The sequence below is a fragment of the Humulus lupulus genome, chromosome 5 (genome assembly GCF_963169125.1).
Source record: "Humulus lupulus chromosome 5, drHumLupu1.1, whole genome shotgun sequence".
In the NCBI taxonomy this organism is placed as follows: Eukaryota; Viridiplantae; Streptophyta; class Magnoliopsida; order Rosales; family Cannabaceae; genus Humulus; species Humulus lupulus.
The window spans coordinates 10,914,761-10,985,964 of NC_084797.1; the positions used below are offsets into that span (position 1 = coordinate 10,914,761).

General features: G+C 34.0%; 7 protein-coding genes and 1 non-coding gene across 8 annotated transcripts in view; 5 read left to right on the forward strand and 3 right to left on the reverse strand.

Moving 5' to 3' along the window:
- The first annotated feature begins 25,045 nt into the window (after positions 1-25,045).
- LOC133834427 (uncharacterized) lies at positions 25,046-25,987 on the forward strand. The gene is made up of 2 exons (XM_062264037.1): positions 25,046-25,326; positions 25,425-25,987. Exons 1-2 carry the CDS (start codon positions 25,162-25,164, stop codon positions 25,947-25,949), a joined length of 690 nt encoding a protein of 229 aa, XP_062120021.1. The 5' UTR covers positions 25,046-25,161; the 3' UTR covers positions 25,950-25,987.
- Positions 25,988-27,843: 1,856 nt separating this feature from the next.
- LOC133780264 (uncharacterized) lies at positions 27,844-29,116 on the forward strand. Its single transcript, XM_062220104.1, has 3 exons — positions 27,844-28,056; positions 28,177-28,288; positions 28,398-29,116. Exons 1-3 carry the CDS (start codon positions 27,866-27,868, stop codon positions 28,668-28,670), a joined length of 576 nt encoding a protein of 191 aa, XP_062076088.1. The 5' UTR covers positions 27,844-27,865; the 3' UTR covers positions 28,671-29,116.
- An 8,691-nt stretch (positions 29,117-37,807) lies between these two features.
- On the reverse strand, positions 37,808-37,914 carry LOC133780790 (small nucleolar RNA R71). Its single transcript, XR_009869607.1, has one exon. It is a non-coding gene; the product is annotated as a small nucleolar RNA R71 (small nucleolar RNA).
- A 9,944-nt stretch (positions 37,915-47,858) lies between these two features.
- LOC133834428 (MYG1 protein C694.04c-like) lies at positions 47,859-50,375 on the forward strand. Its single transcript, XM_062264038.1, has 7 exons — positions 47,859-48,356; positions 48,485-48,631; positions 48,730-48,828; positions 48,934-49,125; positions 49,269-49,388; positions 49,789-49,860; positions 50,028-50,375. Exons 1-7 carry the CDS (start codon positions 48,126-48,128, stop codon positions 50,250-50,252), a joined length of 1,086 nt encoding a protein of 361 aa, XP_062120022.1. The 5' UTR covers positions 47,859-48,125; the 3' UTR covers positions 50,253-50,375.
- A 452-nt stretch (positions 50,376-50,827) lies between these two features.
- LOC133834429 (rhodanese-like domain-containing protein 14, chloroplastic) lies at positions 50,828-52,699 on the reverse strand. Its single transcript, XM_062264039.1, has 6 exons — positions 52,335-52,699; positions 52,205-52,251; positions 51,696-51,788; positions 51,335-51,473; positions 51,153-51,255; positions 50,828-51,051 (listed from the first exon to the last, which is right to left on the reverse strand). Exons 1-6 carry the CDS (start codon positions 52,558-52,560, stop codon positions 50,931-50,933), a joined length of 729 nt encoding a protein of 242 aa, XP_062120023.1. The 5' UTR covers positions 52,561-52,699; the 3' UTR covers positions 50,828-50,930.
- Positions 52,700-56,555: 3,856 nt separating this feature from the next.
- LOC133778838 (uncharacterized) lies at positions 56,556-61,773 on the forward strand. The gene is made up of 8 exons (XM_062218858.1): positions 56,556-56,975; positions 57,839-58,678; positions 58,770-59,402; positions 59,876-60,013; positions 60,111-60,400; positions 60,495-60,618; positions 60,704-61,230; positions 61,327-61,773. Exons 1-8 carry the CDS (start codon positions 56,556-56,558, stop codon positions 61,544-61,546), a joined length of 3,192 nt encoding a protein of 1,063 aa, XP_062074842.1. The 3' UTR covers positions 61,547-61,773.
- Positions 61,774-62,213: 440 nt separating this feature from the next.
- LOC133778839 (uncharacterized) lies at positions 62,214-64,680 on the reverse strand. The gene is made up of 3 exons (XM_062218859.1): positions 62,854-64,680; positions 62,445-62,773; positions 62,214-62,265 (listed from the first exon to the last, which is right to left on the reverse strand). Exons 1-3 carry the CDS (start codon positions 64,678-64,680, stop codon positions 62,214-62,216), a joined length of 2,208 nt encoding a protein of 735 aa, XP_062074843.1.
- A 2,820-nt stretch (positions 64,681-67,500) lies between these two features.
- LOC133834430 (uncharacterized) overlaps positions 67,501-71,204 on the forward strand; it is a 3,791-nt gene continuing 87 nt past the window's right edge. The window contains exons 1-8 of the mRNA XM_062264040.1: positions 67,501-67,717; positions 68,588-68,732; positions 68,822-68,990; positions 69,517-69,787; positions 69,988-70,253; positions 70,341-70,556; positions 70,644-70,746; positions 70,837-71,204. The exon at positions 70,837-71,204 is cut by the window's right edge and continues 87 nt beyond it. Of these exons, the coding sequence (XP_062120024.1) occupies positions 67,567-67,717; positions 68,588-68,732; positions 68,822-68,990; positions 69,517-69,787; positions 69,988-70,253; positions 70,341-70,556; positions 70,644-70,746; positions 70,837-70,898 (1,383 nt within the window). The 5' untranslated portion in view covers positions 67,501-67,566 and the 3' untranslated portion in view covers positions 70,899-71,204. The remainder of the gene's footprint in view (positions 67,718-68,587; positions 68,733-68,821; positions 68,991-69,516; positions 69,788-69,987; positions 70,254-70,340; positions 70,557-70,643; positions 70,747-70,836) is intronic.

The window sequence follows — 71,204 nt, forward strand, 5'->3', positions numbered from 1 at the left end:
CATTTTAGTCCTGCTCATTGTAGACCGTCTATAGAGGATTGAGTGACAATTATGGTTGTAACAATGGATAATTAATAGCGTATCTATATTTGTTATAGAGCCTTCTATGAATTCAAGAGTGCAATTCCAAGTCTATAGTGGAGTCACGAGGAATTAATAAGTTAGTAAATTTATTTGTTAGATTTATGATAACTTATTGGAGCTTGATTTCATAGGCCCATGGTCCCCATTGTACCTTGGATAAAATCATCTAGATAGTCTCAATTAATTGATTTAATTATCAATTAGAATTATCAAAGTTGACCAGGTCAATTTTGGATAGTTTCACAGAGTTGTGTAATTTTGAGAAGAAAAGAGAAATTATGGCAGATTTATTAATTAAGATAAATTGGTATCTAAATTAATAAATAAGTTTAAATCAAGGTTCAAATTATAAATAATTAATTTTATAAATGATTTAAATAATTATTTAATTAATTAAATCAATAGAAAATAATACATGCCTTGATTTTAAGTCCAATGGGCTTATAATCAAATGGGAAATTTCATGGGCCTATAGCCCATGATAATTTCGACCTAGGGCTTCAAAATGGCTGTTATTTTATTGATTTTTTAATTAAATAAAATGGCCAAATTGAATCTATAAAATGAGTGCTTAGAGAGAACTCAAAACATAAGTTTGATAAGTCACAAGTCAGGTTTTCTGATAGTTTTATATTCTCTCTAAACACAAGTCCTTTTCTAAGCCACTTTGTTATTTTCTCTTCTTCTCTCTATATCTATCTCAAGTGTTGAGGATTTCCCACACTAGTCTAGGTGGTTCTAAGGATACATTGGAAGATTGTGAAGAAAATAGAAGATCGGTTCAATTTCTTGATAATACTCTGCGACAGAAAGAATACAAGAGTTAGAGAAACTGAAGGAAGGACTCTTAATTCCGCTGCGTATACTGTAAGTATTCTATTCTTTGTTTCTCTTTGAATTCAATTTTAGAAACATGTTTTAGGCTATCTCTTATTAATTTGTTTAATATTAGATATACATGAAAATAAATAAAGATCCTGTATAAGCTAATCCAACACTGAAAGCCCAGATCAGGCCCAGTAGATGAAGACGGAACGAACATTGGCGGCCCAAGTTTCGGTAAAGCCCAAAGGGCATCCTGGAATATAAGCCAGGACCATCATCTTGGCGTGTTGCATACTCCCAGGACCGTATCCTGGGATGCAATGAAAAGGTCCTGGCACCCAAGTTTGAGATTAGATCGGGACGGCTGTGGATGAACCCAGGTCGTGGTAAACCAACTGGGACCCTGGTAAATGAAGAAGGATGTTGGTAAACGGACTTGGACACAGTTGCCAGGTTGGGCGTGATAAAGTATCCCTGATACTGACATCACCCCAAGAAGTGTGGAGCTATGTCCCCATAGTTAACCTGCAGAAGAGGTTACATTGGGAATGTACGTCGTCAGTTCAGAACTGTACTTCCACTACTCTGATAGATCCTGTCCCCCGAATCTCCCTCGAAGCCCACGACACCCAAACTGACGCAACATTCAGTCGTGAGCCTTTTAGTATGGTTATGTTTGGGCAGGCCCAATGGGCCATGGGTAATGTACTTTTTATATTTCAATCCTTTGTATTACGCCTCCATCAGAGAGCAAGCAATATTTACACCCTTATTGGGCCCGGATTAGTCCGGCCCAAGCCCAGTGCACTCACTTGCCTATAAATATGAACAGTGGTGCACTGGAGAAAAGAATCGAATTCTCTTCGAAGAGGTATACACTCTGCTCAAATTCAGAGAGTTCATTACTTATGCTCTTAAAAGCTGTAATACAATCGACTCATGGACTAAGGCTGATTAATGCCCCAACCACGTAAAACTCCTTGTGCGATAATCTTTATTTATTACTTTCTAAGCTTTCTTATCTTTGATAATTATAGTTTCCGAAAAACTCGGTAAACATCTCTGATAGTGTCGATTTTTACCTCAAAGTTCTGGGAAAGTCTACATCATGCTATGGGCACTAAGTTAAAATTAAGTATGACATTTCACCCGCAAACCGATTATCAGTTAGAATGCACCATCTAAATATTATAAGATATCTTGAGGGCATGTGCATTAGACTTCTTGGGATCGTGGAGCAAGTATCTACCATTAATAGAGTTCTCTTACAACAATAATGATCAGGCTACGATAGGCATGGCGCCTTATGAGATGATTTATGGAAGGAATTTTCGATCACCACTTCATTGGGACAAGGATGGGGAAAGACAATATATAGGACTTGAAGTTTTAAGAGAAGCAACATAAGCGTTAGAAAAGATAAGATAAAGAATGATTGCCACTCAAAGTCGCCAGAAGAGCTACACCAACGCTAAGAGGCGAGACGTTGAGTTTTCAGTAGGCAATCAATTCTTTCTCAAAGTATCTCTGATGAAGGGGATTATGCATTTCAGAAAGAAAGGAAATTTAAGCCCGAGGTTTATAGGTCCTTTTGAGATATTGGACAAAGTAGGGCAAGTAGCATATCGGTTGGCCTTATCGCCATCTTTAGCTGAAACACATAATGTTTTCCATATATCTATGTTGAGGAAATATGTATCACATCCATCCTATGTGTTCAATTACGAGGCTCTAGAATTGAAGCAAGATTTCAGTTATGAAGAACGATCAGTACGCATTCTAGAGCGGGGAACTAAGGAGTTAAGGTCCAAAAGTATCCCTATAGTTAAAATCTCGCGATGTCAGCAGCCTCAAAAACAACATCTCTTCTTATGACTTTGGAGCTCAGCGAAGGGCGTCGTAGAGCTGTGTGGTTAAGGGTGAAGAACATGACACTGGAGGCTCATGCATGGGATGTGAGCCCTCGAGATATTGGAGATATGGATGTCATCGTTAGAAAGATAGGGTTTTCGTACGTTGACTTTTTGTTGACTTGTGATCTTACGTATAGTGGTAAAGAGATCCCTAAAGAGATGAGAACGATTAATGGTGTGAAATTTGAGTGTGGAACTTTCGATATACCATTTTCATTAAATTATAAGCAAACTTACAAGCCTAATCACATCCAAGATGGGTTTGGACTTTGCAAGGCTCTTGCTAACGAGGATAGAACAAATGCTGAAAATAACTTCTTATTTGAGAAAAGCTTGATTTGTTGTCTAGGGATGATTATACTTTTACCATTCGCATTTTTCTTGAAAGAATTTTTGTTTCCCTTATTTAGGGCTATAAAATATTTATAAGTTTTTTGGGGGATTATATAGTATTATATAATCTATCAAATATCTGCAATTTTATGTGATTTTACGATATTAAAGAGTAATAATATAGGGTATATATATAAAGTTATTGCTTTATTTTTGTCTTTGATTGAGTTTCTAATATTCTATGTAAAGCTCGATCTTATTATCACTTTGAAGATTATTCGCACTAATAACTCTATTGCATGTAAGTGTGATGTATTGTTATTATCTTTATTAGAAATTTTATGAAAACAATCAAATAGAAAGAAGGTATTAATATTACAAAAAATATTTTCTCTTTCATTGTGCTCTCTCTCTCTTTGATGAAAGCACAAAAGTGTTGGAAGTTGCTGATGAGTTATCTGGCCTATATGAATGAATCTCTAGATCTTGATGATAATGAGAATGATGTTATAATTGCTAAGTTTGATGATGATCTCAATGAAGAATGTAACGCCCCATGTCATTATGGTTGCTTCCTAGAATGACGACTGACCCTACAAACCAACACGAGTCTTTCCAGTGTGCTTTGTCCTCACTCGCACGCTTCCTGGGAAAACTTCCCAGGAGGTCACCCATCTTGAGATTACTCTAGGTCAAGCACGCTTAACTTTGGAGTTCTCAAGTGATGGGCTACCGAAAAGAAGATGCATCTTGTTGATATATGTAGTACCCATTAATCCATTTAAGTCATCTTCAACTGTGTAGTCACATACCTACATAGTCTTAGAATCATCACACTTGACCTTCCCTAGCGGTGTGGGATTGCACAGCTTTACCTGGTCTTTCCCCCTATGGATAACGGGATACTGACTGTCACAAAAAAGGTATAGCTAATTAATGTGTCAAAAACATTGGTAGTGGTAGGTTGTGTTCTTACCTCGAAAGCCATCCCTAGAGATCCATTCATTGCTTTTGATCGACTGTTTTGGAAGCTTAATTAAAGGATCCTTTGAGGTAGAATCAATGGGTAGGAATGTATTCCTATTTTGATTTGTGTTGGATTCTTTCAGAGTGTAGACAAGTCCTTTGCTGGCGGACCTTAGATCTTCGAAAAAAATCTTATGGTTTATGGACCCAGAAAGGAGCTGGAGATGCTCCTAAACTCGTTCTGTTTGATAAAGCTTCGTTTTGGGTTCAACTTCATAACTTACCAATCTTTTGTATGTCTATGAGTTTGTGATCTTACTTGAGCGAGTTATTAGACTTAATAAGAGAGGTAGTAGAAGTGGATGCCAATAAATCTGGTGACTGTTTGGGGAAGTTTATTAATTAGAGTAAAGGATTATTGGCAAAATGGCTTAGTTTTTGAAGTCATTTTGCACTCTGACCTAATTTTGATAATTTTTTGCAAAATGACTTCCGACACTCTAGACAACTAGTTGAAATTTTTCAGACAGCTGGTCAAATAAAGGTCTTCCTGAAGATTGGCAACCACTCCTAGAGCCATTAAACCTAGACTATAAAAGGAGAGGATTATGTTATTATACCAGTAATATATGAAAGACTACCTGATCTATGTTACAACTTGGGGATATTGGAGCTTGGCAGAGGGCACAGTAAAACCATATGTAGTTAAGGGTGAAGAACATGACACTAACCCTTTGTTTGTTAAAGGAGAAAAATGGAAGGATAAATTTTTTGAGAGAAAAGTGAGGAGAAGTAAATAAGTGGGGTAGTTTGATAAGAGGAAGATCGAGAGGAAAGGAAAACTGGAAAGAAAAAATTTGGTGGGGCCCATATAAAATGTTTTCTCTCCAAATCCAAGAGAAAATAGAGTGGAAAATATGTGTCTTGTAATAGATAATTATATGACCAATATAACCTTGAAAAGTTGAGTAAACATAGAGTATTGTACATAGTTGTTTCAGCTGTATATTTTCTTGGCGCGAAAGAAAAGAGGGAAAAAGAAAAGGGAAAGTAAAGAAGGAAATTTTTTGGGTCATCTACATTCACAAGAAGGTAAATCTAGATTTATCTCAAGATTTTAACTTAATACTTCAAAATATTCAACTGATTGGTCATGAAAGCTTTATAAATGAACTATGTATATTCATTTTTTTTTTTTTTGGGAATTCAGTGGATTGAGCTGAAGTTTTGGAGGATTAATCTAGAGTTCAGCTAAGGAGTTCAACCAGAATTAAGGTAAGCTAAAAGCTTTATGCATGGTGGTTAAATTCTATGGTTATGGCTGAGTTTTGAGGTGTTTATGGGTTTTGACATTGAATGATTGAATTGAAGCTTGGAACTTGGAAGTTAGCTCAGAAATCTCTTAGAGAGTTGGTTCAACAGAGAAGGTAAGCTCCAATTCATGATTTAGTGTTTGAATTCTGAGTTTCTATGACTGGTTTTAGTGTTCTTGAGTGTGTTAGTTTAAGAAATTGAAAAGGTGTTTTGATGAGTTTTTAGGTTAGGTTTCTGCTGGCTTGTGTTTCTGGAGTCATGCAGGAATGTTTGTAATAGTTGTGGTATATAATTGGGATGGTTTTGGATGGTTTTGAGTGAGATTTGAGAGTTAAAAATGGAGGTTTTTCTAGGTTCGAAGGGGTCGGGCCGCGGCATAGTTCTTGGTGAGCCGCGGCCCTTTGAAGCTGATAGGTGTTGGAGATGGAGGGCGGGTCGCGACATGGTTTTTGTAGGGCCGCGGCCCGTGTCTGGTTCTGAGCCTAAATGGGCTCTGTTTGGGGGCTATGCCATGGCATGGGAGGCTTGAGCCGCAGCCTTTAAGCAAATTAGGGGTTTTTGAATTTTAAGCATGGGAATTTAACCTAGGGTGCTCGGGATTGAATCTACTACCGTGTTTGGTGGAATTCGATGTTCCGAAGACTAGAACCTAAGCTAGAAGCCCTTTTACAATTATTAATGGTATCCCTTATCTTGGTTTTGACTAGGTATAAGCTAGGGGCTCGGGAAACGGACCATGCTCAAGAGGCATCTCGCGTAACCAGTACACTTGGAAACTAAAGGTAAGAAAACTGCACCCGATTGTGGATTTATAATGGGACTAAGGGTTCCCTGTTTTGGTATGCTTTATAGAGGATGGTATTATGCCATGTAAATAGTAAACGAGCGACCTAAGAGCGCCGAAGTTTACAATAACACACAGCTTATTATGCACTTAGCTGGGTTTAAGCGGGCCGGAGTCAGTGGGATAAACAGAGGGTGTGAGCTAAGGTGTAGACCTTGATTATCATGTGATTTTATTGTTATTATTGATTGGTGGACTTGTCATGCTGAATAGCTGAGTGTTGATTGGTTGAATCTTTGGTTGTATTTACGTGCTATGTGATTCGTGTGGTATGTTAAGTGTATGAACATGCTTAATGTAATGCCCCGAATTTCCTAATAAGGTTTAGGACCTTGATTAGGAAGTCGGGAGGGCCATAATTGATTTATTATGTTATTTAGTGATCATATGCATGTTTATGTGAATTATATTATTATATGATGATAAATGCATGCATATGGGTGTATTTATAATTATAAGGGCATTTTGGTAATCTCGCCTGCTGAAAGCGTAATTGTGTATTTTTGTGTATGTGGGTGAGTCATGAATGGTACCACATTATATGTGGATTTGTTCGAGCCTTTCGACATGAGACGATCAGGAAATGCAAGTGTTCGGTCTGGTCATAACGGGATTAAGTTCGGGGCTCGGGGTGAGTTTAATGATTAGAACATTACCGGAAATTAAAGGGTAATGGGATATAATTTATTGGTGTTTGGGAATATCGAGAATAGCGGGAATTGGAGAGCGTTAATTATGATTAACGAGATAGGTGGGAAATACCGATTTTTCCCTTGGTGGCTGTTAAGGTTTTATTTTAAACCCAAGGGTATTTAGGTCTTTTCACCCCTTAGAGATTGATATAAGCCATTAAGGCTGTAGAAAGAAGAGGAAAACAGAGTGTTGTTCTCCTTCTCTCCCGATGGTTTTTCTCCCTCATTTTTCCCTTGAATTTTCAAGCTTCTTTTGAGGAACCAAGCCAAGGAACTAAGCTGGGATAAGCTAGGGTTATGCTCCACCATTGAAGAAGGTGTGTTGCTGAGATTGAGGTGAGTTTTTAGCCATTAGAACTCTTGGTTTTGCTCTGTTTTCATAGTTAAGTTTCAGCTGGTTTTTGAGTTGAAAAGTGGGAATTGATTGGAGTTTTGGCTAGAGTTCTTGGGGTTGTGGTGCCTAGGACATGTGGAGGTGGTATTTGGGTTCATTTGGGACTTAATTTGATGTTTGGAAGCTTTTAGTTTGGGTTAGAAATGGTGGAATCGAAGGAAGAGGTTTCTGGGCTGATGCTGGCTGAAGGTAGCGCTACAGTACCCAGTATAGGGCGCTACAGCGCTACCTGCAGAGGAGGCTAAGGCGATTTGGTTCTGTCTTGAGTACTGGGGCGCTAGGAGGTGTTTCTTCAGAACCCTGTTTTGAGTGTTTTTAAGGGTTTTTGGCTCGGTGTTTCAATCCTTAAGGCCCGGGATCGAATCTACTCACCATGTGGGCATGTTTTGAGGTCCCGAGAGTGGGGTTTAGGCCAAGACCCTATTCTTGTTGATTTTCATTAATCGGAGATTGTATTTGGTTATGACTAGGTGACCGCTAAAGGATAAATGATTGATCGTTCTTAAGGGTCGTTCTTGTTCTAATTCTCGCTTGAACCGGAGGTAAGAAAACTGCACCCTGTGTATATGTGACATGCATGGTTATTCTTGATGCATGTTGGATGTTTAAATGTAATGCACGAGAAACATGTAATTAGGACATGCTTTGTATACTGAGTATGATATTGTTCAGAGCTTGAGCCTCTGTGTTTATGCATGATCCTAATTATGCTAGTATTTGTTAAGTAAGCATGTGTGAATGCCCTGTATTCGGATATTGGATATGTGATATAAATTTGGTGGCATTGTTTACTTGTATATGGCACTGACTAGTCAGGAACACTGACCTAAGAGTCAGAAACGGCATAAGCATCCTGAACACGGGGCCCAATGAAGATTAGATCTAATTGATATCAGCATTGAATGACTCATATGGGGTATTAATGCTGGAACGACCCTAAGGTCGATGAACTTATAAGTGCTTGGCTAGTCTAGGACTAGTTACTCAGAGCCAGGGCCTAAGGCCTAGGTGACTGCTTGTCACATGGCTAGAGAACGATGTTCCATGGTTATGACTCTATGGTCATGAGGAAGGTTATGTTGGTGACTAGTCATCATGCACCTATCCTATCTAAGCTAGTGAAAGGATCACTTATTTACTCGACAGGTTATGCTGGTGACTATTTCACCAGATACCTATCTTGTTAAACTAGTGAAAGGATCACTTACCTATAAGCTCCGGCGACGCTATCGTCACATGGCTATTGGGAACGGAACCCACCTTAGTGACTGTACCATTGTCACTCTTCTATTTGGGGTTAAAAGCCCTAAATGACTATTATGGTCATTGGTTGATGTGTTATACTCAACAATACGTGGATTTCTTTGCCTGCTGGAATAGGGCTATATCTGCTAGGCGTGTGCCTTATGATTTGATGACATGTTATTACTGTTCATGAGCATATTAAGTTTTCTTGCTGGGCTTCGGCTCACGGGTGCTATGTGGGGCAGGTAAAGGCAAAAGGAAGCTGGACCATCCTTGAGTTAGAGAGCTTAGGTGACGATGTGTACATATGCGGCTGCTCGACCGCCACGACCGAGGGTTGAAAGAGGAACTAGGGTTAAACCCTGTTTTGCCGCTTAGATCGGCCTGTTGTAAATATTTTCTTGTAATAGACTCTGAAATTATATTTTTGGGATTCCAATGTATACAGTAAACGTTCTAATGAAACGTTACATCTTAACCAAAATTTTAAATCCCTAAACTGCTAATCACACTTAGTTACACGACTTTGGCCAAATGACTCGATTATCGAGTTTAGTACTAGTTACAAGGCACACTGTAACGGTCCCTGGAGTTTGGGGCGTTACAACTTTGGTATCAGAGCGAGCCAAGGTTTATGGTTCCTGAAGCAAGCCGGGCATGTACACTCGTCACTGAAGATAGCTTCACTCAGGGAATGGTAACTATTTCTGTAGTTATGTGCTTAACTGCTTAAATAGAATGTAATTGCTTTACCTGCACACTGTATTAGGGAGCATGAGATTCTGATAGAGCCAGGCTAAACTCTTGACTATATGATTTTATGCTCCATGAATATATAATTGTGATATTTGCATGCTGGAGTTGGAGGCATGGTGTGAATGTTGGAAGAGCAGGGATTATGATTGTTGTATGAATGCCATGGGCATGTTTTAGCACTGTAAGTGGTTTGTAAATGTGGTGTGGTAAGATTGATCTCGTGGGGGAAAGCTCTTGATATGCTCATCATGCTTAATGGGTCAAGTTATTGACTGCAGATTCAATCAACAGGTTTATATTCAAGGCAGATAATGAGGTATGGTGGTGGTTATACAGGGGCTGGGAGTTATAGTCAGGGTATCTGTTCTTCATCTGCTCCTATGAATTTTCAGCAAATACTTGCAGATTTGCAATTAAGATTGTAGAGGTAGGAGGAAGAGATTAGGTGTTTAAAGCAACAACAGAATCTGTTGGGGATCACGTTTTCCTTTGTTGTGCCAGGAGTGGCACCAGTTTTGGCTCAGCCTAGGGTTGAGAGTAGGTGTGAATTTCTCTGTGGAAGATTCTAGGAATATTACCCTCTAGTCTTCGAAGGAGGCCTTGATCCATTCGGAGTTGAGCAATGGATGGGTATGATTAGTTCCATTCTTGACAATATGGGGCTGGTAGGTCACGATAGGGTGATCTGTGCGACATATGTATTGCGGGATGATGCCCGGACGTGGTGGGAGGTAGTATCCCAGACACGAGATGCAACTGTGATGGACTGGAAAGAGTTTAGGCAGCTGTTTAATGAGAAGTATTATTGTGATGCAGCCAAGACTGCTAAGATGAATGAGTTTTTGAATCTTGTTCAAGGTAAGGCAACAGTACTCGAGTATGTTAGCAAATTTGATGGGTTGGCCAAGTTTGCTTTTGATATGGTACCCATAGACATAGCTCAGAAGGAAAAGTTTGTTTAGGGATTGAATCCTGGAATAGCTCAGGGCATTAGAGTTGCCCCAGCGCATGAAGTCTTTACCTATGCTCAAGTGGTAGAGAAGGCTTTTGTTGTTGAGAGCATAAACGATGAAAAGAAGAGTGCCAGGGAGCACGGAGCTCAGATAGTGGTATCTCCACTTAATAGAGCAAGCAAGAAGAAAAGCTGGAAGACGTATCCAATATGCATTCGGTGCAAGAGGCGTCATCTGGGAGAATGCCGAGCAAGGGCATGTTTTGCATGTGGCATGGTTGGACATTTCAAGAAGGATTTCCCAAGGCTAAGAGAGCATGAGCAAAAGGGGATAGACAGCTCAATTCCAACTCGAGTGTTTATTCCGAGGCAGTCAGAGTCTGAGACTGAGACTAGTTCCTCGGGGGTGGCAGGTCAGTTTTAGTTCTGATCTTTTATTTAGTGCTGACTAATTTAGTGCCATGTTGTCCTTTATTTGTTGCATATAGAGAGGTATAAAGTTGATATACAGGTCATATGGTTATGTTATGATGAAAATTGAAACTATATTGGTAACTTAAGAAATCAGGTGAATTATTGTGGGAAGACTCATTAGTGACTTTGTTAAAGCTGGTTATGACTGGCTTTGGTTTGATCCAAGGTATGGATTGGTTAAGTAATTATGGAGCAATTTTAAATGGCAAGGAAGGAATAGTATTCCCTGGGTTTAAGAGTGGAAAGTCTTGTGGCAATTGGCACTTTGCATGGATTTGGTATGCTTATGACATCTATATTGAGAGCGAGAATTCCAGTGCAGGGAGATGCATGGAACTCTTAGCTAGTGTGGTGGATACCACTTAGATTGTGCCAGTGGGTTCATGACAGTTTGGAGTGGTCGGTGAGTTCTGGATGTGTTTCCAGGGGACTTGCCAGGGTTTCTTTTATGTGAAAAAAAATAGAATGGTGATTGAGTTAATGCCAGGAATGGAAACATGATTTAGGGCATTGTTTTGAATGGCTCAACAGAGTTGTAAGAATAAAAAGCCCAGTTCATGAATAATATGGTACTTTTTTTAAGGTGGATCTTCGATCTGGTTAGTACCAGTTAGAGATCAGGAAAGAGAATATGCAGAAGTCTGCTGTTATAATAGATAAGGGCACTGGGAGTGTTGAGTGAAGATCTGAGAATTTGTTTAATGCTAAGTGTTCGTGAATCAGATGAACAAAGCATTCAAAGATTTATTTGAATGGGGATTGTGATCATCTTGGACGATGGTATTGTGGTATTATCTCTGTGGAGAATTGTGATCCTATCTAAGCTAGTGAAAGGATCACTTATTTACTCGACAGGTTATGCTGCTGACTATTTCACCAGATACCTATCTTGTTAAACTAGTGAAAGAATCACTTATCTATAAGCTCCGGTGACCCTATCGTCACATGGCTATTGGGAACGAAACCCACCTTAGTGATTGTACCATTGTCACTCTTCTATTTGGGGTTAAAAGCCCTAGATGACTATTATGGTCATTGGTTGATGTGTTATACTCAACAATACGTGGATTTATTTGCCTGCTGGAATAGGGTTATATCTGTTAGGTGTGTGCCTTATGATTTGATGACATGTTATTACTGTTCATGAGCATATTAAGTTTTCTTGCTGGGCTTCGGCTCACGGGTGCTATGTGGTGCAGGTAAAGGCAAAAGGAAGCTGGACCATCCTTGAGTTGGAGAGCTTAGGTGACGAAGTGTACATATGCGGCTGCTCGACCGCCACGGCCGAGGGTTGAAAGAGGAACTAAGGTTAAACCCTGTTTTGCCGCTTAGATCGGCCTGTTGTAAATATTTTCTTGTAATAGACTCTGAAATTATATTTTTGGGATCTCAATGTATACAGTAAACGTTCTAATGAAACGTTACATCTTAACCAAAATTTTAAATCCCTAAACCGCCAATCACACTTAGTTACACGATTTTGGCCAAATAACTCGATTAGTGAGTTTAGCACTGGTTACAAGGCATACTGTAACGGTCCCTGGAGTTTGGGTCGTTACACTTAAAGGGGTATTAAATTGTTAACATTGTTCGTTATATAATATGATGTTTTCTTGCTGGGTCTTGGCTCACGGGTGCTTCGTGGTGCAGGTAAAGGCAAGGGCAAGCTTGATCAGCCCTGATTCAGAGATCTCTGAGAGTAGAATGTACACGAACAGTTACTTAGCCACCACGGTTGAGGGGAGACAGGAGCAGGAAAACCATAAACGTCTGTTTTTCCTTTAGAATGACTAGTGGTTGTTTGTACTCCGAAATTTTGTAAACTGGCTTTTAAACGCTGTTCCTTTTGGGATCCCATGTGTAAAAATGTTTAGTTATATGAAAAGTATCTTTTGAGACCAAAACCTTTTAACCCTAGCACATTAATGATTTTAGCAAGCACATTTTTAACTAAATGACTTGATTAGCAAGTCTTGCACCTTTATAAATACACAGTGTAGCGATCTTGTCTTTCTAGGGCATTACAAAATGAGTTGGATGACGATTTAGTAAAGGAGGAATACATTCAAAGAGATGATTGGGAAAGACAAAGACGTATGACTACTATAAAAGTTGTCTGTGAAGTGATTCATATAACATCGATGATGAAATTATACTTGTGTTCAAATTAAGTTGATAGAAATATTGGAAGAAATGGTGGAGACAGAGAAAATGTAAGAAGAGAATTAATGTCTCAAATTATTAATAATGAGAAATATTGTCGAGACATACTTTGTATGGGACCAGAAGCATTTGCTAGGTTGTGTGAATTACTTCGAGGTACCAGTAGGCTTATAGATAACAAGAATTCAACGGTAGAGGAACAAGTAGGTAAGTTTTTATATGTTTTAGCACATAATGTGAAAATCGTGCCCTTGCTTTCTTTTTTCGACGTTCTGGAGAGACAATAGGCAAACATTTTCATGAGGTGCTACGAGCAATTATTACCTTAGAAGACCAATTCTTAAGACAACCAAATGGTATAGAAGTCCCACAAGAAATACTTAACAATTCCAGATTCTATCCATACTTCTAGGTGAAGTTTTAACTATATTCTTTTTAAGGATAAGTTATATTACATTGTTTTTTTTAGAATTGAAGAGGTCTGAATATAGAATAATTTCAGGATTGTGTTGGGGCTATTGATGGAACTCATATTCGAGTAAACATGTCTAGGGAAGAGGCACTGCGTTATCGTGGAAGGAAAGAACATACTACACAAAATATAATGGCAACTTGTGGATTTGATATGAGATTTACTTATGTGCTACCTGGATGGGAAGGAACAACGTTTGACTCAAGAATCATAAAAAATACTTTCCAAAGGAAGGATAAGCTTATTATTCCCAAGGGTAAACATTATAGATCTTTAGTATGTTAAATAATAAATAAATATGAGGTAATAAGCTGACTAATTTTTATTTTCATAGGGAAATTTTATTTGGTTGATGTGGGATACATGTTACGAAGTGGTCTTATTACATCTTATAGAGGAATGTGTTACCATTTAAAAGAGTATTCAAAACATGCTCCTGAAAATTATCAAGAATTATTTAATCTTCGTCATGCTGCACTACGCAATGTCATAGAAAGAACATTTTGGGTTCTTAAGAAATGATTTCCGATAATTTCTAATGGGATATAATCTAATTATCCAGTTGAAGTAGTTACAAAAATTGTACTAGCATGTTGTATATTACATAACTACCTTATGGGTGTGGATCCTGATGAAAAATATTTAATCAAGTTGATGAAAAGCTTATGAATAGTCAACTAGAATCAAATAATGTTTGTTCAACCCAAATAGATGGTGAAGATTCAAGACAAGGGGCACTCATAAGAAACGATATAGCACAAAAAATGTGGCAAGATTATATCCAACAAAAAGGATGATGGATCCTTTATTGATATTTAAAAAGTATTTCACTAACATTACATGTATAATGTTATTTTATAATATTATCTTCTATGTAGTTTTTCTTTTAGTGGATGCCTTTTTAAAATATGAAATGATGCAACATGGACATTTTATATATTATAATTATGTGTCTTTAATTAACCTCATGTGGTATGATCTTTTTCTTTGCATGTAGTTGGTTCAAAATGACAAAGAAACTGAAGGCAACTCATGAAAATGGTGAAGAAACAAAAAAAAAAGGATAATGTCAAGTGGTCTCAACAAATGGATATTGTGTTAATTGATGCATTTTTGGAGCAACAAGCAAATGGAAATAGAGTGGATGGAACTTTTACAACAACAACCTATAATAATGTTTTGAAAATTTGTAGAGATGAGCTCATGTATCCTTTTGATAAAGAACACTTGAAAAATTGGATGAAAACTTTATAAGCTAATTTTAATGCATGTCATGATCTTTTTAAAGGCTTATGTGGATTTTCTTGGAATTCAAATACCAAGTTGTTTGAAGCAGAGCCAGAAGTATGGACAGTTCTTATAGAGGTTAGTCAAAATGAAATTAAAATGTATTTATGTTTACTACATATTGGTAATTAAGGATTTCTTACTTTTTTTTTGTACAGTCTAAACCAAGTGCAAAGAAATGGAGGCATACAATAATTCATCATTATGACAAAATAAGTGAACTATTTGCAAAAGACAGAGCCAATGGTACAGGTGCTGTTAGTGCAAAAGAGAAAGTTCAACAATGGGAAAAGGAAGGTAACTTTAATCAATTTGTGAATGTTGAAAACTTGGATGAAGTATCAGGTGATTGTTTTGAATCATTATCTCCACAATACAACTCTCAAGTTAATAACTCTACAAAGGGTGTTCAAAGAAAGGCACCCATGATAGAATCCCTTGACAAATATGTTGAAAATCTTCAATCTGGTTTAACAAGTGTTGCCGATGCACTTAGAGAGGGAAATATCATTGCTGAAAGAGTTCGACCGCACATATATTCAGAGGAAGAAGTTTATGCTGAGTTGCTTATCATTGAAGTTCCAGAACATCTAAAACTTGATGACTTTTATTCTTGATTGAAAGTGCAGCGAAAATGCGGGCTTTTTTTGCAGTTCCAAAAGAACGTCGCTATGAATTACTGTTGAAGTTAATGTGTAATGCCCCAAATTTCCTAATAAGGTTTATGACCTTGATTAGGAGGCCGAGAGGGCTATAATTGATTTAATATGCTATTAAATAAAAATATGCATGTTTAGGTGTATTAAATATGCATGTGAACTCATTTCTGATTAATTGGGTGGTTTTCATATTTTGGCAATTTCAGGCATATTTGACATATATGTGATATGTGTGTGGTGCTTTATTATTATTTGGTTATGCTAAGGTCACTCAACACGAGACGATCCTAGGAGGTAAGCTAGTGGGAAAGTCACAACGGGATTTATGCTTGAATTAGAGTGAGTCAAGGGGTATTTAGAGCATTACCGGGTTATTGGGTAATGGGAATAAATATTTGGTGATAAATTGGGAGTTAGTAAGATCAGGGGGAAATTCTGGAGGTTTTGACTATTTTGTCCCCGGGGTGTTTTCGGGATCCCGAGCGTTAGGATTTGGTTGAGGCTACTTAAGCTTGAAGTAACCTTTTAAGAAATAAAAAGAACGTTCAGAACATTCCCTCTCCCTCTAAGTTCCATTTTCGTTTTCCGAACGCATTTTCGAAGGAAACTTGAGTTCTAGGACTCGGATTCAAGGGAGGATTGAGGCATAGCGATCCTAAGGAAGATTAGAAGCTTATTAGTCGGAGGATTTAGTTGGAAACAACTCAATCAGAGGTAATTCAGGTTTTAAGTTATAATTTTTTTAAAGTTTTTAAGCTTGAATTGGAATTTGTGTATTGATGAGTTTTTGATTGGTTTGAGACTTGGGTTTTGTTGGTTTTGGATCATGGGGATGTTTGGGAACTTTGATTTTTGAGTTTGGAGATGTTTGGATATGTTTTTGGGAGATTTTAAAAGGTTAAAATTGGGGAAAAATGGCTAGTCCGAGGTTGGGTCGCGGCCCTGTTCTTGGGTGCCGCGGCCCAGGCTCGATGAAGCAGGTGGAAGATGTTGTGAGCTCTGGGGGCCGCGACACTGGGTATGGTGCGCTGCGACACTTGCCCCTGGTGATTTTTTTTTGGCTGGGGGCCGCGGCTCAGGGTTTTGGGGCCGCGACTCTTGAGGGTTTTCATGGACGAAATGATGTTTTAAGCTTGGGAACTCAAACCTTAGGCCTCGGGATCATTCCTACTACCTGGTTTAGTGGGATTGGATGTCTCGGAGGATAGGTCTTGGTTCTGGGATTGGCTTTAGAACTTGAACTCATTGGATCACTACTTGTGGTTGTGACTAGGTTATCACTAGAGGCGTGGAATAAGGATTGTGCTTGTGGCTCGTCTATTAGTAACCTGTGCTTGGACCAAAGGTAAGAAAACTGCACCCTATATGTGACGTGCGTGGTTATTCTTGATGCATGTTGGATGTTTAAATGTGATGCACGAGAAACATGTGTTTAGAGCATGCCATGAATATTGAATATGAGACTGATCAGAGCTTGAGTCTCTGTGTTTGTGCATGATTCCAATTATGCTAGCAATTGTTAAGTAAGCATGTTGAATGCCCTGTATTTGGATATTTGACATATGATATATGTTTCGTAGCATTGCTTACTTGTGCATGGTCCTGACTGATCAGATTTGGCATTAGTCGCGTGTTATTGACCTAAGAGCCAGAAACGACATAAGCGTCATGAACGCAGAGCCGATAAAAGATTAGATCTAATCGAAATCTGCATTGGATGACTTAACATGAGCATTAATGCTGGACCGACCTCAAGTTCGATGAAAACTATAAGCACTTGTCTAGCCAAAGGCTAGTTACTTAGAGCCACAATGATTGTTTGGTCACATGGCTGTGGGTGCCGAGCCCCGTGTGACTTACCCATCAGTCACTCATCTGTTTAAGCTAGTGACTTACCCATCAGTCACTCATTTGATTAGAGCCATTGCAGGAAAGCCCAGGTGACAGTTCCGTCACACGGCTATGGGTGCCATGCCCCGTAGTGACTTGCTTGTCAGTCACTCATTATGGTTTAATAGAACCTCAAGGTGATATTCACTCATCTGTTTGGAGCTATAAGCTCTGTATGATCATTCTGATCATCATTTGCATGGCTTTGGGTACTGAGCCCCGTGGTGACTTGCTTGTCAGTCACCCAGTATGGTTTACCAGAACCTCAAGTGTTAAATCACTCATCTTATTAGGATTGACTTGATAGTCATCCAATTAGGAGGGCAAGATTTCTTATCCTAGATTCCCTAGCATTATTTGAATTCGTTTATATGCTTGATTAGAGCTATATTTGCTAGGCATGCCAGATATGATTTGATGTCATGATATGACTGTTCATGAGCATATTGAGTTTTCTTGCTGGGTTTCGGCTCACGGGTGCTATGTGGTGCAGGAAAAGGCAAAAGAAAGATGGACCATCCTTGAGTTGGAAAGCTTAGGTGACGATGTGTACATATGTGGCTACTCGACCACCACGGTTGAGGTTTGAAAGAGGAACTTGGGTTAAACCCTATTTTGCTGCTTAGATCGGTTGGTTGTAATTATTTTGTTGTAATAAACCTTTAAATTATATTTTTGGGATCCCAATGTATACAGTAAACGTTCTAGTGAAACGTTATATCTTAACCAAAATTTTTAAACCCTAAACCGCTAGTTATACTTAGTTACATGATTATGGCCAAATGACTAGCGAGTTTAGCACTATTTACCCTGGAGTTTAGGGCGTTACATAATGTTTTCAAGTGGAAAATCTTCAAGTTAGGACACTTCTAAATGGTATTATCTTTTTTTAGGGTGCTAACTAAATTGCTCATGCATGTCAAGTGAACTTAGTAGTTAGTTAAATTGTTAAAAAAACATGGCCTTTTGATAGTCTTTGATTTAAAATTAGGATTTCTTTTGTTGACATATGTAATTGAGTGATCTTTGAAGAACTTTAAACTTTGTGTTAACCATATATATTTTGTAATTGCAAACAAGCACAAACAAGCTGTTTGCTATATTTATTATTATTTACGTTAAACCCAACTATTTGCTTTATTTTTATAATTAGTTAGAAATATTATTATTTTTTTATATTAATTAGATAAAAATATAGTTATGATATAAGATATATTAATATTAATGTAGGGGTAAAAGTGTCAAAAACAACTCTTGTATCTCAATTTAAATTACTATAATAAATAAATAAATAAATAATTTTTTTTCTTTCTCTTTCTATCAAACATATAGGAGAGAACATGCATTTGCTTTCCTTCCTTTACCTTCTTTCTCTTATACCTTTTCTCTCCTTATTTTCCATCAACTCTACCAAACATAGTGTAAAAGCTCATACATGGGATGAGATGTGGGCCTTCAAGTTACGTCGACTTTTCGTTGACTTGTGATCTTACAATTAAAATATACAAATAAAAGCATAATAAACAAGAATAAAATTAAGACATAAAATTTAGGGATCTTTACAATTATATACCTATAATATAAAATAATTACAAAAATTACCTTCAAAATTTTATTTACAAAAATACATTGTCACATCATAAAAAAATACGGGATTCTAAAACTAATATACTTAAATTTGAAACTTTCCCGAAAATCCATTATTCCCATTTTTCTGGGTTTAAAAAATGAATCATTTGGTTATTTAAAATGTTAATAAGTTAACAATTAGTTACTTTTTTCATTGTTTTTTATACCTCTTTTTTTAATTTTGTTTTTGTTTTTTTTCATGGTACCGCCCCTCTCTCTTTCTCCACTGTACTCTTTTTTTTATTATTATTAATTTTTTACATTCTCTCTTATCTTTAATTTCAAAAATCATTTATGGCCATACTGCTAGTCAGTGGGGCTCAAAAGTGGTACAATCGCGACCTACTCTTTAAGGTGATCATTTTGATATGTGGGAAGCATTTGTTTTTTGGCCATCGTCAGAGAAGATGACCAGAATAAAAAACAACCTTTTGGTTTCTTTTTTATATTGTGTTAACCAAAAAGTAACTAAATTTTAAACTTGATCAAAATTTAATATACTAAAATTTGTATTCTTATTTTACATTTAAAAGATACTATATTGTATTATAAACAACTTAAATTTATTTAAAAATATTCAAAGTAACTTTTTTAAAATAGATTATTTAGGATATTGTTTGGTAACTTTTAAATAGAATATAAAAAAAATTACTATATAGTATACTAAAAGTAACTTTTAATAATAAGTTATATAGTAATTTGTTATATTTTATTGTAACTCATTAGTTTCTAAAAAATGACTAATCGACAACGTAAAAGTATCTTAAGTAATAAGACACACTAATATAACTTCAAAATGACTAATCAGTGTCTTAAGATAAAAAAGTTTCAAGAAATAAGTATTGGAGGTAACCAAAATATATATAAAATAATATGCTATAAAAATAAAAAAAAATCATGAAAAAAGTAACTAATTAGTAACTTTAATATTTTAAGTAACCAAAATGTTACTTTTTTAAACCCAGAAAAACGAGAAAAATGGGATTTCGTGAAAGTTTCAAATTCAGGTATATTACTTTTAGAGTATGGTATTTTTTGATGACATGACAATGTATTTTTGTAAATAAAATTTTGTAGGTGATTTTTGTAATTAAATTATAAAAAACAGTGAATAATGTAAATTTCTCTAAAATTTATGTGATTCACCAAACTAAATTAGATCTTCACTATAAGCAAAAAAAAAAAAAAAAAAATCTTAAAAATGTTTTACAATCATTCACTACTTTCTTCTCAAATCTAGACCCCAAAGCAAGTACACCCAAATCACTCCTCTCTCACACCCTCAAAAAGCTTCATTATCTAACCAACCACTCAAAATCTACATCACCCTTTTGTTTTATTTATAGGATTCACAAGGCACCCGTATTAATCACTAAATTAATGCAATATCATATCAAATTAATTTTATAAGATCTTTTAAATTAAAAAAACATAAACCTTATGTAGTTCCACATTATTTTAAGTTCACTTTACATTTTTTGTAATCTTCTATAAATATGGGAATTTCGTGAGAAGTAATAGGTTAATCAATATAATTACATATGACATTATCATTTATTATTAAAGTTAAGTTTTTAAATTTATAATAATTACAATAAATATGATATAGGAGTCTTAGTAGTGACTACTTAGATGGTAAACCAAGAAATGATGGGTTATTTTTGTACAAAAAATAATGATAAACCAAGAAATGATGGGTTTTATTTATGTACAAAAAATAATGGTAAACCAAGAAATGATGGTAACTTCTTTTAGATAAACCAAAGAAATAATAGTAACATGCCATGTTACAATTTAAAAAAAAAACTATTAAAATTTAGGACTATTTGAAATATAATATATTTGTATTATTTTTACTATTCTTTTGCAAAATATTTATTATTAATTTAATAACTCAATCAAATGTTATGAACAAACTATAGAATGCAACACATTCGAACATTGTTGTATTATTTTAGCCACTTGGGCTAGCTCAAGTGGTGAAGTGGGGTGGGTTGTGTGTGAGTGTTGAGTGGGAGGGGTTCATCCTTACTTGTAGCAAAAAAGGTAGTAGTATTTAGGGGTGACAATTTGGGTCACGATACAATAAATGAATTTGGGTGACACGTTTAATAATCGTGTTCGTGTTTGAGTTTTTGACACATTTAATAATCGTGTCATGTTCATGTTTACTTTAATCGTGTCGTGTCATAATTGTGTTGATCCGTTTAATATTTGTGTCGTGTCAACACGGTAACAAGAATAATTATCATAGGTTTCATAATTTTTTTATATAGTTATGATTAATTGTGTCAATTTCGTGTTGTGTCATGACATATTAATCGTGTTATTGTGTTGTGTCGTGTTGACCTGTTTAATGATCATGTTGTGTTCGTGTTTACCTTAATTGTATCGTGTCAATAGCGTGTCGACACGAATATGACACGTGAAATTCTATTTTTAATAATTACCAAATAAATTAATTAAGATTCGGAATGGTAATTAAATGTTGAAACAAATTTCAGATTTGTCGAGACAGAATACGAACTTGTCGCGACAGAAACTAAACACAATAAAGAGACAGTACAAAAACAATAAAGAACGCAACAAATTTTTACAAGGTTAAGAAACTCTTTCGGATAACCTATTCCTTGGGGCCACGCTCAAATAATAAAACCAATTAATAAAGAATCACAAGTACAAAATATTGACTTAAACAAAACAAGACTCTCTTTTGAGATTTGCCGCAACTTTGTTGTACTTCTCTTCACTAATTTGATTCTGATTGAAACACTCAACCACTCGAACTCTCTTCAATGGCCAGCGAGTGCTTGCATCCTCCCGACACATGGCTTGTAAAAATCCTCTCCCGAAGACTATAAGAATTTTGTTCAAATTACAACATATATTCACTCATAAAAGTGGTATAAACTCACCACAAAACTAAACATTCATTTTACTACAAGATCACATGAATACAATGATCTTGAATATAAACAAGGAATTCTCACAAATATTACAATTCACTCACAAACTATACATCCAAGAGTTTACTTTTTCTCAAGGCCTTAGAAGCCTTTTTATAGAATCCATTTCGTGCTCAGAAAGGCTGAGAAATAATCTCCTAATAAAAACAAGAATATTTAAAGATGTTCTTGATTAATGAAGATTTGTCATTTTTAGGTGATTCTGATCCGACAGATACAAATTTTGGTGGGGACAGCTAATACTTGTGTCAGATCAAATTTCTCAAGATATAAATAACAATTAATTACTTCAAAGATTTAGTTTCCTGAAGTTTATTACCTTGAGCAGCACTAAAAATAAAAGACCAATATTCCAGAAATGATATTGAGTAATCACAAAATATTTTATTTATATAACGAAGATACAAATTCCCTTTATAAACATATTGTGATAAAATCAAGCTAAATAAGGAATTCTATGAAAACCTTAAAAATTAATTCAATACATTAATTTCAAAAATCACAATAATAAGAATTTAAAATTATCTTTTAAATAGAAAGATATTTCTATATAATTTGCCAATTTTAAGATTTACAACACGTTTACACGGATTACTAGTCCTAGTAGTACTATATTTTAAATATCTCTTCTATATAATAAGTGTATAGATAACGGAAATTCTTGGTTTTAACAGTTTTTTTATTTTTTTAATGTTATCTTTAACGGAATATTATTATATTTAACAGAATATTCTTATATTTAACGGTAGTTTGTAAACACTTAAACTTAAATAAAATAACATAAAAAATAAAAATAGGATATTTTTGAGATATTTTATAATGATAATTATTTAAAAATAATAAATAATTAAACAAATTAAATATGATATTTTTGAGATATTTTACAATGATAATTATTTTTAAATAATAAATAATAAAATAAATTAAAATATGACTTTTTTGAGATATTTTACAATGATAATTATTTAAAAATAATAAAATCTTACCTTTTATAACTTAAATAAAATTTAATTAAACTTAAACTCACTTATTAGAATAATCATATTAAACATATAATATAATCTACTGTGAATTAGCAATAAATTGTTTTTTTTTTAAAATACTAGTAAGAAACTTAAATTTAAAATTCAAGTATAATATTTAATATTACATTAAATATGTAATATATAATCTTTTGATGTCACTTCAAATTCAAAAATTAGAATAAACATAAACTTAAATAAAAATAAATAAATTATTTAATTAAAGTAGAATATTTATTTGAAATTTATATAACATTAATATAAATTTAATAAAAATAATTAATAAATTATATAAATAAAACTAAACAAACGTGCATATTACACGTTGCGTGTATCTAGTATATATATGTATATATATTATAGTTTAAATATCAAATTTAGATAAGATATAACCAACAATATTTTAGTTTAAATATGTTTTTATAATTTATAATATTACTTATTTATTTAAAATTTATATGATAATTAAAAAAAATAATAATAAAAATAAATTGATATATTTGTAAATAAAATTAAACAATCGTGCCTCACGATATTTTAGGTCTATGTTACATTGTTACTTAAAGTGGCATATAAGAAATAGCCAACTAAAAAGAAAAAGGAGAAAAAACAAAAACCAAAAAGAAGATTAATTTTGTCACTTGAGAGTGAATGCATGTGTCACTTGAGCCAAGAACTACAAATTTCAACTTAATTTTGTATAACGTGCCCACTATATATGGATTACACATTGGATCCAATTCAAAAAAAAAAAGTTATTGCGAATTGACATACACTCCACTAGCCACACAGACCTAAAAGTGAACATTGCTCTCTTCTTTTCTAAAATATATCTGGAATATAATAAATGTATAGATAATGAAAAAAATTTGTTTTAATAATTTTTTATTTTTTTTAATGTTAATTTTAACTCAATATTTTTATATTTAATGGTAGTTTGTAAACACTTAAATTTAAATAAAATAAAATGACTAATTAAAATAAAATATTTTTGAGATATTTTACAATAACAATTGTTTAAAAATAATAAATAATTACATATTTTTGAGATATTTTACAATAATAATTATTTAAAAATAATAATAATTAAATAAATTAAAATATGATATTTTAAAGATATTTTACAATAATAATTATTTAAAAATAACAAAATCATATGTTTTATAAATTAAATAAAATTTAATTAAACTTACTTATTAGAATAGTAATATAATCTAATATCAATTAGCAACAAATTATTTTTTTTTAAAAAAACTAGCAAGAAATTTAAATTTAAAATAAACTTTATAATATTTAATATTCATTAAACATATAATATATAATTTTTTGTTGACACTCCCAAATTTAAAAATTAGAACAAACATAAATTTAAATAAAAATAAATAAATTATTTAATTAAAATAAGATATTTATTTAAAATTTATATGAGATTAATATAAATTTAATGAAAATAATTAATAAATTCTGCATAAATATGCATTTGTATCTAGTATATAAAGGCTATTTAGGATTTTTACCCCTCGAACTATTACCACTACCGTATCGTGCCCCCTAATTTTTTCAAGCCGTTAAAAATTCTCCCGAAATATTCACAGTAATGTAAAGAAGGACTTCCGTTAACTTTCAACACATGTGGCTAACAGAATGCTGACGTGGCTCTTTACATGCTGATGTGTCTTGGCCACGTCAGCGCCATGTGTGTAATTTTAAATTAAAATTTTTAAAAATATATTATCCTATTAAAAATTAATAAATTAAATATTAAAAAATAGAATTAATAAATTAAACTATTTTTTATACATTAAAAAAATAAAAACCATATTTAAAAACAATTAAATTAAATAGAATTCATTTATTTTTTATTTTTTCTCATTATTTAGTTTTAGTTATAAATGTGAAAATTAGATTTTAATTTTTTAATTGTTTTTTTAAATCTGGTTTTACATTTTTTAATATATAAAAATGGTTTAATTTATTAATTGTATTTTTTTCATATTTAATTCATTAGTTTTTAATAAGATAATAGATTTTTAAAAAAACTAATTTAAAATTACACATATAGTGCTTACCTGGCCAAGACACAGCAACATTCTTTTAGCCATATGTGTTGAAAGTTAACGGAAATACTTATTTACATTACTGTGAATATTTCGGGCAATTTTTAACGGCCTGAAAAAATTAAGGAGCACGATACCATAGTGTTAATAGTTGGGGTAAAAATCATAAATAGCCGTATATAAATAAACCTGTGTCATAGCTTATTGAGTTGAGCGTCTGTGATATGGGTTTGGTTGTCTATTTGGACACCATACTGGTACCCTTGAGTTTCTTCATCACAGTGGGTTACCATGCCTACCTTTTGCACTGCATCAAGACCAAACCCTCTCATACAACCTTTGGCATCAACACCTTAAAACGGAGAACCTGGTTTCTGCAGTTAAAAGATGTAAGTATCAAATCAAATATATATGGATTAATTAAAAAAACATTGTATTTCTCACTTTCATAATAGGATTTGGTTTTGGACCCTTATTGTTCATTTAGGGAGACGACAAGAAAAGTATGCTGGCGATTCAAAGCTTGAGAAACACTCTAATGGAGACCATACTCACCGCCACTGTAGCCATTCTGGTGGTGCTATCACTGGCGGCGCTACTGAACAACGCGTTCAACGTCAGCGATCTCTTCGGCATCCATCCCATTTTCGGGTCTCAATCAAGTAAGATCTACGCTTTGAAGTACGGATCGGCGTCACTTTTTCTTTCAGTAAGCGTCTTGTTTGGGTCAATGGCCATTGGGTTTCTTATCGATGCCAATTTTATGGTGAACAATGTTTCGTCCGAGTTCTCTTCGTCTTTGAATGTTGCGGACGCAGTATTTGAGAAGGGCTTTATTTTGGCGCTTGTCAGTAATCGGATGCTTTGCATTAGCTTTCCTTTCATGTTATGGATGCTTGGTCCTCTGCCTGTTTTGTTGTCTTCTATGGCTCTTGTGTGGTGTCTTTATCAGCTTGACTTCGTTGGAAAATTTACCAACCACAGTAATAATAAGCACTCTCTAAAACTATAAAAAAAAAATGTCAGTAAGATGCATAAATATTATTTATATATATCATACTATTATACTAAGGCACTATATCTCCTCATGGGAAATTAGTATCACCGTTCACTGGATTGGAAATTTGTGGCATAAATTCTTATATAGTTATTTTGTTGCACTTAAATCAATATATACATTTTTTTGCCTTAAAAATTCCTACCACTGCACATTTGGTGGAGAAATTAGTCCCTGAAATGTTAAGTGTGTCTATATATATATATATATATATATCGGTGAGACGAAGCAAGTAGCAGGCGAGAGCTTCGTCGCAATGAAAGCTGCCATTGTGAGTGCCTATTAGCTTCGTCGTCGCCATTGATGAGAATGGGAAACGCTTCGAAGGAGTCAGAGCTCGCCATCGAAACGACGCCGTTTGACCAAATAGAAGTTCTCCCGCGCTAATCCGAATCCTAATCATCTGGCCTCAGTCTCAGAGAAGAGCTTATTGGATAGGAGAAGAGAGCAGGGATGAGAGAAAAGGTGGGAACTGTGAGTAAAGAAGAATTGGAGTCCAACAACCCAACCAAGCAAGGCCCGGCCCGGCCCGGCCCAGCCCAATCTCACCATGTACGTAATATAGCCGTATATATCTTACCTATTATATACGTGGCTACTTAACAGATTTTAACATTTAACAGTTGGTTACTAAACCTCATCAAACCATAAGACACAACCATTACCATAAGACACAACCATTAACGTTTACAGTTATAATTAAAATTTATCTCATCAAACCTCCTATTTTAATGATATACAGACATAATTGGTTCTCAAGTCACTATATATATATTATATGCACTTATCTTAATCATATGCATGGTACGTGGTGTGCACATTAAGCAATACACAGCTTGATTAATTAAGAATAATTAGAGTTGAATCCACAATTTATAAATACAAAAGTCCAAAGCAGGAACTATAGGAAAGTTGGGGTTGACGAAATCGGCCAAGAGACGAGACCTTGACCGGTGAAATTGTATTTATAAATTATACATATAGAGGGGTTTGGCAAAATAATTTTTATTATATATATATATATATATTTCTTTTAAGAGAAAGACTCGGTATTTTCATTCAAAAAAGATAAAATGAATCAAGTTCAATACGACTATCATAATAAGACAAAACAAAAAATGATCAATATCCAAAGGCGAGCAATGATATATGGCAAGTTCCAATAATCAGATCGCCATAGCATAATAAAAATGTCTAAACCATGGTAGACAACGAAAACTAAACTATTTAAAATAATAGAAAACACCAATAATATTTTTAGGGGCCATTATAAAAATATGCTTCTGGTCACTTTTGTCGTGCTCACGCATAGTGACAAAGCTTACTTTAGAATACTAAACGGTTAAAGGTTCAAAACAATTTCATTGGAATTCAGACCTCGCACCTTACTAAAATGAGAAGAGGTAGAATGTGCACTGAGTCTCATTTTAAGAAATTTACAGAATATTTTGTTATTTTTAACTTTATGAAAACTTAAATTTCATCAAAAGTTTGGAGCTCAAAGCATGGATCAAAACTTTATTATATAAATGGCTATCTAACGGTGTTTGGTATTTAACGGATTTTGGTATGGTTTAACAGAATTTGTTACGAATTTAACAGAATATATGCTAAAAAAAAAAGTTAAATTTAGATAAGTCATCCAAACTGAACAATTGCTTCTATTCCCAAAAAATACAATAATTGGTTCTTTACACAATCAAATAATTAATGTTACAAAAATTAAACAATACAACACTTCAGAAGTACACATCCTTTCAAGAGTACACAACCCTCAGAAGTACACAACCATAAAAAATTTCCCTGATTTTGTTTTCATATATATATTTGGTGATTAGCAAGAAGTACTCAATTCATCAAAATCAAGAAGTATGGCCAAGTTGTTGATATTTACTACTGATGATGATGAAGAGACTAGAAGAAACAATCGTGAAGAAGTGGTTAAGAAAATTATAAGAGATACAATGGTGGTTGTGAATGCATCGATTCGTAAAATACATATGAAACTTGATGAAGATGTTAGAGACGAATGGAATATGGAGGACAGAATGAATGCATACACGTAAGTATATATATATATGTAAATATAATATTCACTTTTGATTTTCAAAGTTTAAACATATATTAATAATAGATTGCGTTAATTATATTTTAACATATTACCCATTTCCATGTTATACAGAGCTGTTTACAACGTTTTCTGTACGAAAGACATACATGGTTTTTGGCATTATGTAATTCGTGAGTTTTATGATAAATATGAGAGCATTTTGACACAAAGGATTTCAAACTATGTAAGCTCCGTGACTTAATTCATAGGTTTTTTTTTACCTAGAATAAAAATGAAATCATATAGATTCTTTATTAAAAACATGATATTATTAAGTTTGTGTGTTGGTGTAGGTGATTCCTTCATTGGAAGATATGTACGGCGAAGAGTTCATGATTGAAATTGTGATACAATGGACAGAGCTAGAACAATACAAAAGATATCTTCAGATAATATTTGCTCGTGTGGAGAAAGTTGCAGCGCATTTACATCTAGAAAATCATTCATTCATTGATATTTGTAAAACTCAATTCTGTGACAGAGTATATATATATATATATGTTCCAATTATCTTAAAAGAAAAAGAAAAAGAAAAATTATTTGATTTTTTATTTTTTAATTGTTGATGTTTTTTTTTCTTTTACGTTTCAGGTCAGGGATAGGTTCCACATTGAAATCGACTTTTCGGTAACTAAGATGGTAAAACAATCCTCGCCACCATTTCTTGTTTTTATTTAATTGTTTATATATTTTTATTATATGTGTTATATATAACACAGAAGGAGGCAGGGGTGTTTAGCAATGAAAATCCATTGAAGAATGACCTGATTCAATTCTTCACTGACATGGAGAAAGTACGTCCCAATGAACGATTTCAAACGACTTATGATATTGTCAAACAGCAGTAGAATTTCGATCGTGCCCAAAATTATTGAAGATTTCGTTGGATTTTATATATGATTATGATAATTTTATAATGATGATGATTTTATAATGCTATAGCACGTGTCTTGTACGTGCACATAACAAGACACCAAATGGAGGCATCATGTTCTATATTTTGCTTCACCGAAATATAACGTGCATTGCACGTATTTTATACCTAGTATATATATATATGTGGGGATAACTTGAAAAGTACATAGATTTAAGATTAGTTGACCAAATATAACTACTAATAATATTTAGTTGAATATTACCCACTTTTTTAATCACATTCTCCATATTACTCTTAAAACACTACTAGAAGTCCAATGTAAAAATTTCAATCTTTGTCTCTGTCGTGCTATTTACTTTCCTCTTTAAATAATCTTTTACCAGCTTCACTAGTTCAATATTAAAAGGGATATAATAGGTATGTTAATAAAATATTGAGTATTAAGGTCAAAATCCAAAATAATGGGTGAAAATGAAAGAAGTTCCTTTAAATTGGGTACCACATCTAATTTCTACATATATGTGAGACGCAGCGGGCTATATATGATTGGTTTAAAAAATAATAAATATTAAAAAAAAAATAAACAAAATTATTTTTATTTCTTTTAAACTTAATCAAATATACTAATTTGTAATTAATAGATTTCTTTTTAAATTTCCTAATAAAAACAATTAAAGCTAACAAATTATCACAAATAATTGTAGAAACTGTTATTTAAAATAAAACAAATCATACAACTTCTTATATTTCAAAATTTAGAAAGTCAATTAGATTTTTAAGAACAAAGTCGATTACTGTGAAAGAAAGCCCTAACCATTTTGAAGTGTTGGTACCCCATAACCATTGTCAATGACAACCCAAGCAACTTCTCCAATCTATACTTCTTGTCAATACCCCATGACCCAAACGATTTCTCCAGTTGATAGCCCACCACCATTGTTGTCGACGACTGAAGAACCCAACAAAATGTTGGTGGTGCAAGCGCCTGACGATCATGTGGTTCAGTACGGTTAGTTTTTCTCATTCTTTCTTTTTCTAGTTTATAAAACTTGTTTGCGCTTTTGTAAGTGGTTCCTTTTCTTACAATTTCTTTTGGGGTATTTTAAGGCCATTATTTTTTAATTGGCCGAGTAGATATATGAAAATTTGGTTTTAAAAACTTTTGGGGCTGAGGTATAATATTTAATGTTTGGGGAAAATAAATTTTGGAGCATGTGCTTCCACAACAGAGTGGGGTCCAAGGAGTCCAAAGCTTTATTTAATAGTTGTTGGTCATGAAGGAATCTTTTTGTTGTGATGCGGGAAATGAACCTCATGGCAATCTTCCTTTGTGAACGCTATGGGCAAGTCCATTAGCTTTGGGTGTTGGGCTGGAGTCTGGACCAATGCGCACATCTCGTAGTCTTGATCAAGCTCACTGAGGTATCTTTTCTGATCATTTTGGGATGGTCCTCCCAGGTGCGGGCCTCTGGATATGGTGGCCACGTGGTCGTCTACTCGGGGAGGCGTGATTCCGGGAGGATATGGCATCTTGGGCCTAGAAGCCATGGGACCTCCAGGTGATTGCACTATTAGGGCCCCCTGAGGGGCCTGTGCTCCCGATCCCGAAGCATACCCTCCCTCAGGAGTTCGATATGGTCCCTGTGCGCCCCGGGCCATAGATTGTCCGAGAACTACTAGCAATCCTGGAACTCCTGTTGACATTCTGACCCATTGGTGGAGGTGTCCCAGTTTGATCAAATTCTCAATTTCTTCCTTCAGTTGACGACATTCTTCGGTCATGTTGCCCACATCCTTGTAGTACGCACACCTTTTTTTGGTGTCCCTCGAGTTCTTTCCCCCTTTAAACATAGGGCTTGGTTTCCGATAATAGACTACGCTGCCCGTTGCAAGGTAGATGTTTTCCTAGGTATCCACCAAGTTTGTATACTCTATATATTGGGGCTCGTGTCCCTTTTCCCTTCTTTGTGGGCTCGAACGGGTTCTGACTTTTGCCATATCTTTTTCCCCGGGAAGGGTTGATGCTTACCTCAGCTACTCCGGTCTGGGATTGTTGGGCACCTCGGGAGCAACGCTATACCCGATTGGTGCTACTCCATACCCAGAGAAAGGGGTTGACAGAGCTGAAGCATACCCTAAAGAAATAGGTCCATAGATAGTTGGAGTCATGAACGGCATCCCGATGGATCCAGCAGATCTGGACACCTTACTGCGTTGCATGTCATCCCAGAGAGGGGATCCTGCTCTGATTCCGGATTGAAGATGTAACGCCCCAACTCCAGGGACAGTTACGGTGTGCCTTGTAAATAGTGCTAAACTCGCTAATCGAGTCATTTGGCCAAAATTGTGAACTAAGTATGATTAGCGGTTTAGGGATTAAAAATTTTGGTTAAGATATAACGTTTCACTAGAACGTTTAATATATACATTGAGATCCCAAAAATATAATTTCAAAGTCTATTACAGAAAACTATTTACAACATGTCGATCTAAGCGGCAAAACAGGGTTTAACCTTAGTTCCACTTTAAACCTCGGTCGTGGCGGACGAGCAGCTGCATATGTACATGTCATCACCTAAGCTCTCCAACTCAAGGATGGTCCAACTTTCTCTTGCCTTTACTTGCACCACAAAGCACCTGTGAGCCGAAGCCCAGCAAGAAAACACAATACAACATGATATAATATCAACAGTAATTGTATTAATTGTTCAGGACCAACAGTCCAAGCAAATAGGTGACTATCACAAAAGTCACAAATGTGGGGACAGCACCCTTTAGCCATGTGATGATAGGATCACCAGGGCTTAACAAACGAGTGAGCATCTCACTAGCTTCAACAGGATAGGTGCATGGTGATTGGTCACCAACATAACCTTCCTCCCGACTCTAGAGTCGTAACTATGGAACAACGTTCCCTAGCCATGTGACAAACAGTCACCGGGGCCATATGCCCTGGCTTTGATCATCTGGTCTTAGACCAGGCAAGTGCTTATAAGTTCTTCGACCCTAGGATCGGTCCAGCATTAATGCCATAGAGCCATTCAATGCCGATATCGATTAGATCTAATCTCCCGACTCTAGAGTCGTAACTATGGACAGCGTCCCCTAGCCATGTGACAAACAGTCACCAGGGCCATATGCCCTGGCTATAAACATCTGGTCTTAGACCAGGCAAGTGCTTATAAATTCTTCGACTTTAGGGTCGGTCCAGCATTAATGCCATAGAGCCATTCAATGCATGTTCATCGACTTTAGGGTCGGTCCAGCATTAATGCCATAGAGCCATTCAATGCATGTTCATCGACTTTAGGGTCGGTCCCTGACTAGTCAGTGCCATACACAGGTAAGCCATGCCACCAAACATATATCACATGTTCAATATCCATAAACAAGGTATTCAGCATGCTAACTAAACAGGTACTAGTAGAATTAGGATCATGCATAAACACAGAGGCTCATGCTCTGAACGATATCATACCCAGTATACAAAGCATGTCCTAATCACATGTTTCTCATGCATCATATGCATAATATTCAACAATCCAACATGCACCAATAACAGCCATGCAAGTCACGTTCAATAATTAACCAACATGCATCAAGAATAGCCATGCATGTCATACTTAATAATCTACCAACATGCATCAAGAATAGCCATGCATGTCATACTTAATAATCAATCAACATGCATCAAGAATAGCCATGCATGTCACATATACACATGGTGCAGTTTTCTTACCTTTGGTCCAAGCACAGGTTACCAACAAACGAGCAACAAGCACGATCCTGATTCCAAGCCTCTAGTGATAACCTAGTCACAACCACAAATGGTGATCCAATGAGTTCAAGTTCTAAAACCAATCCCGGAACTAAGACCTAGCCTCCGAGACATCAAACGCCACCAATTCAGGTAGTAGGAATGATCCCAAGGCCTAAGGTTTGAGTTCCCATGACTAAAAACCCTTTTTGGTCACTTTTCCTCTTTTGAGCCGCAGCCCCAACCATTAGAGCCGCAGCCCCACTCAAGTCAGGCCCAAAAATCCTCTCTGACAGCAATTAGAGCCTCAGCTCTACCCCATAGAGCCGCAGCTCAAATAGCCCATCAGCACCAAACCAGCAGCTTCTTCAAGCTTGAGCCGCAGCGCCCAAGAACAGAGCCACGGCTCAACCTCGAACCCGACCAAAAATCCTCCATTTCTTCATCTAAAATCTTTTCATAAACACATCCAAACATCTCCAAACTCAAAAATCAAAGTTCCCAAACATCCCCATGATCCAAAACCCATAAAACCCAAGTCTCAAATCACTCAAAAGCACATCAAAACACAAAATCCAATTCAAGCTTAAAAACTTTAAAAACTTAGAACTTAAAACTTGAATTACCTCCAATTGAGTTGTTTCCAACTAAATCCTCAGGCTAATAAGCTTCTAATCTTTCCTAGGATCGCTATGCCTCGATCCTCGCTTGAATCCGAGTCCTAGAACTCAAGTTTCCTTCGAAAATGCGATCGGGAGACGAAAGTGGAACTTAGAGGGAGAGAGAACGTACAGAACGTTCTTTTTATTCTTTTAAAAGGTTACGTCAAGCTTAAGTAGCCTCAACCAAATCCTAATGCTCGGGGTCCCGAAAACACCCCCGGGGAGAAAATAGTCAAAACCTCCAGAATTTCCCCCTGATCTTACTAACTCTCAATTTATCACCAAATATTAATTCTCATTACCCAATAACCCGGTAATGCTCTAAATACTCCTTGACTTACTCCAAGTCAAGCTTAAATCCTGTTGTGACTTTCCCACTAGCTTACCTCCTAGGATCGTCTTGTGTTGGGTAACCCTGTCATAACCAAATAATAACAAAGCACCACGCTCATTTCACATATATGCCAAAAATGCCTGAAATGGCCAAAATATGAAAATCACCCAATTAATCACAAATGGGTTCACATGCATATTTAATACACCTAAACATGCATATTATCATTAAATAATACAATAAAGCAATTATGGCCCTCCCGGCCTCCTAATCAAGGTCCTAAACCTTATTAGGAAATATGGGGCATTACAGAAGAGCTACTAGACATTGTCCATCATCCACCTTAGTCTTTGAGGCTTCCCCCGTGAAGCGTTGAATGTAAGCCCTAAGGGTTTCGGTAGGATGTTGCTTGATGTTGGCCAGCGCACTGACTTCCATGTCTAGTATATATATATATATATATATGAGGGGATGTTTGTTATGTATATATATGAGGGAATGTTTGTTATAAAATTTTGGGTGTCGTGGGAATGTGTGGCAAGGGTTTAATAACTCTAGAAATTAGAGTTATTTTACCGCACTTTTTAAGCTAAAAATGATTTAGTTCTTAAGTTTTTAATTAAATTATTAAGTTTTAATTACTTTTTGAATTTATTAGCTTTATTTTAATTTTATATATTTTTGTGTGTTTTTATAGTTATTTTGTTGTAAAATATTGTAGTTAATTATTTGAATTATTATTGTTTAGTTTGAGGTAAAAAATGTTGTAATCTTGAATTTAAATGTTAAATATAAATTAAGTTATAATTAATATTTTCAAAGAATTAACTTGATTTATTTTATAATGAAAATATTTTATTATGATTTAGTTTATGTTTATTTTGTTAGGGAATTTGGTGTATTTTTGCTATTGAAAAGTAAGAAAATTGAAAGAGAAGAAATGGCATTTTCAAAGAAAAGATTGTAAAAATCTGGCATTTTCCTTCACAAGCCCACCAGGCCCAAGTTATCCTCCTGCCAGCCGCCCCTTGCTCAGCCTGCAGTCCACGCACCTGGTCCCAACTCCCTGATGTTTCAGCAGCTCCTTCGGTCCATGCCTCCTCAGTCCACGGTTCCCTTGCTCAGCCAGCAGTCCATGCCAGCCTCAACTTCCTTCAGCATATAGCATATAGCATCAACGCCTCAACCCCTCAACCGAATCCCTCATCAGCCATATACCCCAAGCGTCCAGCAACTTCAACCACAGCCCACGGTCAGGCCCAATACAGTTCCAGCTGCAAAGGCCCATCCCATGCTCAGTTTTCCTCTCCATCAAAGCAGCCCCAAGCCCATTTCGGCCCAGCCTAGACCAAGCACCAAACAACCACCAAAAAGACCCAAAAATCACATTTTCATTCCTAATATTTTTCACTCAAATATCAATTCACTTTTCCCTATTTTTCTTACCTAAATAAACATTCCTAATTTATTTTTTTACCATAGTTTTTCACTAATCTTTTACCCAACCAAACATTTCATATTTCCAATACTCTTACACTTACTCTATTTATCCTACCACTTCCCAACACAATTAAATTAATCAATTTATTTATTTTAACTTGATTAATTTAATATCAATATTTTGCCAATAAATAGAGTCTTGTAAGACCATTTGGGGGGCTCTTCTTCTTCATCTTTTCAACATCTTCTACACATATTTTTCTCTCTTTTCTCTACCATTTTCATCTTTTGAAGAGCATGTCAAGTATGTTATTTTGTAATTTTTATTTCAATCTAGTTATGAGCTTCTAATCTTTTTCAAAGGTTATTAAGATGATGATGAAGCAAAATGTAACTAGATAGTATTTTTTTTGTTGTATGTTGATTTCCCATTTGTATAACATTGTTTATGGATTTTTCTATCAAAGATATGCATTTTTCATCTAGTGTTGATTGTTAAAGCATATTACACTTAGTTCTTCATTATGCAAAAATATGATATTCTTTGATTAAATGTCTTTCATTAAATTGTTCGCATCTAATTCTTAGAGCATAAGTATCATATTTTGCCTAAACATAATCTCTTTGATTTTTTGTAGTTTCATTAGATTGTAACACAACTAATGCTTAGAAATTATATCTTATATAAATGAAGAAAAATCCTACATTTTTGAAAGAGTAACTTGTGCTTGAATAGAAAATATATTTTGAAAAAATATATAGTGTGATTTATTTCAACTATATCAAAACTTGGGAATCAATGTACTTATAAATACTATTGAACTTGCATTTTGTGGATTCTAAAATCTTAATAATCTTATTTTACATATCTCATTTGAAAACCATTTTTATCATTAATATTTTTATTACTTGTCTTTTATTTTTCTAAAACAAAATCCCATCAAATATTTGGAACTAGGTTAGAATATTCTTGCTTTGTTTGAAATAGTTTCTTTTGATGTTAGTCAACTCCCATGGGTTCGACCTCGTACTTACATGAACATTATATTCCGAAACGAATCGTGCACTTGCGAGTTTAAATATTAAAACACCCTCTTTGGGATCAACAAGTTTTTGGCGCCGTTGCCGGGGAGTTGCAAGAAAGAAACGATCTTTCTACAAGGTAAGTAACATTCTTCTACTAGTTATTTTATTTTTATTTGCACTATCATCTTTAAAAAAAAGTAAAAAATATATATATATCTATAAAAAAAAATCGAAAAAAAAGAGTAAAAATCGAAAAAGAAAAAAAAAGAAAGTTATACATATATTTATTTATATTGTTATATATTATATTATATATATATCTTGGTAGTTGATGGCATTTAGTACCTCCTACTTACTTATTAGTTGAGTGCATTAGTGCCTCCTAACCATTTTTCTTTTTCTTTTACTTTTTATGTTTTTTTTAGTTGAGTGCATTTGTGCCTCCTAAATACTTGATAGTTGAGTGCAATTTTTGCCTCCTACATACTTGAGCAATCTATCTTTTCTAGTGATGGCATTAGTGCCTCCTAGCTTTTATTTTATTTTATTTTTTTTATCTTAGTTGATGGCATTAGTGCCTCCTAAGTTTTATTATTATTATCATTATTATTATTAGTATTGGTTGATGGCATTAGTGCCTCCTAATTTTTATTTTTTGTTGATCATTTAGTTGATGACATTAGTGCCTCCTAATTTTTATATAACTATTTACTAGTGCTATTGTCATTTTTTTTCTTAATTATCGCATTTAGTTAGTTGTAATTTTATTGTTTAAGAAAATACTTGAAAAAAAAAACTAAAAAACAAAGCTTGTTCTTTCAACATAAGCAATTTTTGCTTAAATGAAATTTGGCAAAGTTCCAATCCACACTTATTAATTAACCTCGGGGAGTTGTTATTAAGTTGTGAGTAAGTGGAATCAAATAGGCCTGGGAACAAGTTAAACCAAAAAAAAAAAAAAAATCATAAAAAATCATAAAAAAAAAAATATATATATATATATAGAAATATCATAATCTCTTCTTGTTATAAGTATGCTCTGTGGTTGCGGTTCTAATTGATCTTCCACATCAGAAATTTGTTTTCTTGTGATTGTTTGTGTTACTTGGTGAAATTTGTGACATTGTATGCATCAGTGGCATCGTAATTCAAAAAATCGTTTGGTGAAAAAATTAGTGTCTTTACGTGAAATTGAAAGTGTTTTTGAAAATTTAAGCATAATGGAACAAGAACCAAATGTTGTGCAAGAAAAAACTCTTCTTGAATACTTTTCACCTATTTCATCTAATGCTCCATCATGCATTGTTTTGCCCACTACTAATGCCACTCATTTTGAACTTAAACCATCAATCATTCAATTGTTACCATCATTTTATGGTTTAGAAAGAGAAGATCCATACATGCATGTAAAAGACTTTTTGGAAATTTGCTCAACCTTTCGTTTTCAAAATTTTTCAGATGAGTCGGTTAAACTTAGGTTGTTTCCTTTTTCCTTAAAAGATAGAGTCAAAGCTTGGTTAAACTCACTTCCAACTGGAACCATAACTACTTGGGATCAACTTTTTAATAAATTCCTTGCTAAATTTTTCCCCATGTCTAAAACTGATAGTTTAAGAAGAGAAATCTCCGAATTTTATAAAAAAGATAACGAAGAATTTTATGAATGTTGGGAAAGATTTAAAGATTTATTATTAAAATGTCTCCACCATGGTTTTGAAAAATGGAGACTTGTAAAATATTTTTATGATGGTTTAACCCCTTCAAACCGACAAAAGATTCAATCTATGCATACTGGAAAATTTTTAAAAATGCAAGGGCAAGAGGTTTGGGACGCTCTTGAAGAATTGTCTATTAATTCACAACAATGGAATTATTCTGAGCCTAGGTCTAGAGCCAACCCTTCACCAAAAAGAGAAGGAAAATATGAAATAAAAGAAGAAAGTGATTTAAGAACATCATTTGATAAATTAGCAAGAAAAGTAGAAACCTTAGTAATAAGTCAATCTATGAATTCTCATGTGCAACCTAAAAAAGATGTTTGTTCTTTATGTGCTAGTTCATGTCATAATGCTCAATCATGTCCTTCTTTTGTTGAAACATTTTCTGAAGAGGCTAATGCTTTACATTCATATGGAAAACCTTCTTCTGATAGCCCATTTTCCAACACATACAATCCAAATTGGAGAAACCATCCTAATTTTTCATGGAGACAAAACCAACCACAAATGAATCAAGGAAACCAATTCCACATGCCAAATCCAAATCATGCCCAACCAAGTCAACCATACCCTCCACAAAGAAAACCTTCCTTAGAAGACACCTTACAACAATTCATGCAATCCACCCAACAAATCTTACAAAATCAGTCTCAATCCATTGCCAAACTCGAGACACAATTAGGTCAACTTGCTACTGCTGTAACTGAGAGAGAAAAAGGAAGATTTCCTAGCCAACCCATCCCAAATCCTAAAGGCCAATATGAAATAGGAACTCCTAGTCATAAAGAAGAAGCTAAGTCTATTTCAACTCTTAGGTCCGGAAAACAAATTGTCAAACCCAATTACACACCTCAAGTTGAAAAAGACAATAGCCAACCTCAAAGTTCCAATACAAATGACCTTTCAAAAGATGATGCTCAAATCCTTCCTTCCATCCCAAAAGCTCATTTTCCACAAAGATTAATTCCACTCAAGAAAGGCAACCAATATAGTGACATCTTAGAAGTTTTCAAACAAGTAAGCATCAACATTCCTTTCTTAGATGCCATTAAACAAATTCCTGCCTATTCTAAATTCTTAAAAGACCTTTGCACTGTTAAAAGAAACACAAATATTCCAAAAAAGGCATTTTTAACTGAACAAGTTAGCTCCATAATTCAATATAAAAGCCTTGTGAAATATAAAGATCCCAGTTGTCCAACAATTTCATGCATCATTGGCGATCATTTTATTAACAAAGCTTTACTTGATTTAGGAGCTAGTGTGAATTTACTGCCTTATTCTGTGTATAAGCAACTTGGTCTAGGAGAATTAAAACCAACTTCTATAACACTTCAATTAGCCGATCGTTCAGTGAAAATCCCTAGAGGTATTGTAGAAGATGTTTTAATTAAAGTGGATAAATTCTATTTTCTTGTGGACTTTATTGTTCTTGACACTCAACCTGTTGAAAATGCTCATGCTCAAATACCCATCATTCTAGGTAGACCATTTTTAGCTACATCTAATGCAATTATCAACTGTCGTAATGGTGTATTGAAATTATCTTTTGGAAACATGACTGTTGAATTAAATGTTTTTAATGTTGCTAAATCTGTTGAGTGTGAGGAAGTGCATGGAGTTAACATGATAGAGAGTATGTGTGAAGATGATGGAAATGACTTACTTGATTTTTGTGAAAAATACTTTGGTATGAACTTGCATATTGATGATTTTAATGATGATGTCAATTCTTTGTTAGAGTCTATGCCCTTGAATGAAACCAAAGTTGAACCCCTTTCACCCCTAGATCATGTTCAATCAATTTCCGAGTCTCCAAAGTTAGACCTTAAACCTTTGCCAGAAAATTTAAAATATGCTTTTCTAGGAGAGTCTGAAACCTTTCTTGTTATCATAGCATCTGCTTTAGATAAAGAACAAGAAGATAAATTGTTAAATGTACTTAGAAAACATAAGGAAGCCATAGGTTGGACTATTGGAGACATCAAGGGAATTAGCCCATCCATATGCATGCATAGAATCCATCTAGAAGAAAATGCTAAAACCTCTCGGGAATGTCAAAGAATGTTAAATCCAAATATGAAAGAGGTCGTTAGGGAAGAAGTACTTAAACTGTTAGATGTAGGTATCATTTACCCTATTTCTGATAGTCAATGGGTTAGTCCAGTTCAAGTAGTGCCTAAAAAGTCTGGGATCACAGTTGTCGAAAATGAGAAAAATGAATTAATCCATACTCGAGTACAAACGGGGTGGAGAGTGTGTATAGACTATAGAAAGCTAAATAATGTTACTAGAAAAGACCACTTTCCTTTACCCTTTATTGATCAAATGCTTGAACGTTTAGCTGGTCATGCATATTATTGTTTTCTTGATGGCTATTCGGGATATAACCAAATCCCCATTGCCCCTGAAGATCAAGAAAAGACTACCTTCACTTGCCCTTTTGGAACCTTTGCATATCATCGCATGCCTTTTGGTCTTTGTAATTCTCCTGCAACTTTTCAAAGATGTATGATTGCAATATTTTCTGATATGGTTGAAAGAAATCTTGAAGTGTTTATGGATGATTTTTCTGTGTTTGGAAATTCTTTTGATGACTGTCTGCATCATCTTTCTCTTGTTTTAATTCGTTGCAAAGAAAAGAATTTAGTTCTTAATTGGGAAAAATGTCATTTTATGGTTAAAAAATGAATTGTTTTAGGTCATGTAATTTCATGTGAGGGAATAGAAGTTGATAAAGCAAAAGTTGACCTTATTTCAAAACTTCCCCCACCTAAAACAATAAAAGAAATTAGATCATTCTTAGGCCATGCCGGTTTTTATAGAAGATTCATAAAAGACTTTAGCAAAATTTCACGCCCATTATGTCATTTGCTCGGAAAAGAAAATGCTTTTGTCTTTGATAATGATTGCCATGTTGCCTTTGAAAGATTGAAATCCCTTTTGACTAGTGCACCTATTATTCGCCCTCCTGATTGGAATATTCCTTTTGAAATAATGTGTGATGCTTCTGATTATGCTATTGGTGTTGTTCTAGGACAAAGAATTAACAAGTTACCTCATGTAATCTACTATGCTAGCAAAACTTTGAACGATTCTCAATTAAATTATTCTACAACTGAAAAAGAATTGCTTGCTGTTGTGTTTGCATTGGAGAAATTTAGGTCTTATTTGTTAGGATCTAAAATAATTGTCTATTCTGATCATGCTGCATTGAAATATCTCTTGTCGAAAAAAGATGCTAAATCTCGCTTAATTCGTTGGATCTTGCTTTTACAAGAATTTGATTTAGAGATACGAGATAAAAAAGGTTCTGAAAATGTTGTTGCTGATCATTTGTCTAGAATTGTTGTTGAGACTAATAATGACTCCACCACTATAACTGAAACTTTTCCTGATGAACAACTCATGCATATATCTTCTTTGCCTTGGTATGCTGACATTGTGAATTATTTGGTCACTGGTGAAATTCCTTCTCATTGCCCTAAGCATGACAAATCTAAATTTGATTCTGAAGTGAAAAATTTCATGTGGGATGACCCTTATTTGTTTAAATATTGCCCTGATCAAATAATAAGGAGATGCATTCCAAACTGTGATCAACTTAAAATCATATCTTTTTGTCATGATCATGCATGTGGTGGACATTTTAGTGGTAAGAAAACTGCTTTGAAAATTTTACAATGTGGATTTTATTGGCCTACTATTTTTCATGACACTTATGTTTATTGCAAATCTTGCGAACGTTGTCAAATGTTAGGAAGTGTAACTAGAAGAAACATGATGCCTTTGAATCCTATCCTTATTGTTGAAATATTTGATGTTTGGGGCATTGATTTTATGGGTCAATTTCCTAACTCTTTTGGTAACTTGTACATTCTTGTTGGTGTTGATTATGTGTCTAAATGGGTTGAAGCTGTTGCATGCCACACAAATGACCATAAAGTTGTGCTTAAGTTTTTGAAAGAAAATATTTTCTCCCGTTTTGGCTCACCACGTGTTATCATTAGTGATAACGGTACACACTTTTGTAATAGATCTTTTGAGCATTTAATGAAACAATATGGTATTACACAAAAAGTCACTACACCTTATCACCCACAAACTAGTGGTCAAGTTGAAATATCAAATAAGGAAATGTTAACCGAGATTTTCGGCAACTATATTAATGAATGATATTTACTAGTAATGATAATGAAAATGGGAGATCGACACGGTGTTTTTACGTGGTTGGGGCGTTAACTAGCCTTAGTCCACGAGTCCATATATTAGAGCTAGAAGAAGCTTTTACAACGAAGTTTTCTAATTATATCTGAACAGAGTTTCTGCCTCCTCTCCCCTTTTCTCGTTGTTCTACAGCTTATATTTATAAGCGGAGGGGGACATCGGGTCTGGGCCGGATCCGACCCGGGCCCATCAGAGGAACGTACACAAGGGGCCTTCCTGATGGGGGCCCAATATAAAAAGATATACAATACACAAAATTTAAACCAGCTAAGGCCCAATTAGTTGACCTGTGACACAAGCCTTCGCCCGACAAAACGGCGCTTTGGCTCCGACCACTTCGAGTCACGAGGCTGATTCAGGAGACAAGACCGGTCAGGGTACTTGGCTGCGCAGTCCTGAGACACCAGTGGGCAATCCCGAGGCGACCTTTTCTGCAGGCGAAAAGTGAGGGACAATGCCCACGCAAAATGAGGCGGTTTCAGGATTCTGGACGCCTGGCCCTTCAACTGGGGAGGAGGTGATCCAGGTCCGTTTACCATTGGCCCGCTCTGTTTACCTCGGGCCCGGACCATACTAGGCGCCGGGATAGGGACGCATAGGCCGCGACAGTCTGGACGCTCTGGACATCTCCGGGACCGTTAAGGTGACGACGAACCCGGAGGTACGTCCCGGACCACTCCAGACGGGCCCAGTCTAGAGCCCCCGGTCCGTACCAATTCCCTTGGGCGATACTCAAACCAAGGGACCTTGGGCTAGGCCCGTACGCCGAGTCGGACCTCTGACCGTGGGCCAGGGCGAAGGCCCAACGCCCTTCCAGGAAATGGGGATAACAGGAAATTAAGCACATCTTAGAGAAAACTGTCAATCCAACTAGGAAAGATTGGTCCTTAAGACTCATTGATGCATTATGGGCATATAGAACTGCATACAAAACACCCATTGGAATGTCTCCCTATAGACTTGTGTATGGAAAGGCATGCCATTTACCCGTTGAGCTAGAACATAGAGCCTATTGGGCAATTAAGCAATTGAATTTTTCATTAGACAAAGCGGGTGAGAGAAGAAAGCTTCAATTAAATGAGTTAGAAGAGCTTAGGCACGATGCATATGACTATTCAAAAAAATATAAGGATCGAATGAAGATTTACCATGACAAAAACATTTTGCGAAAAGATTTCTCTCCCGGCCAAAAAGTCATTTTATACAATTCTCGTTTGCATCTCTTCTCGGGGAAGTTACGCTCTAGGTGGGTAGGTCCATACATTGTTCGCACTGTTTTTCCACATGGAGTCATTGAAATTGAAAATCCTAATAATGGTAATGTATTCCAAGTGAATGGACAAAAATTGAAACCATTTTTAGAATTGAAAACTGCTAAAGTGGATGAAATCCTTCTTGAGGATCCTATTTACCATGGTCCTTGATCGCTCTCATCAATTATTGGTAAATGTGTGTTTTATTTATGTTTTAGGTTAACTTCTTGTTTTGATTTTTGTTTCCTTTTTTGCTGCACTCTTGACATGCTCTATGATGAGGTACGACCATTTTAAACTCTAAACTCTTCCACACTTCAATTTATATTTGTATTTTGATACATTGAGGACAATGCATAAATTAAGTTTGGGGGTAGTAGGTTTATATGATTACTTCTTTCATGTGTTTGAAAATGGTAGAATTTTTTTTTGGATGGTAGAATTTCTTAAAAAAAAAAACAAAAAAATATTATCTTTCTAGTAATATATATATAGTTTTGTACTTTTATACTTTATTTTCTATAAAAATCTATTAAAAAAAAATTTAAAAAAAAACAAAAAACAAAAAAAAACCCATTTTGGTGATATCCGTTTTTCCTATGATAATACACTTGATTGAGTTTGATTTTAGTTTAAAAAAAAATATATGAATCTTTCTTAAGCTTTGTGTTTAATTCTTGGGTCAATTTTGCTTAAAAAAAATGAAAATTTGAAAAATAATTATTCATCATAATATGTGAAAATAAATAGTTTATTACAACAATTTTTCCAAAATTCACATAATAACTTGATAAATAGTTTTGGACTTCTAATTTAAAATATATATTTTCAAAGCAAGATTGACTATGGAATTAATTACATAAGGTTAATTTTGATTCATATTTTTTTTATAAATTATTTTCAATGTGCAATCTTTGAGGACATTTTTGATATCACCAAATAAAAAAAATAAATGTGTGTTTTTTTTATTTTTCTTGCTTGAGGACTAGCAAAATTCTAAGTTTGGGGGTGTGATAACTCTAGAAATTAGAATTATTTTACCACACTTTTTAAGCTAAAAATGATTTAGTTCTTAAGATTTTAATTAAATTATTAAGTTTTAATTACTTTTTGAATATATTAGTTTTATTTTAATTTTATAGATTTTTGTGTGTTTTTATAGTTATTTTATTGTAAAATGTTGTAATTAATTATTTGAATTATTATTGTTTAGTTTGAGGTAAAAAAATGTTGTAATCTTGAATTTAAATGTTAAATATAAATTAAGTTATAATTAATATTTTCAAAGAATTAACTTGATTTATTTTATAATGGAAATATTTTATTATGATTTAGTTTATGGTTATTTTGTTAGGGAATTTAGTGTATTTTTGCTATTGAAAAGTAAGAAAATTGAAGGAGAAGAAATGACATTTTCAAAGAAAAGATTGTAAAAATCTGGCATTTTCCTTCACAAGCCCACCAGGCCCACGTTATCCTCCTGCCAGCCGCCCCTTGCTCAGCCTGCAGTCCACGCACCTGGTCCCAACTCCTTGATGTTTCAGCAGCTCCTTCGGTCCATGCCTCCTCAGTCCACGGTTCCCTTGCTCAGCCAGCAGTCCACGCCAGCCTCAACTTCCTTCAGCATATAGCATATAGCATCAACGCCTCAACCCCTCAACCGAATCCCTCATCAGCCATATGCCCCAAGCGTCCAGCAACTTCAACCACAGCCCACGGTCAAGCCCAATACAGTTCCAGCTGCAAAGGCCCATCCCATGCTCAGTTTTCTTCTCCATCAAAGCAGCCCCAAGCCCATTTCGGCCCAGCCTAGACCAAGCACCAAACAACCACCAAAAAGACCCAAAAATCACATTTTCATTCCCAATATTTTTCACTCAAATATCAATTCACTTTTCCCTATTTTTTTTACCTAAATAAACATTCCTAATTTATTTTTTTACCCTAGCTTTTCACTAATCTTTTACCCAACCAAACATTTCATATTTCCAATACTCTTACACTTACTCTATTTATCCTACCACTTCCCAATACAATTAAATTAATCAATTTATTTATTTTAATTTGATTAATTTAATATCCATATATTGCCTATAAATAGAATCTTGTAAGACCATTTGGGGGGCTCTTCTTCTTCATCTTTTCAACATCTTCTACACATATTTTCTCTCTTTTCTCTACCATTTTCATCTTTTGAAGAGCATGTCAAGTATGTTATTTTGTAATTTTTATTTCAATCTAGTTATGAGCTTCTAATCTTTTTCAAAGGTTATTAAGATGATGATGAAGAAAAATGTAACTAGATAGTATTTTTTTTGTTGTATGTTGATTTCTCATTTGTATAACATTGTTTATGGATTTTTCTATCAAAGATATGCATTTTTTCATTTAGTGTTGATTGTTAAAGCATATTACACTTAGTTCTTCATTATGCAAAAATATGATATTATTTTATTAAATGTTTTTCATTAAATTGTTCACATCTAATTCTTAGAGCATAAGTATCATATTTTGCCTAAACATAATCTCTTTGATTTTTTGTAGTTTCATTAGATTGTAACACAACTAATGCTTAGAAATTATATCTTATATAAATGAAGAAAAATCCTACATTTTTGAAAGAGTAACTTGTGCTTGAATAGAAAATATATTTTGAAAAAATATATAGTGTGATTTATTTCAACTATATCAAAACTTGGGAATCAATGTACTTATAAATACTATTGAATTTACATTTTGTGGATTCTAAAATCTTAATAATCTTATTTTACATATCTCATTTGAAAACCATTTTTATCATTAATATTTTTATTACTTGTCTTTTATTTTTCTAAAACAAAATCTCATCAAATATTTGGAACTAGGTTAGAATATTCTTGCTTTGTTTGAAATAGTTTCTTTTGATGTTAGTCAACTCTCATGGGTTCGACCTCGTACTTACATGAACATTATATTCTGAAACGAATCGTGCACTTGCGAGTTTAAATATTAAAACACCCTCTTTTGGGATCAACAGGGTTCACATGTGGGTTATCCAAAACTCATAATTTCATAAGTATTTGCATTACCCACTAAAAATTTGTGGGACCCACCACATTCCCACCTAAAAATTGCACAAACATGGAGTACACTTCAAATGACTATCCATCCCAACACTTCCCCGTATAATAAAGAGAAATTTACATTCCACAACGTTTTTTTATAACTTAATTACAAAAATAACTTAGTGTTTTTCTAGTTCCTTGTCAGCTTTTTTTGGTTTTTTGTTTTTCTACAAGTATCGTTTTTATTTTTTACTTTTTGTTACATTTTTTAAAGTTTTATTTCTTTCTATCTCTTCTTTTTAACTTCAAAAATATTTTCCGGCCATATTGCTAGTTTATTGGGCTCAAGAGTGATATCATCGTGACCTACCTTTCAAAGTGGTCATTTTGATATATGAGAAGCATATGTTTTTTTGCTGTAGTCGGGAAGATGACCAAAATAAAAAACAATATTTTAGTTTTTTTTTTATATTATGTTAACCAAAAAGTAACTAAAGTATAAACGTAAATAAAATTTGATATACCAATTGTATCCTTATTTTATATTTGAAAGATACCATATGCTATTCTAAACAACTTTAAAGCTATTTCATAATCATTTCAAGTATCTTTTTTAAAATAGATCCTTTAGGATATTGTTTGGTAACTTTTAAATAGAACATAAGAAAACTATTTTTGGTAACTTACTAAATTTGTTGGTTGTTTTAAATTTATGACATACTAAAAAAATTAGTCATATATAAAAAGATAACCAATCAGTATCTTAAATGATTTTAAAAACACGAAAAATGTAACTTTTAAAAATAACTATGCAGTATACTAAATAGTATAATTTTCTAATAACTATTCATGATAACTTGGAGTTATAGGAGTAACTTTTTATACTATATGATAACTAAGCAGTTTCTAAAATAGACTTTAAGTTAAGGTAAAAATATTTTAATAATAAAACTTGTAAATTACATGAGTGACTAAATAAGTCTATTAAAAGTTACCGTGTAGTATACTAAATTAATTTTTATTAATAAACTATATCGTAACTTATTATATTATATGACAACTCATTATTCTCTTAAATAAGCTTGAATGTTACCGAAATGTATTTTAAATAATAAGATACCATAATATAACATAAAAATAGCCAATTTGTATATTAAGATGTCTACAAATGAATTTTGGAGGTAACCAAAATATACTGAAATAATATGATTTAAAAATAAAGCTTTTAATAAAAAAAGTGACTAATTGGTATCTTATCGGTATCGTAAGCAACAAAAATGTAACTTTTTACAACCCATAATAAACAAAAAAAATTGGGAAGCGAGATTTTCCAATTTTTTTTTCAAAATTCGGTATGCCATGCTGATGTGGCACTGGTATTTATGAAAATAATTTGCTTGAAGATATTTTTGTAAATACTTTAGATTTTAGGTATATAATTGTAAATTTCCAATATTTATCAAATCCCATACAACTTAGCTTCAACATCCAATTCACTCCAATATATGGCCTCGGCCCATATTACGTACATGGTGAGATTGGGCTGGGCTGGGCCGGGCCGGGCCGGGCCTTGCTTGGTTGGGCTGTTGGACTCCAATTCTTCTTTACTCACAGTTCCCACCTTTTCTCTCATCCCTGCTCTCTTCTCCTATCCAATAAGCTCTTCTCTGAGACTGAGGCCAGATGATTAGGATTCGGATTAGCGCGGGAGAACTTCTATTTGGTCAAACGGCGTCGTTTCGATGGCGAGCTCTGACTCCTTCGAAGCGTTTCCCATTCTCATCAATGGCGACGATGAAGCTAATAGGCACTCACAATGGCAGCTTTCATTGCGACGAAGCTCTCGCCTGCTACTTGCTTCGTCTCACCGATAAATTCTCCGCTGCGAAGGTCGTTCGCACTCGTGATCTCCAGGTCGTCCTCTTCTCAGCTCTATATTTCTTTCTTCATTCTGTTAATCTTCTGTTTGGTTCTTGCGAAAATTGCCGGGAAATCATATTGCCGTTTCACTTTTTGATATTTTTCTTTTTAAAAAATGCCAGATTTTAGATTCCTTGGACGCAGTAGTTGACGTTGGAGGCCTTTATGACCCGACCCGAGACCGTTTCGATCACCACCAGCACGGGTTTCATGAAGTGCTTGGTCATGGCTTTACCACCAAGCTTAGTAGCGCCGGCCTTGTCTATAAGGTAAATCTTTCCCCTCGTAGCTTAGAGAAAACTCAATTACTTGGAAAATTTAGTCTTGTAACCTTTTGTTAAAGTATTTTTTCATTTCTTATAATTAGCACTATGGAATGGAGATAATTTCAAGGAAGCTTTATCTTGATGAAGGACACCCAAATGTGTATAGGTTATTTCTAGCAATCTATAAGAGCTTCATGGAGGTATCATTACTGTATGTTTTCTGAAATTTTGGCAGTTCTCAATAGGGTGTGCTGTGCATGATTCTGATGTTTAATCTTAAATTGTTATATTGGTCAATGGGACAGGCAATAGATGCTATTGACAATGGAATAAACCAATATGACATAGATCAACCTCCCAACTATGTTAATAATACAAACCTATCCTCTAGAGTTGGACGATTAAATTTGGATTGGTTGGACCGTGATCAGTCATCTGAGAAAGAAGATGAAGCTTTTCAACGTGCAGTGAACTTAGCTGGTGGCGAGTTTCTGGATGTATGAATTTTTTTCCTTCTTATTTTAAAAAATTACTGTTCATTGGTTCATTATATCCATGCTGTTTGGATTTGAGCTAGTTGTTTTGATATGAATTCATAATACATCAGTTATAATGAATTAACAATGCCTTTGTTTCTCAGATGTTAAATTTTCACGCAAGATCGTGGTTACCGGCTCGATCAATTGTTATGGAATGTCTTCTTGCAAGAGAAAATGTTGATCCAAGTAAAGAAATCATGGTACTGACTAAATCTTGCCCGGTAAGTAAGCATTTCCCCTCTTAATGAGGGCCTTGTTTTTCTGTTACTGACAGTAAGCATTTCCCCTATGTATTCATTCTTTTGTTTTAACTGTCAGTTAGTGTTTGATTGTCCCATCTTATTTAGCTATGCTGACCTTTTGAAGTTTATATATGATGTTTGTTCTTTCATTGAAGTCTTGAATGTCTACAATTAGTATATGTTTTACTGTTGGCTAGTTCTACTTTGATTTTGAAATCATATGGTTCTGAATTGCACGTAGACAGATAGGCTTGTCTTTTTAGTTTGACATTATATGCTGATTTGGGGGGGAAGGAGTTCAAAATATAATGTTAATTTGGTTCTACATGGATTAAGTGGTCATGCGCGTAATGATAAAAATTTGTTGGTTTTTTGACAGTGGAAGCTTCATATATTTGAGCTTGAGGAGGAGATGAAGATTGATCCTCTCATCAAATATGTTATTTACCAGGTAATCAAAAACTGTTACATGATACAAATGTTCTCAATTCTTTACTGTAATAAAAAATTTGAACAGTTTACTCTTTTCAGCATTCTGTGTTGTCTTTCATTGGTTGATGTAAAACTCTTAAATTATTGTTCCTGGTTTGGCGTGTAATTAAATTATTCTCTATTCAGGATGACCGAAACAAAACTTGGAGAATTCAGGCAGTGGCAATATCACCTGATAAATTTGAGAGTCGGAAACCTCTTCCATCGCTTTGGAGGGGTTTGGAATATGACAAACTCTCTGAGGTTGCAGGGATCCCGGGCTGTGTTTTTGTTCACATGAGTGGGTTTATTGGTGGAAATCTAAGTTATGAAGGTGCTCTAGCGATGGCTAGAGTTTCCTTGGCATACTAAATTGAGAATATTATATATATGTGAGGTAGGTGCTTGACTATTATAATCATATCATAACTTCGTATGGAATATTTGATTGTCTGCAATATTTCTGTTTTTTTTCCCTGGAATTTGAATTATATTTTTTCCTGAATGCATGCATAAATTTTAATCTCAAAATGTCAAGATTATCTATCAAATTTTATCTGCCAGGATACGTGGGTATGTTCGTGTTAGTATTATATTCGGATTGGTGAAACTCCTTGTTTCTTTTTGGGCCTCCTTTTTAATAGTTTAAGAGATTTAGAGCATGTTAGGAAAAGTGTATGCTTCCCTGAAAAATACTCCAAGGATGTTATTTTTGAGTATATATAAATATATATTTTTGTATTTTGATGCTAAATTTACATCTGTACTCATTTGTGTTGTGAGGTGAAATTCAATAGGCTTGGCTGACACACACATCGTTGATTTTCATCCAGTATCATTCAATTTTTCTTATGGCATGTGTATAATTAATTTATAATTAGTAATATCTTTATATTCACATAGATTTCCATATCAAGATCTATTTAATTATGAGATTGACACAAGACTTCACAATTCCTGTTAGCCAGGAAATACTTTAGCTTCTATTTTAAACTGATTCTGTTAGGGACAAAAAATTTGAATGTCATGAAATGTAATCATCTTAACACTCTACTCTTCCTCTTCACTTGTGATTGGTAAATCTTCTTTGGACCATGCATAAAGGCCTCCTTCCAAGTGGTAAACATTGGCATACCCATTCAGAACAAGCAAGTAGGCCGCTATCAGTGATCTGTAGAAGGTAGGATGTGTAAATAATTCACATAATTTGTTGAACATCTTGAGAAAAATAAGAAGAAGAAAAATCATTGAAGGGCTTTAAGATTATATTACCTTGATTGTTGACCTTCTGGGAGATTTTGGGTTGGTTTCATTGTACCCCCGGTTGAGCAAGCCACTATTATCTTTGCATCCTTTTTTATGTTTGACTCCACAACTATTTACCAAGTACCAAATATGTTAGCCCATGAAAAAGACAATAAGTGTCAGAGGGGGTAATAGGTTATGATTCATACTTGGTATGAACTCAGGGTTCTCCTCTGTACCAGCAAAGATGCCAAAAAATGCAAATGCAGCTCGGCGAGCTATGTCCCATGCTGTCCACTCTTTTATGAGCCTATATATTTGTACATTGATGGCACCTGGTGGATGAGCCTAACATAGAAAAACATTAACTTATACTTAAGCCCCATATTTTTCGTACTTGCTCATAAATGTTTCATGAAGAAACAACATTGATGACTTGCATGCTATCAGATTGAAAATGAAGGATCACTTCACATTCTTATGAACTCTCTCTCTCTCTCCAAAAATACCTTTTTCTGGTTTACCTGTTACTTATTTAAATGAAGTGAAGGTTTTTATAAGCAGACTAACCTCTTTAAAATCTGCTTCAGGCCGTACATCAAGAATAACGAAGTTGTTTTCTTTCTGGAGTCGAAAAGCCTCTTTAGCATCCACACTCCGTACCTGCAACATAGGATTTTTTTTGAGGCTCACTAAATGGTTTGCTTCTAACTCTTTTATGACACAACATAGGTTCTCATTTTGCTCTTGAAAACACTTTCAAACGTGATCGAGTAAATGAATTGTTATCTCACTAATTTTCATTCACGCATGCATTCCTACATATCCTTTTAAGTCGGTGAATGTTTTCTATTGAAGGTTGGGAAGTATACACGAGGACAACAAAAAAGTGAATTATCGTAAACCCTTTACTTTGAGAGCCATGAAACATTGATCAAATGAGCTAATTATGTCACATTGTTCTTAAAGTTGTTTGATTGCACAAAAATCTTTACTCCTTCCCGTGTTTTCTTTTTGTGCTGTGCATTTCTCTGTCTGATAAGATAGAAATAGGCGCAAAGAAAGCACTAGAGCCATACCCTTTTCTCTAGCAATTTTTCTCTTTTGATCTTCCAGTCTTCTTCAGCTAAAAGCAAAAAAAAAAAAAAAGCAGTTGTCAACATCAATAGACATTTAATAGCATCTTGAGATAGAAGTTACTAATGTTACCTGGTCTTTTTGCTGGCTTGGTTGCTGCACTCTGGATTTTCAGGCGCTGTGGAGATGTCTGTGGTGACAATCCATTATTTGTAGATCTCAACACTCCAAGCATCAACCGGGAGGAGTTATGATTATTCTGAGAATGTTTAGAAGCCAACATCAGAGGTGAGTGTTGGAAATTTGATTGTAAAGATGATGAAGATGGATAAGAGGTGAGTGAAGTAAGAGAAGCCATTGAGATAAAAAAATTCCAAGCAAAATCAGCTTCTGGTATTTTTCTGATTCTTAGTACTATTTGGTTAAATTGGTTTGAGTAATTACCAGTACTTGCTCTTCCTCTGATGCTTCTATTTTGTTTAGAGATCTTTCGAGAGCTTGTGAGAAAGTGACTGGGCCAGGGCATTGTGGATTTTAGAGATCTCAAAATCTAATCTTGTGGTTGATATTAATAGGTCTAATACTATTTGGATATAATTCATGGTCACCCCTTTTATCCTTTTGCAAAAGCTCTGTGAATTACTTGTCTTGTATTAACATTTTCATCTGTCCCTTCTTAGACCTCTTAACCAATAATTAAGTACCAAATCACTTAAGTTTGGTACTGATTTTTTTTTAAGCCATGTCATCGGTGTGTAGATATTCAAATGAAACTATGTACATAAACGCGAAAGCGTTCCCACGCCAACGTTGAAAAATTGATGTTAGAGAAAGAAAAATGTAACGAGATATTTTTTTTTTTGGAAAATCATAAATTTTAATTTTAATTAAAGCACAAAATAAATTCCATTCAATAATTGTTGCTTGTCAAATCTATAAGATAATATAATATTAGATAAAAATAAATATAATTATTCATAAAACTTTATAAAAGATATAGCGATGAGCAGTTTCAACATAATTTTTTGGCAGCACCGTTACTTGACAGCGGCTGTTACCTTCCATTTATTTCTTTTTTTCAGGAAAAAAACTAATATTTTTTTTTTATAAATTGTGTACTTTTAGCAACTAATGGTGTTGCTGCAATATGTAACATATTATTATGGGCGGGTAAGTTAATATCAAATTTTATATATCTTATTTTAAATTAAAATTACTTGAGATTTCATATTAATTTACACCAATATTAACATATCATATCAAGTGTTGTTGAGCGCACAAGAATACCAAATAACAATATTTTACAAGATAGGACATCAAATTTATACGAATTAAAGTTTGGTTCTTAAATAATATTACAATCAAAAGTTTAATTTTATCTAGACATTAAAACAAAACACAAAGAGAATTAATTATAAACTATAAAGAAGATGCAAATATGAATTATGTTTTAGAGTTTTGATTTTTGCTAAATTAATTATCTAATTTTTGTTATTATATTGACAACAAGTTCACATTTTTAATTAAAAAAAAATAACAAATTGAGTTATGTAGAACTAGTTATTGTCCATTTACCAGGTAGTAGTAGTATTAAAGAAACTACCATCAATCATTTGCACTCTTACACTATGTTATGGCATGATGGATTTTTGGAAGGATAAGGAGGGTAGGAGAAAGAATGGTGTGACTAGAGCAAAAAGTTAAAAAGAAGATGAGAGATGAAGGAATTAGAGGTCTCTCTCCAAATCCTCAAAAAATGAATTCATTACAATTTGAGGGGGGGGGGGGAAGATTGAGATTGGAGTTCCATTTTAAAACTAATTGGTGTTAAGTGGAGTAACCATTTTCTTTATAAGGATATTGTTGTTCCTATATATTTTCAATGTGAGATTTTTTTTCACATTTATTACGTCCCCTCATATTTGGGTCTGAAAGTATGAACATTACAAACAACCTTAGATACAATAGGACCGAACATGAATATATGATATAATGCCACAAGATCAACTTAGGAAATTTGTGGAAATGTAGGACATCACAAGGCTGGTTGGGAAATTTATGAGTATATACGCCGTCCGAAATAGGTCATAGAATCCAACACAAATCGACATACATTGGAAATGTCTCAAACCGAGGTCAAGAATGGAGTGCAGCGGAAGTTGAACCTGCTCTTGATACCATATAACAATTTGAGGGAGAAAAGACCACAAGGATTAGGATTGAAGTTCCATCTTAAAACTAATTGGTGTTAAGTAGAGTAACCCTTTCTTTTATAAGAATATTATTGTTCCTATATATTTTCAATATGAGATTTTTTTTCACATTTAATAAAAAATAAGACAATGAAAAAACAAGACAAAAAATAAAAAAATTACACAAATATCCTTCAAATAATTTAAATACATATAAAATAGTTAGTTTATTAATTTTAGAATTAATTTTTTTGTATGGATCCTTCCCACTAACATAAAGAGAAGATATATCTTCTCCATTCTTCTCAAACTCCCCAATCCATTCAATCATGCTTAATCCTTTCCTTCCTACCAACCATATGAAATGAGTCCAAAATCAACTTTCCATTATATATTTCAATGTCATTGATTCTTCTTCTGATTCCTACTCAAATCTCAGCTACTCAACTTTAACTTCATTCCAACTTGATTTTCACTTGTTTCAGCAACACTCGTACTACTACTCATTGTGATATTTAAACTACTTTTTTCTATAGTCTATAGCTAGGATCTTTCTACATTGTAGCTACTGCTCATTGATTCGGATTTTAATCTAGAACATTGTAATAAAATCTAGTGGTCCAAATTTTTTAGTAAGGAATGTAGAAAATACAAATTAAAACTTGTATCCTAATGGTCAGAATCCCAACTTTCATTTCATACATATTTTCATTATAAACTCGTTCCTTAAGTTTTTACTATATAAATTCTATTTTATGCATTTTTTTTAAGGAAATTCATAAAAATACGTAAGGTTTATTTAAAAAAAATACTAAAAATACAGAATTTATAAAAAATTATAAAAATACGGAGTGACATAATCATAAATATATAATTTTTTTTTGTAAATAACATTTACAGACTAAATAGAAAATTGTAAGAGACGATTACAGAACCGTAACAAATTATTATCCGTATTTTTGTAAAAAAAATTTTTTACCGCTTGCCTTAATTAACTACAAAATACCAAATAAATAAATAAATAAATAAATAATAAAATAACTCAAAATCTAACCTAAAATAAATCTAACAATAATGTTCTAACAAAATAATATAATAACTTTGTATCAAACTTAGTAGTGACAACATGCAATTTATAAAAGAGTCTTGTATCCAAAAGAACAATGAGATCTCTAATTCAAATATATTTTATTTTAGTATGTATATAACTAACATTTTTGGTAGTTTAAGGTCCTTATTATAATGATAATCGGTCTTAGTGAACATTAATATACCAATAAGAGGTCAACATGTAATATACCAATAATGGTGTTGGAAAAAAGTTTCAATAGTTGCTTACTAAAAAGGTCACCGTTCCTTCACTTTCAGTCAAACCTCTCAATGCCACCCCATGTGAGCAGGTCCAGCCCATAACCCATCATCATTTATGAGCTTTTTTTTGGTATAAAGGAAAGAGGGTTCTCTCTTCTCATTTTTCATTCAAATTAAAAAAACCATTGATTTGATTGATTAAATCTCAATTCTCAACTTCCATTTAAGTTCTAATTAATTAGTTAGTGCAAGCTTCGAGGGAAGTTTGGTTGAGAATTGGGATTATCAAAGTGATAAAGTCAATGATTCTGAGTTGTTCGCTTCATACCCATTTACAATTTCAAGCCAATCAGTAGGATGAACACATGCGTTGGTTATAAAACCACTATTATACCATATTATTTAGTTTGTTAGAATGTATAATAATTTTGTATTGACATCTTTACAATTAAAAGTTACTATAGTTTAAGCTCTAGTTTAAAAAATTCATTAACTACTAAGTTATTCTCATTTTGATACTTTTTTGTCTCAACTACTACCAAATCAATTTATTACTATTCTTTCAAATGTTGATTATGAGTTTTATTTAAGAGAAAATTACATAATACACCGTATAAAGCAAAAAAATTTGAAATATACGGTTGCCTACTTTTATACGGTTTTTTATTTCAAATATACGGTTTTTTATAAAGTCTTTTTTTCAAATTTCAAACCCCGAAGTTTTTTTGTATTCTCTTTCTCTTTCATCTGTTTCATTCTCCGTTTCTCATTTTTTCTTTGGCCGAGTCCGAAAACCTAACTGAGTTTCTTCATTTTTTTTCAAAATCGTTTGGCATTGACTGGTTAAACAATGGTTGTCACTCGTGCGGGGTCTGCATCTCCTGCTCGGTCGGGTGCTGCGTTCTCTGGCCCAGCATCCTCGAAGCATTCCGACGATCAAGAGTCTTCCGAAACGAAGGGGAAACTTCTGAAGAGTAATCTTTCTCCTTTGTGTAAAGGGAAAGCTGTTTTGAAGTATTCATTGGATTCTCCCCTTCCTAATGTGATCGAGGATGATGTTGGTGGTTCAAATGAGTTGAAGGAGGGCGACATGCATGCGAGTGTTGACTTAATTGGGAAAAAGTTGAAGCGAAAACATGTTGCATTGTCAAAGAGCAAAGTCAGTGCGAAGAAATCTAAGAAACTATCTATTGAAGGTTCTAGTCGAGTAAAGTGCAAGGCTAACAGAAAAATTGCGAAGAAGAATGTTGGTTTACTGGATAAACCGAAGGTATTTATGTTTGTGTCGTTTAAATTCGTTTTGTTCTTTTTTTTCTGTTTTTTATGGGTCTATTTGTCTTGTTGCTGTTAACAATTGTTATTTTTTTGTATCAAAGTGTTACAGGTTTGTTAATGGTATTTCTGATGTTTGTAACCTTGTTTTCCATTTTTGTAAACATATGTTACAAGTCATAATTTGGTAGTTTTGTAACGAAGTGTTACAAGTTTGTTAATGTTCTTTCCGACGTTTGTAAATATGTTTTTCTTTTCTTTAAACTTATGTTACAGGTTCTAATTTGGTAGTTTGTGTATTTTATATATTAGGTTTTATATTCTTGAAATATGTTTTCTATGTTGTTCATGCTCTGATCTGATTTATGTTTTTAATTTTGTTAATTTTTGTTAGGTTTTTGTACCTATATGTTACATGTTTGTTAATGGTATTACTGAAACCATGTTTTTGTTTTTTTGTAAACATATGTTACAGGTCCTATATTGTTAGTTTTGTAACCAAGTGTTACAAGGTTGTTAATGTTCTTTCTGATGTTGTAAATATGTTTTTCTTTTTTTGTAAACATATGTTACAAGTTCCTATTGTTAGTTTTTGTAACCAAGTGTTACAAGGTTGTTAATGTTCTTTCTGATGTTGTAAATATGTTTTTCTTTTTCTGTAAACATATGTTACAAGTTCCAATTTGTTAGTTTTTGTATTTAAAGATAATAGGTTTTATATTATTGAAATATGTTTTCATTTTTTCAAGTTTTGATTGTATCTGTTTTAATTTCATTTCATCAATTTGTGTTTTTCTTGTCATCTAATCATTTGATTTGTCTTGTTTTAAAATTTTGTTGGTTGTCTATTATTCTATGCAGCATATGGAATGTTTTATCAAACATGAGGATCATTATAGAGCAAGAGTCAATTTTCACTGTGGTTTTGAGAAGATCAATGTGATCTCAGAAAAATTGACTGACTCTCAAAAGGTTTTGTTTAGTAAGACTTGCTTTGGTCATTTTCTAAACCTTAAATCTTATGCTAATCAAGCTAAATTGGTTCACCATGTTTTGTTGAGAGAAGTTAACCAACCAAACTTAAATGAAATGTGGTTTAAAGTTTGTGGAAAGCTGATTAGGTTTTCTTTGGGTGAATTTGGGTTATTGTCTGGGTTAAATGTGTTTGGTGATATTGATAGAGGTGGAATTAAGAATAGTAATCCTATTGGATTGTATTCGAAATTTTTTGGTGACCATACAAGGGGCATTTCAAGAATTATTGTTGAAGAAAGGTTTAAGGCTGCCAATTTTGATAATGATGATGAGGCTGTTAGGATGGCTGTACTTTACCTGATCACTAACTTTTTGTATGCTTGGCAAAAAGAGAAGAACATTGAAAAAACTGACTTGTATCTTTGTGATAGTGGTGGTTTTAATCATTTTCCATGGGGAAAGGATATTTTTAATGTGACTCTCTCATCTTTGAGAGATGCTTTAAGGGAAAATGAAGTTGTTATTACTCGGCAAGGTTCTTACCCAACCTATAAGTTGAATGGTTTGCCATTTGTTTTCCAAGTTTTCATTTACGAATCAATTCCTAGTTTAGAGGGAACTTATTGTGAGAAGGTTAGTTGTGGTCTGCCTAGGATTATAAATTGGTCATCTGTTGCAATCCCATCTCATAAGGAGCTTGAGAGGAATGTGTTTTCATTACATAAGGTAATTTTTATTCTTTTTGCTTTTCTTTATATATGAATTTATTTGATTTTTTTAATATTGTAAACTGATTTTTCTGTGTTGTTATTTGCAGACCAAAATTGTTAAAGTTTTGCCCACTGATGAAGAGAACAATGCCTTCAAGCTTGAAGGTTTTTTCCAGTGCAACAAGGATATGAATGTTGCTGATTTTGAGGATGATGATTTTGTTGCTCCTCCAAAGAAACCAACCAGTGAGGCTCCTTCCTCATCATATGTTCCTTGTGTGACATTTGGTTTTTCTGATATGAAAATTATTGTGGATGAATGTCAGAAGAAGTGTAACATTATGTCTAAGGAAATTGCATTTTTAAAGTCTGCTAGTGAATCTAGACATAGGGCATTGATGGAGATGTTGGTTAATCTGAAAAACGATCAAGATTTAAAACACAAGGCAGTTATGGAAATGTTAGGTGAGTTGAGGCCAAAATCATGTGGTATTAATGATGATATTGATCATGTTGATGTTGGTTTTGTGGGAGCTGATGTTGGTGATACTTCTGGTGGTGGTGGTGTTTCAAAGGAAAAGGATAAGTTTTTTGAGAATGAAAGTTTTACCCAAGTTTTTGATGAATGCATTCAAGCAATGCAAGAAGATGCTGCTGGAGATATGGTAATTGCAGATGATAAGAATGATACAGTAAATGAGAATGAGAAGACTACTGGGAATGATGTTGAAGAAACAATGGTATGTATTCTTATCTAAATATTAATTTTATTGCTTGGTTGGTTTGTTATTTTTTATTTTATATTTTATAGATGTTTATATTTCTGTTAATATATATAATTAATATTTTCTTTTTATTAATTTTTGTTTTCCCTTTTTGATAGGAATCTGATTTTGTTTCCATTGGAATATGAGAAGTGGAAGAGAAAGTTTAGAATTCTTGTTTTGTAAACCTCTTGTTATTAATTTGTAAACTTTTTTTTTCTTAGTTAGTTTTGTACAAGACTTTTCCAGAGCATGTATAAACTCTGTTATGTTTTTGTAAACTTATGAATTTTGGAATTTTTTGTTTGGCAATTATTATTTTTTATTATATATACAACTTTTTTTTCCAGAGCTATGACCAGGTTATTTTGGTTTCATGATTTGTATTTTTTTAAGGTAATGTATTCATGTATTTCTGTATTAATTTATAAAATTTTGTTTTTCCATAGAATATTGTCAAACCTCATGATGATGTAGCTGATGTTGTTAAAGATCTAGAAGAAGAGGCTCATATTTTTAACAACATGAATGTGGAGATTTTTGATAAAGTTGTTCATGCAGCTGTTGGTGATTTGGCAAAGAAAAAGGTAACTAAACAAGGCAGATATTGTATTTTGTTTTCTCTTTTTGCAATATGTTCCAATAGTTGTATTATTGAGTTTTTCATATTATTTTTGTTTCTAGGAAGTTATTATGGCAACACCCATTGCTGGTTCTTTGATGAATCCAGTAGTTGTGTCTACTCCTGTTGTTGGCAAAAGGAATCCAAAGCCTGCTACAGTTTTGCAATCTCCTTTTGTTAACCAATTTGGATCATCTTCTTCTAAGGATATGAAACATTTGGAGGTTGTGAAGTCTAAAAGGAAGGTTGTGGGACGATATGCTTTTGGAGACAATCTTTTTGATCTGCCTAATCAAATTGACCAAGACTCTTTTAACAAGTGGTTTTCTCTGGGGCTGAGAAAAAATAATAAGTATGCTTCTATTTTTTAATTGTTTTTTTATTTATTTTGTATTTCAGTTTCTGTTTCACCATAATTCACTTTTAAATGTTTATAATTGTTATAGGTATAAGAAATTTGATGATAATAATAGTATCATTAAGGAGCCATTTCAGTTTTGTGTAACTGAGATTGAGAGAAAAATTTGGTTTTATGATTTAGTTAAAGATGGGAGGGATTTGGACAATGAGGTATTTTTTTCCCTTATTATTATTAAGTTGTTTTAGTTTTACTGTTTTCATTATTCTCATTATGGTTTGCTTCTTGTTTTTTCAGCATATTAATGTGGCATTTTATTACCTTAGAAAAAAAGCCAAGTATTGTGAGTTGATAAATGTTAGAGTTACTACTACAGATAACTCTTTTGATCAAGTTATCACTTCTCTGTATGATGTGTATCTGTCAAGTGACTGTGATCGATCTGTTATATCGCATAACAGTGTTATTTTTGAGTATATTTGTGGTTATAAAATGCTTTGTAACACCCCTTGGTCGCTAGTAGATTTCATTTTATTCCCTATTAATATGACTGTTGTTGGCTGTAATCATTGGATTCTTGGGGAGTTCAACGTGAAGCAGAGATTTTTTAAAGTCTACAACTCAATGAGAAATAGAGTTATGGATAAGAAAGTATTGAAAGTTGTTGAAGCATATTCTACTTTGTTGCCCTTGTTTCTTTCTTTAAATAATTTTTATGAGTCAAGGGAAGATATTGATCTAAATGCACAAGCATTCAAGGGCATTGATATGTGTCACCCGTTGGACATTGTGTTTGATGATGAGGTTCCACAACAGAGTAACAAGTAAGTGGTTTTTTTTTAGTTATTGTTATTTTTTGGTTGCATTATTTTGTTTATATGCATTTATGTGTTACTGATTTTGTTGTTTTTTTTTTGTAGCGATTGTGGGATTTTTATCATAAAGTTTGCTGAATTTCTTATGCATGGACTTATTGAAAATATCCCCAATCCTCTGAATGTTAGTTTCCAGAGAAACAAAATTGCAGTCGAGCTATATGTCCATGCTAAAAGAAAGAAAGATGAAGGCTATCTATCTGATGGGGAGTTCAGAGGAAGAATGAGCAAGAAGATGTTGAATGTTAATGCAATGGAAGTATGAGAGCATCAAAGTAGTTAACATTTTGGCTTTTATCTTGTAAAGAAGATACATACTTATGGCAAGATAACTTTTGTGTCTTTGTTTTGCAAACTTTCAAGCAAGTATCATGTTTGAATATTTTGAATACTGTGGCATATCATTGAATTTTGATATTAGCCCTTTTTTATGAGGAATGTTGTACAGAGGTGTCTCAAGTTTGTAACTTGAGTTCACAACTTTATTTTTATATTTCATGTTTTAGGTAACATCTGTTAAAAGTTTGTAACCTAAGTTCATGCAAAATTGCGTAGCATTACTTAACGTCTATTAATAGTCACGATAACTTCAGTTTCAAATATGTATCAAATCGTTTCAAACTTTTGAAGTTAATCCTTTTAAATGGACTGGAAATTTACAAATGAAAATCAAATATTTTTGTTTCAAAACTGTAACATAAGCTGATAAAAGAACTTATTTCACATTTATTTGATGTTGGAAGTGTCTGTGAGAAACTAGTAACATATCTGTAACAATTATGTAACAAAATGTTACATTAATATTCATTTCAGATATATCTGTATCAAATATGTAACAAAAATTTACAGATAACGCCCTGAACATTAATTCTGATATATTGATGCAAATTTTTTCCTAAGTTTTTATAATATTCCATATATTCAATAAAATTTCATAATTCTTTATCACAAGTAATAGTGATAAGTAATGTTCCAATCACCGTACTGAAACATACAAAGTTTCAAAATTCAAATAAAAAGTATTTTTAATCTATAAGCTTTGAGTGCTTTTTTGTTTTTTTGTTCTCAATAGAGGCTGGTTTGTGCAGGTTTTTCGGTTGTGCCCAAGCTCTCCACACCTTCCACATTTAAGCTGATAAGACCCTTCTCTTGCTGAGACAAACCTTTTTTTCCTTGGCCTTCCACTTTTTCTGTTTCCCTTTGGAGGTAGTACTTCTATTTCCTCAACATCAGGCGGAACTCTCCATGTTTTTGGATCTCCCAATGGATGTATTGATGCATTATAGGTGTTCAACATGGCTTGTTTTGTGAAATAATATGAGCAATATTTTTTATACTGAAGGTTCATCTTTCTAATGACTGCCATGGCATGTTCACAAGGTAATTCATCCAAATCAAACTTGTTACAAGAGCAAGATTTCTTTGCAATGTCAACAATGTTTGTTGTTAAACCATTGTGTACACTGTAAATGAGTGTGCTAGCTGGTTCTACCTGCAATGAAATTATAATAATGAACAAGGAAGTATATTAATACAGAGGTATTTATAAATAAAGGAAATAGTTGTACTTACAGTCATTCTTAATGACTTGACAAAGTTCTTTCTTAAGTATTCCTCTTGTTTCTTTGGCAATTCTGTAAATGTTGCTTCTGCTTCTTTTTTGTTGTTGTAGCTCCATTTTTGAATCAGGTTTCTAAGGCACTCGAGTAATGTTGTTACTGGAAGCTCTCTCATTTCTTTTAGTGCTGCATTAATGGATTCAGCTATGTTTGAAGTCATAGCTGCATATCTACGACTTTTGGAGTGGATTCTTGCCCACTTTTCATATTTAACCTCATTGGCCAGAAAAGGACGGATTCCTTCATGTAAACTGTCCAAGTCCTTCATGTATTTTTCAAAATCTTCCATGTTATAAGCTTTTGCAGCAGCATGAAATGCAATACTGGTTGCCTCTGCGTCTGTTTTAAACTTGGTCTTTATGTTGCAGAAAAGATGGTAGGAGCACACTCCATGAGTTACATTTGGAAAGACATTTTTTATAGCATTCTCTATGCTTTCGTGTCTATCTGAAACTATACACAACTCTTCTCTTTCTCCATAACATTCTTTTATTTTTCTGAAGAACCACTCCCATGAATCATTGTTTTCCGAATCTGTTATAGCAAAAGCCAATGGGAAGATGTGTCTATTTGCATCTTGTGTTGAAGCTGTGAGAAGTGTACCGCCAAATGCAGCTTTTAGGAATGTTCCATCAACAACAATTACTGGAATGCAATGTTTCCAACCTAGAATTGATTGTCCCATAGCCATATAAAGATATTTAAATCTGTTTATACTATCAATTTGCAAATCTGTTACAGTACCTGGATTTTTGTGCTTCAAAATGTGCAGATATCGTGGAATGTCTCGGTAGGAATCTTGACTTGAACCATGTACATAATTAACTGCTTTTTCCTTAGATCGCCATGCTTTTTGGTAACTCATGGAAACTCCATATCTGTCCAACATGTCTTTAGCTATATCTTTAGGTCTATAATTTGTTTTTGGATCTGTGAACTTGGTCTTCACAACATTCCCAACCATACTACTTGAAGCCTGTCGGTGATCTCCAAGAATAATGTCCAAGGAACATGTGTGGGCACGATTGAACTTCCTAAGTTGGAACATATCTGTCTTTCCATATCTTGCAGCACGAAATGACCACGTACATTCTGAATCAAGGCACTTCAACTGATATTCTTTTTTGCAAGATTTGTGGACCTTGAACTGAAAATTGTTTTTTATGGCATAGAGACCAATTGTTGTTGTAAGAACCTCTTTGTTTTTGTATACCTGTTTTTCTCTTATTCCATCAGAAATTGCATGAGTTATAATTGTAGTTTCTGTTCCAATATGTTCAGGAATTGATTCATGTCGTTCCTTCTCCAAAATCAAATCTGTAATTTGATCTGCCAACTGAATAAAATTTGGTAGTCCTTGAGGTTCATCTATAGAGAATGTCGATGTGTCCGAAATATCATTCTCTATATTATTACTACTTGAAGCAACAGTAGAACTCATCTTTTGAAGTGCTCCACAGGTAATTGTTTGGTTGTTCTCTGTTACAGAAACTATCAAAGGGTATTTTGTGAGTGTTTTGTCATTTCTTTTGCACTCCAAGTAGAATTGTATAGAGCTATCACTTTTGATCTTCAATGGAGGCAATGTTTCTGCAATCTGGTACTCAATTGTTGCATTTTCTGTTGACAGAATGGTAGACAACTCTGTAGACAAGATATTCATTAGTGTTGTAAATGAGCAATCTAATGGTATTAACACTCCCAGCATTTTGAAATCCTCATACACATTATTTTCATTCCAATGACCATCATAATATACCAAAGATGTTATTGGATTCATGGCTGCAGATGAATAAAAAGAAAAATTAGATTGATATGTAGAAATTTTATATTTTCATTATAAAACAAAATAGGATATAAACTACCTTATGGGTTAAAAACTACCCAATCCAGCACAAGCTATTCAATAACACATCCCCCAACAAAATGAGAATTTAGCATATAAACTCGTCCCTTTATTGGTTTTTAAATGACCAAATTCTGCACAAGGAAGAGCAAATAACTTAAAGATGAGACAATCTAAGAAACATCTTTATAATATTGTAACAGTTTCTTTTTTTTATAAAAGGTTTTCAGGATTTTCAAATGTTTCTATGGTAAAATTTGTTTATGATTCTGTGGAGATATGTGTTAAAATATATGTTTTTGCTATAATTATCTTAATGATTTCCGAAAGCTATAAATTATGTTCCAAGAACAAAATAGAAGACCCATCGATTCAAGGAAACTTACCACAAAACAGATATCGTGTAATTTGTTTTGTAGACCCATCGATTCAAAAAATTTGCAGTAGATTGCAGAAGAAAATTTCTCATTTTTTCCCAGTTTTCTCGGTTTTGTTAGCTGAAATCCATGGAAATGTTGAGTACAGCATGTTACAAAAACTTTGGCCGAGTTGTGATGGTTGGGTTGGGTCTTCGGTATATAATGGTGGGAAATGTTGGGTCTTCCGTATTGGGTTGGGTCTTCCGTGAATTGTGGGCTTCACTTTTACCGTAATATTGTAAGAAGTATGGATTACCGTATTTTTCGAATTCTTTTGGTGAAATGCCGTATATATAAAATTTTCCCTTTATTTAACCTAATACTTTAGCCTTGTTGGTTGACTTTTTCGCTATCAACATAATTTAAGAACTTGATAGAAAATTAAAGAAACTAACACAAAAGTTTTACGTGGTTCAAGCTATAAAAGAGCCCTAGGTTTTTGGTATTAGTGAGTTTGAAACTTATTTGAGCAAATTTCGATGGAGTCTCAAACAACATATATATTGCTCTGAGTTTACAATGCTTAACTGACCAAAATTATGAACCCACATCAACCCTATTTATAGGAGTTTAGGTCATTAATGTCTTTAATGGACTATTAATATAACATTCCCCCATTATTTGAGGAGTAAATGTTAATTAATTTTATTGGGATGCACTAATAAAGACTATGGGTCAAGGCAGATTGCACGAGGCTCATTTGTAGAAAGCTGTCCACTAACCTTTCGGGGAACAGGTATCTGACAGTGTCAAAATACAGCTGCATGTTTGTTCATGTCAGGCGACGTTGTGAGAAATGCTGATTGTTGAGTGTACGAACTCGACACCACTACTCAAGGCTCACAAAAAGTTGTCAGACGATCTTCTGATGGGCCACAGCTGCAATGATTAACACCTGACAGTTACTCCAAGTCCCGAGGACAAAATCCTAGACATGGAGGATTGGTGATTGAAGAAGGCTAGAGGACCACCTGAATGGTCCTAGGCGCGTGGCCTTGGAGACATCCACGCTTTGGAAACATACCACGAGACGTGGCCTCGCTTAGAGATATCTGCACCTCGAGGACGAATCTCGGAGTGTGGTCTCACTTGGAGAGACTAGATCATAGTACTCAGAGAAGTTTTACACTCCAAGGAACTCTACGAAACCTCATTAGCACTCGATGAAACTTAATTAACCCTCTAATGACTGCCACATGTCCAGTGATAAAAACACAAACAACAAGCCTCAACTGCAAAAATAAAATATTTTTTCTACTTAAAATAGAGATTTGAAGTGGCACAAACCACTGACATACCTAGAAAAAATATTCTTAACACTACAACACATGAGTGATAGTTTTTTTTTCTAATAAGTTCACAAAATTTCACGAATCACTATGTGAATAGAAACAAACTTACAACTTGATAATAAAAATTACAATAAATTTAAACAAAGAGATTAATCTTTAGTCCTAAGAAATTATACTAGCCTAATGTTCTTAAAAAAAAAACGAAGTAAGACCCTACTGCCCACTTCACTTTTTTTAAAAAAAAATAAAAATAAAATAAAGAATCATTTTATTATTCCCATTGGTTCCCACTAAATTATTTATTCTTTTAAAATAACTCTACTTGATGTGGATCTTTGACAAATAAATCTCAAACTTGGCATTTTAAGTCAATAAAAAATCAACAAAACCATGAAATTATGTCGGTAAGTGGAATATCACACTCCATACAAATCATCTACCATTTTTTCTATAAATATATAGACAAAATTTATAGTAGCTTCCAATTATTACTATAATAAAATAAATTTTTTGCTAAATTTTTTTCTATCCATATTCATGAAATTATTTACTTTATGTGACTAAAAGTAATTTCTACCCAAATTAATGAAATATTTCATTAATAATAATACGGATCACACGGCATGGGACATACTTGATGAAGTGGGACCCACAAACCCTTTGCCTTCCTTATTCCACTACAGGAGATCCAAACCACCGACACCTACAAAAACACCTCTTACAAAATCAGACGCACCACAGCTCGCCACGTGTCAAATCAGCCCCCTGATTTAACAAAAACGGCCCCATTTTAAAGCCGCGTCCTACGGGATTCTATCCTCTGCGGTCGAGTTCATCTGAGCTCTACACTCTCACGCTTCGGTTTGTTGTACTCTCGAAATTCCGACACGTCCTGGTCAGACACAAAAGTCAAAGACACAGACCATGCTTTAATGGGATTACGAAGGAGAGTGTAGGTGTAGTGCGTGGCAGAGAATAAAAACCCATTCATCTTCTTCTTGCACTGCTCTCAGTATAAATAAACGTCACACTTTTCTGCAACTGAGCTGAATTTCATCTCTCTCTCTCTCTTTCCCACTCTGATATTTTTTGGGGTTTGAGTTGCGAAAATGGAGATATTTTACTACCTGGTTTTCGGGTTCTTTGGTTTGGTTGTGGCGGCAATGGAGCTGAGCAGAAACAACAAAGATCGAATCAATACATCGCCGGCTTTCAATTCATTCAAGAACAATTACCTTCTCGTATACTCGCTCATGATGGGTATTTACAACATCTCACTCGTTTATTCTTCTTATTAGATCTGATTCACACTAGATCTCGTTTGATTTTCATGAATGTACAACTCTTTTGTGTTTCAATTTCGTGAAAATTGGATCTGATCTGAGTAATTAAAAGCAATTGTGATGACGCATTCTTCAGATCTGTGTCGAAACTTAGTATTGTCGTTTCTTTGATCGATCACAACACTTCTTGCTAATAATTTTAGGACCTGTTCTTGATATATAGTGTGTATATTTATAATGTTGTTCGTCCATTATATTTATAATGTTGCTTTTTTAAGTTTAAAAGTTTGTGTGTATGTGTGTGGGATATATTTATGATGTTGTTCGTCCATTTTAGCTATTTTAAGTTTAAAAGTTTGTGTGTATGTGTGTGAGATATATTTGTCCATTTTAGCTTTAAAATTATGTGATTATATATTGATCTGGTGCTGTGTGTTCATCTTTGATTTTCTGATGTGTTTTGTGATGTATTATTATATTACTTTTGTTGTGTAATATTGATTTTGTTTTTGGTTGCTCTCAAATTAATACCAAATGATCTTTATCACTACTTGACTTGGAAAAAAAAGTTATTTTCTTTATATAAAATTTAATGCTTATTCATCTTAATTAGATTCTTAACTTTTTCGAGATCTTTTTATAATTCGAAGAGCATATATATTTGATTTTCTAATGTACAAAGTTGAAGAAATTTCTTTAGCTTATCTGACTATGAATTCTCGTATGAACTTCTTAGAACCTTTCTGGATGTTGTTTACAAGGAAAAACCTTGTTTTAACTATAGTTTCTTATTTAAGAAAAAAAGAAAGTAAAAAGTCTGATTACTGATCGATTAATTCATGAACAGCGGGGGACTGGTTGCAAGGTCCTTATGTTTACTACCTTTACAGTACGTATGGGTTTGGTAAAGGTGAGATCGGACAGCTCTTTATTGCTGGTTTTGGCTCCTCTATGCTGTTCGGAACAGTTGTTGGTTCTCTAGCTGACAAACAGTAAGTATTCTTTCAAAATTTTGTTAAATAATTATTTTATACGATGTTATGGAGATGTTTTTTTGATGTTCTACGTGCTTCAAATTCAGGGGTCGTAAGAGGGCATGCGTGACTTACTGTATTACTTACATACTGAGCTGTATTACCAAGCATTCTCCTCAGTACAGAGTTTTGATGGTTGGCCGTGTTTTGGGAGGTATTGCCACTTCTCTTCTGTTTTCAGCATTCGAGTCATGGCTTGTTGCAGAACACAACAAGGTAAGGGGCATTCATGCTGTCTACATATATCATTTTGCAGTTATTATTATGTTAAATGTTTACATTGATTGCTTGTGAGCAAACAACGAAGTTTACTGTGTCACTGTTAAATGCTTGTTGCATTTCATGTTTCTTGTAGGATTACTACACATATGATGTTCACATTTTGTTTTGTTTCAGTTTTGTGTGGTTTTAATCTTTTCAGTTGGCACATTTGTGTATTTATTGTGAATTGGTAATGTTGTAGATTAATTGTGTTGGTAAAGTGATATTAAGTGCTTGCATAACTGTCTGAATTGGCAAAAAGTAGGTGAAAAAAGAGGGATATATTATTAGTTACATCTCATATGTGGGGACCATTGTAGTTGGAGAAAGTATTACTTGATAGTGGATAAAATTTGTTGGTTTTCTTTCAAGATTCCTGTGTGACGTGCAGCTTCTCTCTGCCATTCTCTTTTTGCATCTGATTAATTTGTAGTGTTATAAACCTTGTACTTTGCTCACCACTCTCCAATATTATCTGCAGAGAGGCTTTGAACAACAATGGTTGTCAATAACATTCTCAAAGGCAATATTTCTTGGCAATGGCCTTGTTGCTATTATAGCTGGTTTGTTCGGGAATCTACTTGTTGACTCATTTTCTCTTGGACCTGTTGCACCCTTTGATGCTGCTTCATGCTTTCTTGCTATTGGTATGGCGGTCATATTATCTTCATGGTCAGAGAACTATGGGGATCCTTCTGAGAACAAGGACTTGCTTACCCAATTCAGGGGTGCTGCTGTGGCCATTGCTTCCGGTAGAGTTTAAGCCTTTCCTAATCCTTGTTTTGTTTCTTTACATTAAATTTAAAGTAAAATCCAATCTGAAATTAAAAAAAAGAAGAGAGATAGAGATAGAAAAGTAACCCTATCTGGAATGACATATAACTGTTCTCTTTCCAATGTCTTCTTCTTTGATGAATTTTCCCTCTCATTTAGTTACCTTTGCGTGATTCAGATGAAAAAATTGCCTTGCTCGGGGCAATTCAGTCTCTGTTTGAGGGCTCAATGTACACATTTGTGTTTCTCTGGACTCCTGCTCTAAGCCCAAATGACGAGGACATTCCTCACGGATTTATCTTTGCAACATTCATGTTGGCTTCAATGTTGGGAAGCTCCCTTGCTTCTAGGTTGATGGCTCGCCAATCTATCAGGGTTGAGAGCTATATGCAGATTGTTTTCGCTGCTGCCTCAGCATCACTTCTGCTTCCCATTTTGACCACTGTAAGTCACAGTTCCAAGATTTTCATCTCCTTCTTCACTCTCTTTTTCTCTTATGGTATTCTGAAAGTTCGATTGTTTTGAAAACAGTTCTTCGTAACTCCTTCCACGGAGCAAGGCAAGGGCATCTCATTTGGAGGATGCATTCAGCTTCTTGGCTTCTGTATCTTCGAAGCTTGTTGTGGAATTTTTTGGCCATCCATTATGAAGATGAGGTCCCAATACATTCCCGAGGAGGCTAGAAGCACCATCATGAACTTCTTCAGAATCCCTCTCAATATCTTCGTCTGCATTGTGCTATACAACGTATGTTACAGCCTATATACTCTTTACACAAATGTCTAGCTTGAAAAAAACACACACTGACTAATTCTGTTTTTTTGGCAACTGAAGGTGAGTGCATTCCCGATCACTTTTATGTTCGGTATGTGCTCGGTTTTCCTCTTAGTGGCATGCTTCTTGCAGAGGAGGCTCTTCAACATCTCCGAAAAGCCAAGTAAGTTCGAAATTCGGTCTTTGCTACATTACAGTTAAGGGAATGGTTTTTCTTTTCTCTGTGCTTATGGTTTTACAATATCTGTTACAGAAACTGAAGACTGGGAAGCAATGAAGGAAAGGGACACCGAATCAGACCCGTTAAACATCTAATTGAGAGATTAGTGGAGACAGACCGCCGGATTTTTTTAAGTGGATGGCGTAACCGCCGCCGCCAGCCATCTATCTAATTCAATTAAAAAATATATACTGTGCTGCTGCAATTGCAATTCGTGTTAGCTGAAGGTGTATTCAATTTGATAGTGAAGAAGACAAACAACTTGTAAGAAAAATAGTGGTCTGCCCAACAAAAAGGAAATGGAGAGGAAGAAGAAGTGTGAGTTAGGAGGAACTATTTTGTAATTTTTTTCTGTTCTTTTTTGGCTGTGAATTAGTGGTAGCGCATTAATTTTCAATTTT

Coding starts and splice junctions, on each gene's coding strand:
- LOC133834427 (XM_062264037.1), top strand. CDS start 25,162: ATGGGTTTGGTTGTCTATTTGGACACCATACTGGTACCCTTGAGTTTC. Junction 25,327..25,424: donor GGTTTCTGCAGTTAAAAGAT/GTAAGTATCAAA, acceptor TTGTTCATTTAG/GGAGACGACAAGAAAAGTAT.
- LOC133780264 (XM_062220104.1), top strand. CDS start 27,866: ATGGCCAAGTTGTTGATATTTACTACTGATGATGATGAAGAGACTAGA. Junction 28,057..28,176: donor GACAGAATGAATGCATACAC/GTAAGTATATAT, acceptor CATGTTATACAG/AGCTGTTTACAACGTTTTCT. Junction 28,289..28,397: donor CACAAAGGATTTCAAACTAT/GTAAGCTCCGTG, acceptor GTGTTGGTGTAG/GTGATTCCTTCATTGGAAGA.
- LOC133834428 (XM_062264038.1), top strand. CDS start 48,126: ATGATTAGGATTCGGATTAGCGCGGGAGAACTTCTATTTGGTCAAACG. Junction 48,357..48,484: donor TTCGCACTCGTGATCTCCAG/GTCGTCCTCTTC, acceptor AAAAAATGCCAG/ATTTTAGATTCCTTGGACGC. Junction 48,829..48,933: donor TCTATAAGAGCTTCATGGAG/GTATCATTACTG, acceptor TCAATGGGACAG/GCAATAGATGCTATTGACAA.
- LOC133834429 (XM_062264039.1), bottom strand. CDS start 52,560: ATGGCTTCTCTTACTTCACTCACCTCTTATCCATCTTCATCATCTTTA. Junction 52,252..52,334: donor CAAGCCAGCAAAAAGACCAG/GTAACATTAGTA, acceptor TTTTGCTTTTAG/CTGAAGAAGACTGGAAGATC. Junction 51,474..51,695: donor CTGAAGCAGATTTTAAAGAG/GTTAGTCTGCTT, acceptor TTTCTATGTTAG/GCTCATCCACCAGGTGCCAT.
- LOC133778838 (XM_062218858.1), top strand. CDS start 56,556: ATGGTTGTCACTCGTGCGGGGTCTGCATCTCCTGCTCGGTCGGGTGCT. Junction 60,401..60,494: donor GGGCTGAGAAAAAATAATAA/GTATGCTTCTAT, acceptor TAATTGTTATAG/GTATAAGAAATTTGATGATA. Junction 60,619..60,703: donor GGAGGGATTTGGACAATGAG/GTATTTTTTTCC, acceptor TTGTTTTTTCAG/CATATTAATGTGGCATTTTA.
- LOC133778839 (XM_062218859.1), bottom strand. CDS start 64,680: ATGAATCCAATAACATCTTTGGTATATTATGATGGTCATTGGAATGAA. Junction 62,774..62,853: donor TCAAGTCATTAAGAATGACT/GTAAGTACAACT, acceptor ATTTCATTGCAG/GTAGAACCAGCTAGCACACT. Junction 62,266..62,444: donor GGAAGGCCAAGGAAAAAAAG/GTTTGTCTCAGC, acceptor TGTATGTTTCAG/TACGGTGATTGGAACATTAC.